This window comes from Saccopteryx leptura, chromosome 6 (assembly GCF_036850995.1).
Source record: "Saccopteryx leptura isolate mSacLep1 chromosome 6, mSacLep1_pri_phased_curated, whole genome shotgun sequence".
In the NCBI taxonomy this organism is placed as follows: Eukaryota; Metazoa; Chordata; class Mammalia; order Chiroptera; family Emballonuridae; genus Saccopteryx; species Saccopteryx leptura.
Window position 1 is genome coordinate 40,254,421 of NC_089508.1, and position 66,028 is coordinate 40,320,448.

At 40.3% G+C, this 66,028-nt stretch overlaps 1 protein-coding gene across 1 annotated transcript; it reads left to right on the forward strand.

Annotated features, from left to right (window-relative positions):
* Window positions 1-29,714: 29,714 nt before the first annotated feature.
* On the forward strand, window positions 29,715-49,573 carry DHRS7 (dehydrogenase/reductase 7). The gene is made up of 7 exons (XM_066342563.1): window positions 29,715-29,997; window positions 39,399-39,551; window positions 41,177-41,283; window positions 41,749-41,988; window positions 44,665-44,787; window positions 45,951-46,166; window positions 49,339-49,573. Exons 1-7 carry the CDS (start codon window positions 29,865-29,867, stop codon window positions 49,381-49,383), a joined length of 1,017 nt encoding a protein of 338 aa, XP_066198660.1. The 5' UTR covers window positions 29,715-29,864; the 3' UTR covers window positions 49,384-49,573.
* Window positions 49,574-66,028: the final 16,455 nt, after the last annotated feature.

Genomic DNA, 66,028 nt, shown 5'->3' on the forward strand with positions numbered 1-66,028 from the left:
GATATAGAGTGCCAACAAAGAGAAGCAGATTGATGCAGGGAATATTTTACGGGTATAATCTATAAGACTAGGTGATGGCTTATTTGGGATTGAATTGGGAGTTAAAGGAGGGAAATGAGATTGAAGGTAAGAACTATGTCAAGTATGATGTACCTAGTGTCTCAGCAAGAATATCTGGGTAGATGAAGATGTCATTGATTGATGAGTGACACCAGAGGGAAAGCACATTTGAGTAGGCAAAGATTAAGAGTTTGGTTTTCTAAATCGTAAATTAGAGGTACCTGTGAGCTATTTGAATATAGAAGTCAAGTTAGCAACTATCTAAGCAAAGCTGGAGCTCAGCAAGGAAATCAGACTGGAGATACACATTTGAGAGTCACTAGCCAATACAGATGATACTAGTCTGGGATGTTTGAACAGAACAGAAAAGAGGAGAGGGAGATCAGGATAGAGGCATGAGGAGTCCTGACTTTCAGAAGTGTCTTAAGAAACAAGAATCAGAACAGGAGTCTAGTCACAGAGATGACAGTAAGTCAAGAATGTGTGGTCCCAGAGCAGGCAAAAGAGGAGCATGGTTCAAGAATTGGTCAGTAGCCTGATCTATGGTGGCACAGTAGATAAAGCATCGACTTGGAATTGTGGGGTTCCCAGTTTGAAACCCCTGGCTTGCCTGGTCAAGGTAAGTACGAGAAGCAACTACTATAAAATTGAATATTTAGATTTTTTTCTTTTCATCTGTAAAGAAAGTGTAGACATTCATATCAAATTTTATTTTTTTTAGGTCTAATCAAAGGAAAGTGAAACAGATATACCAAGTAGCAGATACTTGGGAATTAAAATATATAGTTAGATTAACAATTTTATTTCACAATTGAAAATGATTAAGTTTATATCTATGCATTTGATGTAGTTAGAATTAAAATCTTCATCTAGAAGATGAAGCTAGCTTTACATCCTAAGTTGCATTTCAAGAACTTATTGTCCTACACTTATTATACATAAATAGAAATTCTATTTTTTATAGTGCATTTGAATCTACTTTGTGGAAAGCTACAGAAAATAAGAGAGAAAGAGAGGCAGAAAGTAATAGGCCCTTTGTAAAGTCAGGCTTACAGAAGATTATTAATAATTGTTATTACTAAGACTGCCTGGAAAGTGCCCCCTTGTTTGAAGAATGGCTTTTAAAAAAGGATGGAGGAAAATCAGTTGGAGTTGTGTGATATTGCTGCACTAGTTAAGCATATAGTGGAATCTACCACATATTCTTGTTGGGATAATCCAACATTTACAAGAATGGTAGTTTAAAGACACCAGCAGAAAAGTATTTGATGCTAACAGCCAGTAAGAGATATTCACTTAAGGAAAAATGAATGTGAATTTATAATATCCAAAAATGTTTTGGTAAATATTAGTGAAAATGTTTTCCTACTAGAGTAAACAAATGACTAAAACATAAACTCCAATCTATGTTCCTTTTATTCTAAGCTGTATTGTTTACCTGTTGGAAGTCAGCATAGAAGTTTACCTTTTTCTCCTTCAAATCCAACAAAAAACCTATATGAAACAGAGGCACAGTTTTAGATACAGCTAAAAATATGTATTCATTTGAAAGTGATTTCTCACTACTGTGTATTGTGAAGATTCAGAGAAACTAGCTTTGATACCAACTGGTATTTGCTATCATGTTTTTACCATCTTAAATATATGAATTTGAAGATAAAGAGGAGAAATCTGGGAGCCTCACCATGAATAAAATCAGGTACACCATCTTCAATATTTCTTTTCTGGCAGAGAGAGTCAGAGAGAGGGACAGATAGGGACAGACAGACAGTAAGGGAGAGAGATGAGAAGCATCAATTCTTCTTTGCGGCTCCTTAATTGTTTATTGATTGATTTCTCATATGTGCCTTGACCGGGGACTATGGCAGACCGAGTGACCCCTTGCTTGAGCCAGCGACCTTGGGTCCAAGCTGGTGAGCTTTGCTCAAACCAGATGAGTCCACACTCAAGCTGGCGACCTCGGGGTCTTGAACCTGGGTCCTCCACATCCCAGTGTGACACTCTATCCACTGCGCCACCGCTGGATCAGGCTATCTTCAACATTTCTAAGTCATTAAATGAGTATTGTCATCATTCCCACTGCTACACTCTACAACTATGCTCATCTCTTAATGTAAATATGTTATAAAGATATGAATCCTTATGATGAATTTATAGTGTCTTCATTAAAAAACTTCTCTGATATCAATATTTTGAAATATCTCTTGACTTAGAACATCATAGCTTATATCAGTGTAAAGTACCTTACAGTAAGATTTATGAAAAATAAAGTATATTAATTTCTTCCACAAAGTCAAACAAGGGTAATAGAGAGAGGAGAGGTGAGAACAGAGAACCGCCAGGTCATTTTCAGGCTAATCAGTTCAGAAAAATTTATGAAAGGTAATTGAAAATCTGTACTCATATTTCTTTGGAAAGTCTTCATGTTTTTATTTTTTTATTTTATTTTATTTTTTTCCATTTTTCCGAAGTTGGAAACGGAGAGGCAGTCGACTAGACAGACTCCCGCATGCGCCCGACCGGGATTCACCCGGCATGCCCACCAGGGGGCGATGCTTTGCCCCTCTGGGGCGTCGCTCTGTTGAGTCCAGAGCCATTCTAGTGCCTGAGGCAGAGGCCACAGAGCCATCCCCAGCGCCCGGGCCATCTTTGCTCCAATGGAGCCTCGCTGCGGGAGGGGAAGAGAGAGACAGAGAGGAAGGAGAGGGGGAGGGGTGTAGAAGCAAATGGGTACCTCTCCTGTGTGCCCTGGCCAGGAATCGAACCGGGGACTCCTGCACGCCAGGCCCACGCTCTACCGCTGAGCCAACTGGCCAGGGCCATGTTTTTATTTTTTTTTTAAGTGTGTGTGGGTAGGGGGGGGAGGGGTCAGATAGGGACATACAGGTAGAAAGGGAGAGAGATTTGAAGAGAAGCATCAACTTGTAGTTGCAGCACCTTAGTTGTTCATTGACTGCTTTTTCATATGTGCCTTGCCTGGAGCGGGGCAGGGTGGCTGCAGCTGAGCCAGTGAACCCTTGCTCAAGGCAGTGACTTTGGGCTCAAGCCAGCGACCATGGGGTCATGTTTATAATTCCACAGTCAAACAGTGACCCGGTGCTCTAGCTGGTGAGCCTATGCTCAAGCCAGATGAGTCTGTACTCAAGTTGGTGACCTCAGAGTTCCAAACTTGAGTCCTCCGGGTCCCAGTCCTATGCTCTATCCACTGCGCCACTCACTGCCTGTCAGACTTTTTGTGTTTCTTGAAGGTTCACATAAAACAGGTTAAAAAGTGCTGGCTTAGCCCAACTGTGATTCCATCTCACTGATCCAAAATTGGGATTCTGTAAACATGGACAAACCTATCATGTCTGCAATAAGTGTTCTTCTGAGAGTGAGGGGAAAGGGAGTCAGAGAAATAGTAATTGCAGAGATAAAGCTTTCTAGGGAACAAAAGTAAGATTGCTGGGCCATGTAGACCACTGGCTAAAATCTAATGGGTTTTAATGCGATATCAATCTGGATTGCTTTTGTTATATTTATGACATCACTTAGTTGCTGAGACGTTGACACTAGGTATTCACTGCATTTAAACTCTTCCACAAAAAGAAGAACATAGTTGAAAGAAGAAATCCTTTGGAATGGGGCAAGCCTGAGATAGTTTGTAGGCAAGGCAGGAGGCAAAGAGAGAAAGAAGTGATGTAAGTCTTATTTGCCACTGGATTTTCAGCATCTAGGACAGAAAGAAAGAAGGAAAGTAGGAGGGGGGGGACAAAAAAGGAGAAAGAAAGAGAGGGAAACAAGAGGACCAAGTTGTATGGATTTACAAAGTCTGTTGGAGAGGAGAGAAGATTTATGCAGTTGATTTTAGGCACATATTTTTTCGGTGCCTATCAATTGAATTTGTTTCTTTCTTTAGTAGCTTATACCCTGACACTGTCGTGGATGATCATGACTCTCATCTGAGGGATTTTGAAGACTGTTCTCCCCTGACTGCACATTTTCTACTTTCTTCTTTTTTTCCACTGATCTTACAAAGTCACATGGCGTGATTCTCAATCCAGTCCAGCTCAGCCTACAGTCCATGAATGAAGCATAATGCACTCTAATTGCTCAGATGTTATGCTGCTACTCTTTGTGAGTGGGACCAATGATCTCACCTAGTGCCGTCCACATGGTCATGGTTGGGCTTCTTGTAATTTTCTGGCTTTCCTTTTTTAAGACTGTCAAAGTTTAAAGGTATAAATAGGGAAAAAATGCAGCTAAGTGGCCCAGAAAGATTACACCCAAGACTCTGATCTCTTTATACAGTGTTTGACACAAAGGAAAAGGGCAGTCATTGGTCACAATCACTGCTTTCCAGATTCTCTTATGCAGTTCAAACAGACCAAGCTTAAAAAGGGGCAATTTTCTCCCTAACTCATTTTCACCCAAACAATCATAAGAAAGATTTACTTATATGACAATGGGCAGCAAGAACATAGAGTTTTACTCCCTTTGTGGTAGTCTTTTCGAGCAGACTTTTCATTTGCCAGCAGCTTGATGTCTGATGCTCCCAGAAAGATCTCTTTAATATCTAAAGAACAAAAGATGCCCCAAATTTGAGAATCTATGAATTCCCTCTTAACTTAACCAATGTCCTACCAATTGTGGAATGGAACAAGGAACAATAGGATAAGTTTAAAATGATTCCTGAAAAAAGCTGAATACCAACAAAAGACATGGGAAAAGGATAGAAAGAAGCAGTGGAAATATGAAAATGTGTAGAAAAAATACTGTATGTGTCATTTGGCTCAATAATTCTTTTCTTAGGAAATTGATACTTTGGGAACAATTAGTACAAGGACAATGTATAATGGAAAGGGATTGTAATAACTTAAATATCCATCAACTAGACTTGCTGAATTAGGGTATAGAAAATACAGTGGATTACTATGGAGCCGTTAATAAAGATGATGCAGTGTCACATTTATTGATACAAACAGGTGCCCACAACATCTTGCTAAGTAAAAATGCCGATGGTAGAAGAATGAGATACCATTGTGAAAAATCTGGAAGAGATATACTACAATGTGGCAGAGTGAGAGGAGAATCTCAGTTTCTTTTTTATCTATAATATTGATTTTTTTTACAATAGCATTCATTGCTTTTATATAATAGGCAGAACCACTAAAACTGTTCCACTCATAACCCCCATAAAACACAAAGAAATAAAAAGTATTTGTGCAAGCTAGTAAAGATTTAGTTAAAAGGTAATTTTGTTGACCCTTCCCCCTTTTCTCCCTGATACTGGAATTCAAGGTCAGCATCACTATGGCAGTGGTGCTAAAAGTTTGATGTTTCAAGAACTTTGTTGAAGAAATTCACAGACCGAGGATTTAAGGAAAGTCTAAAATGCCGTCTCCTTTTATGGTGTTGTGTGTGTATGTTTGCATGACCTTAGACATAGCTTCTCATGCATCTTTTCCAATGAACCTCAGAGCCTCTGGGTGAATGTCAAGGATGCAGACTCTTTTTACATTCCCTCTCTCCCTCCCTGATCCCCAGAGGAAGTCCTCCTTTTAGAATGTGCACCCGGCACCAGTCCTGGGAAAACTTCCAGGAGATGAAGCTCTCCCTACTTCTTCTCCAGGGACCCTCTTTCGGGTCCAACCTCCCTTCCCACCACCCTCTGTCACCTGAGGCTATTCTCCAACTACCTGTTTTTGTCAATTGTGGTCTCCCACTAAGTGTACCTTCCTCCCATCGCCCTCCTCCTCTTCAGGCTCCAGAATAACATTGCCTTCTATTCCCATTACTCTGTCGTTGGTCCATAATAACTATTGTGGAAGGGCTACTTTGCTAGTGAGCAGGAAGTAAAATCGTACCATAGTAAAGGTAATAAATGCCCTGACAAGGACTAGGTCACCAGGGTTAGTCATATCTTAGAGAATTAACCTGGAATAAACTCGGTGTGATAGCGGAATTTTAGCCAGGGTTACAGACTAATAAGGCAGATCTTTTGCGTGGGAGGAAGCTAGTTAGTATCAATATAAGAACAAGCACCCTTGTTTTTCTGTTACCCAGTCCAGGGTCCTTCCAGTAATAATTTGCTGCTTCTTGTTTTCTCCTTCATTGAAATTCACCACTCTTATCACTATTTTATAATATAAAGAAAATTCCATATTTCATCCCTCTAAAGGGAAAATATATTAAATATATATTGCTATAGAACATGCACCCAAAGCTGATTCAAACAGTGTGTTTTGTCATGGCGGTGTCTCAGAGGCTTATTACATTACACTATTTCCAGTTTAAGGCCAAAAAAAAAAAAATTGAGATATTTTAACCTGAGCTCTACTGTTTGACAGATAGTGAGCTCTGGAGTCAGACTGCCTGGATTTAGTGAGCATGTTACATGTAACAGCTAGCCCAGCCACGAGTTAGCTATGTGACCTGGGACAAGTTTATTTAACCTCTTCACATTACCATTCCCTTTTCTGTAAAACAGTAAAAGTACCCACCTTACAGGGTCACCATCTGCATTCAATGAGTTGAGGCACATAAAAACACTTAGAACAGCACCTGGCACAAAGTACTCAATAGATATTCCCTATTATAATTCACAGTTGGAGATATGAAAATATAGGTCATAATCTATGTATATATTTAGTTGGATGCTCAAGTCAGCAAAAAATATGTCAAATATATTGGAGAGAATAATCAGAAAAGCTTTAAAAGACAATAATAAGTAAAGGCTTGTATTTCTGGGCATTATAATATATAAATACAATCATTCAATATAATCATTAAAACAAGGTGAGAGTATTACAACAGTAAATAAAATAATAGGACAGAATAGAAATCTTTAAAAGAAATCTGAAAACACATGTGATTTTAATGTCTTATAAATTTACATTTAGTTGACATTTAAAATTGGGGAAGAAAAGTTGAGCCACCCAATAAATTGTAGTGAAACAAATGGTGAACAATTAAGAAAAGTTGTCAGATCTATGTTTTACAATTTATACCCAAATCTGCAAAATAAAAATATAAAAAGGTGAAAAATACATAGATAATAAAGTTAACTATTAGTCGTTGGATGAGAAAGGACTCAATAAGCTTGAAATTAAAGGAAGAAGCTATAAAGGAACAGCTTAATTTAAATACACAAAAATGTGAAACTTCTGTCAATTAAAAAATTAAAATAAAAAATTGGAACAAAGCTGCATATGGGGTTAGGAGCTTTAAAATAGAAAGCTCATTTATTAATCAATAGGAAAATACAGTGCCCACCAAAACAGAAAAATTGGTAAAGAACACAAAAGGTCAATTTGCAAAAGAACTTTAGTGGCTAATATAGAAAAAAAATTTAATTGCACTAATATTTAAAGGAGTACAAAGTTTCAACATGAGATATATTGCTCATCAAATATTTTTAAAAATTAACTTTTAATAAATTATAGTCATTATTTGTGAGGGTTTGGGAAATAAATAGTTTCAGTTATTGTGAAGAGGAGTGTATTTTTATAATTTTTTTTTTTTTTTTTTTTTAGGGAAAGAGGCTAGAGAGAGAAGAGAGAGAGAGAGAGAAGGGGGGAGGAGCAGAAAGTATCAACTCCTATATGTTCTTTGATCAGGCAAGCCCAGGGTTTGAACCTGTGACCTTTGCGTAATAGGAGTGTATTTTGATACAACCTTTCTTCAGAACATTTTAGTGATAAGCGTCAAAGGTCTTAAAAATAGTTATACCCTTTAAACAGCAGATCTACTTCTTGAAATTTTTATTTTTATTTTTTGTATTTTTCTGAGGTTGAAAACGGGGAGGCAGTCAGACAGACTCCCGCATACACCTGACTGGGATCCACCCGGCACGCCTACCAGGGGGCGATGCTCTGCCCATCTGGGGCATCGCTCTGCTGCAATCAGAGCCATTCTAGCGCCTGAGGCAGAGGCCACAGAGCCATCCTCAGTGCCCGGGCCAACTTTGCTCCAATGGAGCCTTGGCTGCAGGAGAGGAAGAGAGAGACAGAGAGGAAGGAGAGGGGGAGGGGTGGAGAGCAGATGGGCGCTTCTCCTGTGTGCCCTGGCCGGGAATCGAACCCGGGACTCCTGCACGCCAGGCCGATGCTCTACCACTGAGCCAACCGGCCAGGGCCCACTTCTTGAAATTTATCTGAGAAGAAGTAATTAGGATAGTGGTCAAAAAATTATCTGCAAAGATACTCTTCGAATAGAGAAAAATAGAACAAAATAAAGGGTTGGGTAAATAGGTTGGGTTTTTTATATATGAAGGGATAATATAGGCCCTGGCTGGTTGGCTCAGTGGTAGAGTATCTTCCTGGCTTGCAGATGTCCTGGGTTCAATTCCCAGTCAGGACACACAAGAGAAGTGACCATCTGCTTCTGCACCTCTTCCCCTTCCCTTTCTCTCTGACTTTCTCTCTCTCTTCCCCTCCCTCAGCCATGACTCAATTGAATCGAGTGCATTGACCCTGGGCACTGAGGATGGCTCTATGGAACCTCCTCCTCAGGCACTAAAAATAGCTCATTTGCAAGCATGGCCCCAGATGGGCAAAGCATTGGCCCAAGATGGGGGCTGCCAGGTGGATCCTGGTTGGGGCGCATGCAAGAATATGTCTCTCTAGCTCCCTTGGAAGAAGAAGAAGAAGAAGGAGGAGGAGGAGGAGGAGGGAGAGGAGGAGGAGGAGGAGGAGGAGGAGGAGGAGGAGGAGGAGAAGGAAGTGGAGGAGGAAAAGGAGGAGAAAGAGGAGGAGGAGGAAGAGGAGGAGGAGGAAGAGGAGGAGGAGGAGGAAGAGGAGGAGGAAGAGAAGGAGGAGAAGAAGGGGAAGAGGAAGAAGGGGAAGAGGAAGAAGAAGGGGATAACATGCAGTCATTAAAAATAATGTTTTAAGAGAATATATAATGATATAGAAAACTACTCACACTATATTAAATGAGAACGCTAGCTTATAAAACAGTGCAATATCAATATTAAATTTTTTTTATTGAACTTATTAGACATTCATTAATAAGTTTATACTGGTTTTAGGAACAACTGACTTAGTTGTTCCCTTGTTGGTGATCCTTAACCCTGGAAACCACTAATCTGTTCTCTATTTCTAAAATTTTATATTAAATAGATTAAACAAACATTTATACTTGTTAAATAACTTAAAATATGTAATGTTAAAATAAATAGAATGTTCAAAATGTTAAAATATATTAAAGATTGGAATGTAAATGTTAACATTTAAATGTTAAATAAATAGAATAACACAGTATGTAACCTTTTAGCACTGGCTTTTTTAAAACTCACCATAATTCCTTGGAGGGTAATCCAAGTTGTTGCATGTATCACTAGTGTCTCTCTCTCTCTCTCTCTCTCTCCCTCTCCTGAGTAGTATTTATGATATGTCTGTCACAGTTTGTTTAGGCATTCAGCTATTGAAAGAGCTCTGGGGCTGTTTACAGTTTGGGGCTATTATGAATAAAGCTGCTATGAACATTTGCGTTACAGGTTTTCATCTGGACATACGCATTCATTTCTCTGGGATAAATGCCCAAGAGTGCAATCGCTATGTTTTATGGTATTTATGTATTTGGTTTTCAAAGAAACTACCAAACTGTTTCCAGAGTGGCTGTACCACTTTATATTCTCACCAGCAATGTAAGAATGATTCCGTTTCTCTGCAATCCTTGCCATTGTTTAGTGTTATGACTAATTCTTATTTCACCATTCTGATAGGTGTATAGTATATCTTATGTGGTTTAAATTTGAATTTACCTGATAGCTAATGATGGTGAGCATCTTTTCATATGTTTATTTACCATCTGCACTGAAATATCTGTTTATGACTCTGATCCATTTTCAATTATTTGTTTTGTTTTATTAGAGTGGAGTTTTTATTTTTTATATATTACAGTTCCCAGTCCTTTGTTGAATGTGTGGTATGCAAATTTTCTCTCAGTTGGTAGTTTGTGTGTGTATCTTGTTCACCTGGTATTTCACAGAACAAAGGTCTTTTTTTTTTTTTTGGTTTATGATTAGCCATTTGATTTTAAAACTTGCCTAAAGAGCATTTGAGAAACTAGATATTTTTGACAATGCTAGTGTAAGATTGCTGTATTATATACAAAATTAGTTAATGTCCAAAGGCCCACACTCTAACCTTTGGGGTTATCTGTTGCATCAGACAGAAATTATTTGCATTTCTATCAGACAAGAATCTACAAGTTCATCTCCACGCTTACAGAGTTGGAAATAGCTCAGACAATAGAAAGTCAAGCTCAGCACTACATTGCTGAGTAATCTCTTTTGCTTCTTTCCAACTTTAGTAGTGTGCCAGGAACACAAAACTAAACTTAAGACAGTGAGAATTCTCAGGTCTTGAGCTTTAAAGGATAGCTTTCAAACGCACAGGTAATGATACAAACCTCTGGTTCATGGGAGAATGCTTAGTTTGGGGGGAGACCATTCATACTGACCAATCAACTGAAGGAATTGCTAGGTATTTGCGTTCCAAGTGAGTCTGAGGAAGGCTCAATAGGCTTAACTTTAATCTTCCTCATCAGCAGTTTATAACCAGGGGACTAAGTCAGGTGGCCTCATTGGTCATGGCAAAATGCAGTGACCACTCTCTACTTCTCATTACTCTGTCATTTAAAATTGTTGGAGTCCTGCCTCAAGGCTAACAGTCCCTGGAATGTTTTCCTCTTCATCTCAGAGCACATTCGTGGGCCACCAAACCCTGTGGGGATTGGCCAGTTAATAAACAGGCCTGTGTTCATGGCTGTTCAAGACAGTGATAGACAACCCTAATTTGGACCCAGAAGCTGCAACCTTGGCTTCTCTTTTGGCAGGACAAGACTCTGGCATGAACTAAAAAAAGGACTCTTTTTCCCCAGTATACCAGCCTCCGGGACCTGCAGAGAGCTCTCATTTCCACTGCTTGGAGCCTTTCAAAGGCACAATTCCTGATGGTCTTATTACCTCGCTTTGAGGAATTCAAAAGAGTGCATTTATTCATTAAGCACTGCTTCTGAACTGTGCTCCTGGATAATCCGATCCTGCAGGTGGCTCTATTTCATTAATCAAAGTCTCAACTAACTTCTCTACCCTTCAACTCCTACTGCAGTCACCTGAAAGTGGTTTCGGTTTCTAGAAAAGGTGATTTCTCTACCTCCTCATCCCTGACAGACCTTTTTTTTTTTTTTTTTACAGAGACAGAGAGTCAGAGAGAGGGATAGACAGAAAGGAACAGAGAGATGAGAAGCATCAATCATTAGTTTTTTGTTGCGCATTGCGACACCTTAGTTGTTCATTGATTGCTTTGCTACATGTTCCTTGACCGTGGGCCTTCAGCAGACCGAGTAATTCCCTGCTCGAGCTAGCGACCTTGGGTCCAAGCTGGTGAGCTCTTGCTCAAACCAGATGAGCCCACACTCAAGCTGGCGACCTTGGGGTCTCAAACCTGGGTCCTTGGCATCCCAGTCCGACGCTCTATCCACTGTGCCACCGCCTGGTCAGGCCCTGACAGACCTTTTTTAAGAGTCTTACTTTTTTGCAAACTATAAACTATAACATTACAAAAAAAGAAGCATAAAACACAAATGTGCCTTGCTCAGTGCTAGAGCGTTGGCCTTGGCATGAGGATGTCCTAGGTTCAATTCCTGGTCAGGGCACACAGGAGAAGGGACCATCTGCTTCTCCACCTCTCCCCCTCACCCTTCTCTCTATCTCTCTCTTCCCCTCCCGCAGCCATGGCTCCACTGGAGCAAGTTGACCCAGGTGCTGAGGATAGCTCCGTGGCCTTCACCTCAGGTGCTAGAATGGCTCCAGTTGCAATGGGAGCAACAGCCCCATATGGGCAGAGCATCGCCCCCTAGTGGGCTTGCTGAGTGGATCCCAGTTGGGCACATGTGGGATTCCATCTCTCTGCCTCCCCACTTCTCACTTCAGAAAAATACAAAAAACAAAACAAAACAAAGAAACAAAAAATCCCACAAATGTACCACTTTTTAATGTGAAAATATAAAGTGAAAATCTGCAAAACCTTTGAATCAATAAAGAACATTGCCAGGCCGGAAGCCCCAATGTGCCCCTTTCCAAACACAACTTTTTCGCTTCCCTCCCCAGAGGGAACTGCGTTGTTTTGACATTTGAGTTCATCACTTTCTAAATTTACCTTGTAGTTTTATCAATTTTGTATGAATTTCTGAATAACGTAGTTTAATTTTGCCTTTTAAATTTTTTATGAATGGAGTCATATATCTTGCTCCTTTTATTGACCATTATGTTTAGGAGCTTCATTCATTTTGTTAAGTCTAGATATAGTTTACATTTGTTGTTATATAACATAATGTGATTACATGATAAATTTGCCCATTTTTTAAAACCATTCTACTGTTGATGATCACTTGTTTCCAGTCTTGGGTAAAGAGGAATAGTATTACTATAAACATTCTTGTACATATTTTCTGGTTCAGATGTGCCAATAGTTTCTCCAGGGTAAAATGCCTGGGAGTGGACTTTCTGAATCATAATGTGTGGACATCTCCAACTTTACTAGATTATGACAAAGAGGTTTGCCAGTTTACTCTCCCACTACCAGTGCCTGTTACTCCACGTGAGCAGATGTTCCTTTAGAGTTCTGGTGGAATGGCCTCTGTGGCTGGTGATTTCATAGAGTAATGACCTTCTCTTTTGGTCTCGTGTGTCCATGCACATCAAAAGTAGTCAAGTGACCAAGACCTCAGATGGGGTCTTTTGAACCTTCAGATAACTTTGTAAAGCATAAAAATATTTGTTGCCTAAGTGGCATTATCAGAAAACGGGAACCAAATCTTTATTGATGGTCTACCACTCTACAAATTATATTGCTTTTCTGTTTCTTTACAGAGCTGGCTCAATTGATTATTTCAAGGTTTTACATAACTGTAGTCAGAACATAGATATGATTTTGTGTTTTGCTCTATTCCCTTAACAAGATATCGTAAACATTTTTTTCCTACTCACTATAGAAGATTACTGGTAATTATTGTACACTATGTAATATTTTGCCAATAGTGGTAGCTCTGGGAGATATAGTTGGGGCAGGTTTTCATGCCCTTCAATTGCATTTTTTTAAGTGAGAGGAGGGGAGATAGTGAGACAGACTCCTGCGTGTGCCCCACCAGGATCCACCCGGCGACCCCTCAAATCACCCAAGTTAACTTCAGCGCCTGGGCCAATGCTCAAACCAACCAAGCCACTGGCTGCGGGAGAAGAGACAAGGGGTAAAGGAGGGGGAAAGAAGCAGATGGTTGCTTCTCCTGTGTGCCATGACTGGGAATTGAACCAGGGACGTCCATACACTGGGCAACGGCTCTATTCACTGAGCCAACCGGCTAGGGCTCAATCTCATTCTACATTCGTCACAAGCAACTCCAAATACTCATTCTAAGGGAAAAGAACATGCACTCTGTCTAAATGCAGCTTTAAGCTCCCTGGCCTCCCTTTATCAAAATTGTGTATTCCCCCTTCCCCAATCAAGTGGAAATGCTCATGGTCTACCAACTATCAAGGGTATAAAACGGACTTAGTTGTTCCCTTGTTGGTGAGCCTTCAGATTGTTTCCAATCTTTTGAAATTTTAAGTCATGTTCATTCATACGTCCATTTTTCTTCCTTTGGACTATTTCCTTAGCATAACTTCTTAGAATAGGGTTAGTGAATGAGAGAGGAATGTTTTCTGAATCTTGATATATAATACTAAAGCACTCTACAAAAGTGGTGTTTCAATTTATATCAATAGTTGTACCAAGGATGTATGGATGTACATACCATACTCATCAGTGTCCTTAGCTGTAAACTGAGAAACTTATTGGTCCTTACAGAGGTCCAGGGAGTAAGTCTTGGAGGTTCCACAGCCATAAAGGATGCTCACACCACACTATGAAACTATTCCAGAAAAGAGTGCTGTTGTCACCAGAAGACACCACCACAGCTTGCCTGCTGAGTATGGGCAATGACTGATGCAGGAAACATTGCTGCCCCCAAGGCTGAACACCTCTGCTGTCATCTCCATTAGAAAATGAATTCTGATGAAGCATCATCTGCTTCGTCCCGGCTTCCTCTTCTATATTAAATTCTCAAATGGGTACAGTGGTTGGTGCCATATCTACATCCTTGTTGCAAAGGAACTTGGGAAAATGAATTGTGTATTTTCCTTAAGAGTTAGGACTCAAACTTTGACAACTTACTTGAATATAAGATGTTGTTTGAAAGATGCTAGTGGCCACAGACATGATACATGTCTGCTTCACCTTTCATAACTTCTAGCATTAGATTATTAAATTACTTTTGCTAATCAGTTATATGACAGTTCTTTTTTTTCCATTTATCTGATTACTAATTAAATGTCTTTCCAAGTTTCTATATGCTAATTTTACATCCACTCACATAAATTATCACTTCACCTTCTTCATCTGTTAGAAATATAGTAACTATTTATATTAGAGATATCTTGAATGTATTTATTAATATATTTCTCATAGATGTATAGGAATTAAAAAATGTTTTTACAGTTTCATTGAGATATAATTGACATATAACATTCTATTTGTTTCAGGTGCATCACATAATGATTTGACATATGCTACGTATTGCTAAGTTATTACCACAATAAGTTAACATCCATCACATCATGTTTTAAAATTTTTTTTGGCCCTGGCCGGTTGGCTCAGTGGTAGAGCATTGGCCCAGCATGTGGATGTTCTGGGTTTGCTTCCTGGTCAGGGCACACAGGAGGAGTGACCATCTGCTTCTCCACCCCTTCCCCTCTCCCTTCTCTCTCTATACCTCTCTCTTCCCCTCCTACAGCCATGGCTCAGTTGGAGCAAGTTGGCCCCGGGTACTGAGGATGGCTCCATGGCCTTGCCTCATGTGTTAAAATAGCTCAGTGGCTGAGCAAAAGAGCAACGGACCCAGATGGGCAGAGCATCACCCCATAGTGGGTTTGCTGGTTGGGGCATATGTGGAAGTCTGTCTCTCTACCTCCCTGATTCTCAGTTAAAAAAAATAAAAAAATAATTATTAAATTTATTGGGATGACATTGGTTAATAAAAATTATACATGCTGCAGGTGTACAACTCTATAATATATTATCTATATATTGCATTGTTTATTCACTACCCCAAGTCAAGTCTCATTCTATCACCAGCTAGCCTGTCTATATAGGAACTTTTATATACCATAGAGATTATCCTTCGTTGTCAAATTTTCATCTTTCAACATCTAAATGTCATAATCATTTGTATGCAAGACGAAAGTCAGATAGGCTCTGCTTGTCTGGCCTTTGTGCCCTTTCCTTGCCATGATACCATTTATTCCAAGAGGCAGCTCGTCTACTGATATATGCCCAGAGAATTAATTCCAAGTAACTCTAAAAAGAGAAGAAATAAGTGAATCCAAAATCACAAATACTTGTTTTATGCCTTTGCACACTTCATGATTCCAGTTATTTTAGGAAGCATAAGAACATTATGCCTTTAAGTGGCTAAGATAGATATTCATGTCTCAGGTGGTATTTTTTGAAAAAGAAAGCTGGAATTGACCTTGATATTTTCCCCCCATCTTCATCATGATTGATGAAACAGGAAAGGGAAACAATATATGTTCTTTATCTTTCATCCAAAAGATCATTAGTTTATAAACATGGACCTCAAATGGGACCCAAGCCTAATTCCACATTCTATAAATGGCCATTTTACCTATGGTGGGGGGAGGAATAGCTAAGTTATTTTTATTAAGGTTATAAATACTTTACCAACAGGGTCAGAAATTGGCTATTTCTCAATTTGGTCCCTTACTGTTGCTATGTTGTATGCCCTTTATACAGAATTGTGCAATTGCCAAGTTACATTCTCAAGAGCCTGGGCATCAGGCAGCATTTTTTGGGGCACCAGGCCATGCTCTTTTCTCCTCCACCAATAAAATTACAAAAGGTGCAGGTTACTTCATAGACCTTTGGGCAAATGCCTAAATCCTCTGGATCAATCTGTCTGTGCTTTCTGACACATATAGATTTGCCCTTGCTAATGCCGCCCATGATTGTGAATATCTGTGGAAGGGCTTTGATGGATGTTTCTCCACTACCTGAGGAAGTGTGTGCTCCCATGGATAATAAAATAAATCCAACCAACATGATTGCATTTTAGAGAAGGGGTGGTAGAGCAAGGAGCAACCAATCAGAAGTATCTAAAGCACCAAATTATGCCCCAGAGGAATCATCTTGCATATCCTTGGTTCTGTTTCCATGGTAGTAAAGACTGCTTGGGATATTCAAAGGCAATTTAAATGCATTTCAGCCACAGCATACAAGGGGATAATCTTAGAAAAATCAGAAGTGAGTAAACATTAACAGCTAGTAAAATAAGCAGTATTAAAAAACACACTCCATCATGCTTGCTTTTTTATTTAGAAGTCAAACAGTTTTTGACATCTGCAAATTATGTCTGCTTCTAACTTGGACTTGGGATGACTCATTTTGAGATAGTGCCACAATTGCCATATGCTAGAATACAGGCATTTGGGCTGTTTATTTCTGAAATTTAATTTTTTAGCTCAAAAGCATGAATTTACATTACCATTCTTCCCAAGGCCAGCCTCAAGAGTATTCAGAACAGGCTTAAAAGGGTGCCCCCACCAGAAAATAGAGCTCCTCAATGACATGTTAATATTGGGGATTCATTTCTTTAAGTGCTGGTGACTTTTCAGCCTTTCACAGTCTACAGGAAGAATTCAAAGTCCCCTTGGAGAAGAAAGCTTAGACTGGCACCTTCAACATCACCAGCTGTGATCTGCTAGCACCCTGGTAAAAACCTGGAAAGGGAGCTCAAGATGAACATAAGAAGAAGAGAGAAGTGACCGAACAGAGAAAGTATAGGTAGAAAGACAAAAGGCCTATTTCCTCATTTTCCCCTAGGACATTGCTTGAATTGCAATAATCAGGTAAATGCCTCATGTTGCTTTATTTATTTTATAATTTTGTTTAACAAATACTTTTAAAGCACTTGTTAGAAGTTAGGCATCATTCTATGCACTTTACAAATATTAAATAATTTATTTCTCATAGTCTTAAGAAGTAGGCACAAGGCTCCATTGGAGCAAAGATGGCCCGGGCGCTGGGGATGGCTCCTTGGCCTCTGCCCCAGGTGCTAGAGTGGCTCTGGTCGCGGCAGAGCGACGCCCCAGAGGGGCAGAGCATCGCCCCCTGGTGGGCAGAGCGTCGCCCCTGGTGGGCGTGCCGGGTGGATCCCGGTCGAGCGCATGCGGGAGTCTGTCTGTCTCTCCCCATTTCCAGCTTCAGAGAATACAAAAAAAAAGAAAAAAAAAAGGAAAAAAGAAGTAGGCACTTTTATTCTCTCCATTGGATAGATGAGAAAACAGGCACACACAGAGGTTGAAGTGAGGGTCCCAAGGTCACCAGCTAGTAAATGGCAGAACTGAGATTCTGGGTCCAGGTCCAGATGTGGCTCCAGAATCCCTCCTCTTACCCACTCCATTCTGTTCATAGAAGTGAATGTTTTCAACTCTCTTTGAAAATGTTGGTATTAGGGGCCGTGATGAAGAGAGAGAGAGAGATCAGTTTAAGGGTAACAGCTAGCTCCCTAGAATTCAGCGTTCAGGTGGGAATGTCTAATAATGTCCACAGAAGACTCAGGAGACTTCACCTGTTTTGTGGATCATTTAGAGAGCTAGAGGCATTGCTGCCTCTGTATTCACCTTTGAATGGAGATTTTCAAGTTGATCAGATAAGAATTTTAATTTTCAGATAAAAGAGAGGTTGCACTCTCCCAGGGGACACCTGGGCATTAGCGTGATGGCCTATGGAAAAAAAACCCAACTTCACGTTTTGTTCATTTGAAAACAGAGTAGTGGGATGGGAGAAAAAAAGTAAGGGACTCAAAGCATTTAGTAGAATTTGAAACTCTTCTGTGTGACTGAGCATCACGGGAATTTTCTTGGCCTGCGCTGTGAAGGTAGCATGACCCTCTCTCAATGAGGGGTGTGAGTTAGTCACTATTTCCAACTGTACAATTGCTTCATTATGTCCACACCCACATTTTTCTGTTTAAGGCCAAAGAAAAGGCCCATTGTTGATGCCAAATCACCATCTGAAAACAAGAGTATCATAATTCACCTAAAATATCTTAGACTGTTCAGTATATTTTATTTGAGACTGGAATGTAATTTTCAACTATCCCTTATTCAAGAAAATGGTGTTAAATCTTTCTAGGTGTTAAAAATACCTAGATCTTTAAAGGCATTACATTTTTAGAGGTATTAAATTTTTTTCTTCACCACCCTCAGAACTTATATTTTATTTTTAAAAAATATTGTGTTTTGCATCTTAGTAATTTCTGGCCCTTGAGAGTTGCAGAAAACTGAAGTGGTTGTAAGCCATTGTTCAGGGACCACTGGATTCCAAAGTCTCAATAGAAAGCGATTTTGGTCCCTCAGGAAACCTTTCTTACCTGTAAACAGAAAACTAGTAGAGGGATGTTGTTACTGGCATTTGTGAATTGAGGCCAGAGATGCCGTTAAATATCTTACAATGAACAAAATAACCCCCTAAAACAAAGAATCTCTGGCCCAAAATGTGAATAGTGATGGAACTGAGAAACCCTGCAACAGAGATTTCAAAACCTTATTTGTTGGGCTTTTTACAGAGACCCTTCATTTTATTTTGCTTGTCTAACAAGCCCCTTATACACTCCGTCAGTCTATCTTGGTTATCTACCAGCTCACGAGGGTGCTCAGTAGGCATCAATGTTCATGGATGCTCTATTTTAGGGCGTAAGGCTCCAAATTACACTAAAAACAAATTTTTTGAGCTGGCCCAAGAACCTAACCTTTTTTTAAAATGTAGGAGAAATAGTTGCTCAGTTCTCGTCTTGAAATGAACTTTTGGAATGCTCCCTTTTGAAAACTGGGTGCTGCTTTGGTAGCATCTCTCAGTTAGGAATACTGGGATAAAGTTGGTGTCTGTGTTGCTTAATTTCACGCTCTTTAGCTCTTAGGAATTCTAAAGAATAAGTCACTGCTAGTCAGACCTTCTGTTGGATGAGGACACAGTGTCATGGGGGGGGGGGTGGTTAAGACGGTGGACTTTAGATCCAAGTATCCTCACTTTTGGATGTGTGGCCTTCCAGCTGTAATCCTTAGTATACTCATCTAAAGACTGAATTTTAGAGACTTATCTGAATGACATGAAGTGGTTTATTCAAATCATGTGTCCAGTGCCTGACACATAGTAGATGTTCAATTAATGGTAATTCTCTTCAATGCATCATTTATCTATGCACCCATTTATTCACTTATTCAAGAAGTGATTTTCAGCATCTTCATGGAGCAGGTACAATGCTAGAACTTGAGGGAAAACCTTTAAATAAGACTCAAGCTATGCTCTAAAAATACACACAGCCCAGTGGAGAAGTGAATCAAGTGATGACATGATGTAGCCAGTTCTCGTAATAGTTGCTTCTTGTATGTGCCTTGACCTGGCAAGCCCAGGGTTTCAAAATGGCAACCGTAACATTCCAGGTCATGCTTTACCCACTGTGCCACCACAGGTCAAGAGCCAGTTCTCTAATAGCCAGACATATGGGGTACTTTGGGAACATGGGACCAGTCAAAACCTTAACGCAGTCTGAGAGGAGCAGAAAAATCCAGGCTCTTTCCAGGAGAGGTGACATCTGAACTGAACATTAGAGGCAGAGAAGAGTTTTGCAAGCACATGTGGAAGTAAGTGGGCGAATAGTATGTAGGGTAATGCTCAGTGTCCAGTAGACAACTGGGTGAGTAATAGTGGCACTAATCAGGAAAGAGAAGGTAGAGAAGAGTTTTAGATTTGCTGCTTGAAAATGATGTCCTTTGTGTAACCTTTAGTTGTCCAGTAACTGGGTGGATATAGGAGATTGGAGAGAGGGGAAAAAGAGAAAACCATCTTGTTTTTATTTAGTGAGAGGAGGGGAAGCATAGACAGACTCCTCATGTGCCCTGACTGGGATCCATCCGGCAAGCCCACAAGGGGGCGATGCTCTGCCCATCTGAGGCCCTTGCTCTGATGCAACCAGAGCCTTTTTTTTTTTTTAGCAACTGAGGTGGAGGCCATGGAGCCATCCTCTGCACCCAGGGCCAACTCGCTCTAATTGAGCCATGACTACAGGAGGAGAGAGAGAGAGAGAGAGAGAGAGGCGAGAGGGCGAGGGGTGGAGAAGCAGATGGGCACTTCTCCTATGTGCCCTGACTGGAATTGAACCAGGGACAGCCACACACCTGGCTGACGCTCTACCACTGAGGCAATCAGCCAGGGTGAGAAAACCATATTTTTATTAAAAACTAATATATGCCTGTTACTATGTTATTTACATGTTTATTTCATTTAATTTTTCTCAGGCTTTGTGAGTTGTGTATTATTATCTCCACTTTACGGAAAACAAGGTCTTTCTCAAGGCCACACAGTGTCAGAGGAGGAATTTGAGTCCAGGTTGTCTATGCCAAAGCCCATATTCTTTCCAGGGTCTGAGACTGCTTCTGGGTGAGATGACAGAGGTTGGGGTTGGGGAGTCTGGTTTGGGAGTCTTTAACCCACAAATGATGGCTCATTCTGTATTTGCATTTGTCTTATTAAGGTTTCATCCAGGCACATATTAGTTTTTAATAAAAATATGGTTTTCTCACCCTGGTTGATTCATTCAGTGGTAGAGCATCAGCCAGGTGAGTGGATGCCCCTGGTTCGATTCCAGCCAGGGCACATAGGAGAAGTGCCCATCTCTTCTCCACCCCTCCCCCTCTCGTCTCTCTCTCTCTCTCTCCTCCTGCAGTCATGGCTCAATTAGAGCAAGTTGGCCCCGGGTGCAGAGGATGGCTCCATGACCTCCACCTCAGGTGCTAAAAAAACAAAACAAAACAAAAAACTGTAATTTATGGCATATAGTTTAAATTATGTCCGTCTTCCTTCCTTCTTTCTTTCCTTCCTTCCTTCCTTCCTTCCTTCCTTCCTTCCTTCCTTCCTTCCTTCCTTCCTTCCTTCCTTCCTTCCTTCCTTCCTTCCTTCCTTCCTTCCTTCCTTCCTTCCTTCCTTCCTTCCTTCCTTCCTTCCTTCCTTCCTTCCTTCCTTCCTTCCTTTCCTCCTTTCTTTCTTCCTTTCTTTCTTTCAGAGCTACTGATCTAGTAGTATCTTTGAATTACTGTTTATTTTTCTTACCTTATAAGTAAAAATTGGGGCTAGATTTCAGTTTGTTTTAATGTTGTTACTATGCCGGGCACAACAGTTTGCTGGCTCACTCTCAACCAACCACTATTTAATCTATTTTGATATAAGCATAACATTTTCACAGTGGGAGGATTAATAATAGCTGACCAAGCTCATAGCTTAAATTTTGTTTCAAGAAAATGAGCTCTGGCCGGTTGGCTCAGCGGTAGAGCGTCGGCCTAGCGTGCGGAGGACCCGGGTTCGATTCCCGGCCAGGGCACATAGGAGAAGCGCCCATTTGCTTCTCCACCCCTCCGCCGCGCTTTCCTCTCTGTCTCTCTCTTCCCCTCCCGCAGCCAAGGCTCCATTGGAGCAAAGATGGTCCGGGCGCTGGGCATGGCTCTGTGGCCTCTGCCTCAGGCGCTAGAGTGGCTCTGGTCGCAATATGGCGACGCCCAGGATGGGCAGAGCACCCCCCCCTGGGGGGCAGAGCACCGCCCCTGGTGGGCGTGCCGGGTGGATCCCGGTCGGGCGCATGCGGGAGTCTGTCTGACTGTCACTCCCTGTTTCCAGCTTCAGAAAAATGAAAAAGAAAAAAAAAAAAAAAAAAGAAAATGAAAGGTTTATCCCATGAGCTAGAATGAATGAACATATGCACTATAAGAGCTGCAGCTGGTGATGTCACAAAGAAAGCATTTACTTGAATTTATTTCGACGTTGCCAAAGTTGGAAAGCAGTCACCATTTACTCGGATGAGAATTATCTCTGTCTCTCTGTATCTCTCTCTCTCTCCCTCATCCATCTCTACTTCTGTTTATCTTTTGTCTCTCTGACTCTTTCATTTGGTCAATGCATTGGAATTCATTATTTAAACTTATAATTCTCAAAATAGAAAATGAAGGCTTTTATGAGGAATATCTAGACAGTTTGAGTATCCTGGTTTCCATGCATCTTTCATTGAAGTTGAAAAAGATAAAATATTCTCTTTCAATAATCCTGGACACAACTATTGAGTAATAAACAGATAATCCAGTAGAGGGCAGTGCTGACTTATTCATGGACACTTTCAATAGAAGATATGAGATTTAGTAATGAAAGCCTTTTCTTTTCTCCCTCCCTCCTTTCCTTTCTTTTTAAAGGAAGCTCCTGACAAACAATACATTGGTAATTTTATGCAGTATACTTTGAATTCAGCAAAAATGCCTTTGCTACAAAGGAGAACACAGCCATCAGCTTTGCTCTCTGAACATCCAAGTTTCTGTGCTGCTTCACTCTCACTCCCAGTACTAATGTAAAGGTACATTTCTGACTGCCGAGCTAGACTAAGGTAGTCCCCATTAGTGTCCTTTTATTGATTTTGCATGGGGTCTTGTGCTGGGTTCGATGATTCAAAATATCAATGGTGGCTGCTGTCTCTAACTGGTCCTTGGGCTGGTTTGAAGCTCCTATGAAGAGAAGGGATCGGAACATCCAAGATCCAGTGGATTTGTGGAAGCCTTTGTGAGACAGAGCACAGAGAACAGTACATAAGTCACAGGGGAGGGAGGATATGCTTTCTTCTTCAGGGAACCAAAGACATATGGTTTTGCATCCTGCAGAATGGAAACAGAAACCTTGACACTTTGACACCAAACTTCATGTTCTTGCAACGGTGGGTGGAAGCAGTGAGGTTTCCACAATTGACTCTGTAGGAATCAGTTATGGACAAGTGGGAGTAGAGGCAAAAGATTAGGGCAGATGAGTTGTAGTTGTTGCTGCCATTCTGCCTTGTAGATCCCTGTGAATCTCTTCTTTGAGGAGACCCAGCTATAGACGGGAGGCAATGTGATAAGAAATGAGTTGTTTTGTGTTGCTGCTGAGGCATTTTACTGTATGACGAGCCTGCTCCCATCCACAGTCTGGACATTTCAGTAAGGGCTTGAGCTTAGGATTCTTGCCCCGAGTTTGCACTTTGCTTTTCCCATGGCACCTTTTTAAATAACCAGTTAGAGTTGAGCTCTTGATCTTCACCCCGAACAACTTATATATAATAAGTGCTTGCTACCCTAATCTCTATCTCCTGCTCACTCGTGACCCGGGACAGAGAACTGGCCTTCCTCTAGCCACTCCCAATGCAATTCTGGGATCTGTAAGTACTAAATCTTGTGACTTTACTTCCTTTGTGCAGGCATATTGAAACTGTGCTTTCTATCAAAACAACACCAGGATTCTGACACCAACTATGGGTCTCTCAATACAGATATCTTTTTCTTTTTTCTTTTTCAGTATTTTTTTTATTGAAATATAATTGACATATAACATCATTTTAATTTCAGGTGTAAAACAGAATGATTCAATATTTGTGTATACTGAAATCGTCACAGTAAGTCTAGTTAACATCCATCACCACACATGGTTAAATTTTTTTTTTTGTTATGATGAGAACTTTTAAGATCTACTCTCTTAACAACGTTCAAATACACAGTACAGTATTATTAACTATAGGGATCATGCTGTACATTACATCTCCAGGACTCACTTTATAACTGCAAGTTCACACACACACTCCAGCCCCTACCTCTGGGAACCATCACTCTGCTGTCTATATCTCTAAGTTTGGGCTTTTCTTTTTTTTAAGATTCCACATATAAGTGAGGTCATACAGTATTTTATTTGTCTTTCTCCCCCTGACTTATTTCACTTAGCACAATGCCCTCATGGTCATCCATGTTGTTGCAAATGGCAAGGTTTCCTTCTCTTTTCTGGCTGAATGTAGCATCCTGTTGTATCTATACCACATTTTCTTTATTCAGTTATCCATCAATGGACACTTAGGTTTCCATGTCTTGACTATTGTAAATAATATTGCAATAAAAATGGGGATTCAGATATATACAGCTCACAAAACTTAGGGGATATTTCAAAAGGAATATGAAGTGATCAAATATCCCCTAATTTTTGAGAGCAGTATATTTTTGAGTTAGTGTTTTCAATTCCTTTGGGTAAATATCCAGAAGTGGAATTGCTGGATCATATGATAATTCTGTTTTTAATTTTTTGAGCGGCTTCTTATTCTTTTTTGTTGTTGTACTTTTTTCCTCTATCTGTCTATCTCCCTCACCACACCCTCCTCCCCTGCTCCCTCAAGGAACTTCTTGCTCTTGAGGAAGAATATTCTCTCCCCAGACTTCTTCAGTCCTTCTTTTAACTCATAGGACTTTCTCTTTTTCTCTGCCAACTTTGGAGGCTCTGGATTTTTTTTCCCCGAAATTAGAAGCAGGGAGGCAGTCAGATTCCCGCATGCGCCCGACCAGGATCCACAGAGCATGCCCACCAGGGGGCGATTCTCTGTCCATCTGGGGTGTTGCTCCATTGAGGCCAGAGCCATTCTAGCACCTGAGGCAGAGTCCATGGGGCCGTCCTCAGCACTTGGGCCAAATTTGCTCCAATGGAGCCTTGGCTACAGGAGGGAAAGAGAGAGAGAGAGATAGAGAGGAAGGAGACGAGGAAGGGTGGGCACTTCTCCTGTGTGCCCTGACCAGGAATCTAATCTGGGACTTCTACACACCAGGCTGATGCTCTACTACTGAGTCAATCAGCCAGGGCATGGAGGCTCTGGATTTTTAGTTATTTTTATAGATGTTATTATTATGAAATTGATAATTTTCTTACAAACAACTGCCTTCATCTATGCTGATCTGTCTTGGTAGAACCTGAGTCCAAACCATCAAAAGTGACCATTACTAAAATGAAGGAAGATGAGATGTCATTCTATCAAAGCTGGAATTAAAAGCTAAAGTTACCCAACCAAAGTCATTTGGTTGGGAGATTATTAAAAATGTTTCAGGCCCTGGCCAGTTGGCTCAGTGGTAGAGTGTCGGCCTGGCGTGCAGGAGAAGTGGCCACCTGCTTCTCCACCCCTCCCCCTCTTCTTCCTCTCTGTCTCTCTCTCTTCCCCTCCCGCAGCCGAGGCTCCATTGGAGCAAAATTGGCCTGGGTGCTCAGGATGGCTCTGTGGCCTCTGCCTCAGGCGCTAGAGTGGCTCTGGTCACAACAGAGCGATGCCCCGGATGGGCAGAGCATCGCCCCCTGGTGGGCATGCCGGGTGGATCCCAATCGGGTGCATGTGGGAGTCTGACTGCCTCCCCGTTTCTGGCTTTGGAAAAATACAAAAAAAAAAACGTTTCAGTGAAGTTTGATTTATTCAATTCTAAAAACTCTCATTCTAATATTGAGAGCTTGAGCTTGAGTTGAGAACTTCAAGGAGGTTGAACTGACATGGGAAATTCAATTCAAGGTGGGCTTATTGTTTGTTGCATTAACACTATACTAATATCAGACATAGTTCCCCTCAGATATAATTGTAAAAGAGGTGAGACTAGGGAGAAGGTGATTATATCTCCAGATAGCCTGAAAATATTTTCTAGAGAACAATGGGTGTGGGCAGGGGGAATGAAGGTCTGCCACGGAACTGGAAGGAGAGAAGGAAGAGCTGTTTATGGAAATTTAATTAACTGCAAATAACATTCAAGACATTTTAAGATGAAAGTCTGGTAGGCAGGACTGGAAAATAAAACATTGAGAAGTTCTGGTCTTTTTCATCTTCATTATTGTTTTAAAGTTGTATTTGGCTTCTGCCCAGGAAAACAGACATCAGAGCATACAAGATATTTCAGAAATTAGACAGGCTGGAAATTCTGCTGCATCAACACCTAGAACTTTCTCTATTTGGCAATTCATTGATCTCAGCCATGACCTAGTTTCTATGCACTTTAACTGGTGGGTCTCTGTGAGGCTTGTGGGTTGAACACTCTTTTGCTTTTAAATGCTTAAGAATAAGAAAGTTGCTGCTGTTGATGCCTGTCCAATACATGTAAGTGTAAAGTAAGGAGCAATTAAATGTTTTGAAGCTAATTTCTAGTGGAAATTAATCAAGAACAGCATCTTAATATTTTTTGTAATTAGGTCATGGTGTTTTGATTTCATTCTGTTTTTATAGTGTTGTTTACTATTGGGATGTGAATCACGGCTTGGATGGGGAAGGATTTAGTTCCAAACTAGGATTTGGTTTGCCAAAACAGACACTTCGACTGAGAATAAGTTTGCTTGTTGTCAGAATCACGTTGTTGAGTGCTGAAATAGAGTAAATGATTTCAGCCTTTCTTCTTTAATTGTGAGAGGACCCTGACCTAATGGATGGACTATTGCATTGGTTTGTGGGGCTTTGCATGATGGCCACATTCTTTAACACTGTCCTGGCCTGTTGGGCAAATGAGTTTGTAAAATTTGTGTTACAGTATTTGAGTTTGCTCACTTTTATTGTTAAAAATGGCACTGGGCAGTGCAAGGTATGTGATCTGTGAAATTGCATATTACCTTCCTGCTTAGGAAGGGCCATTGTTTTGCTAATGTTTGCTGGAGGAGAGGTTTTTGTGCCAAAAAGTTTTAAAAGACAAAGAGGGAGGAAGGAGAAGGAAGCCATTTCTGCAGAAGGCTGGAGAGAGAAGGAGTTGGGGAACAGAGGTGAGGGGCTTTTGTGAGCTCCGCTGAGACTGGTGAAGCTTTTGATTCTAGGAGAAACTGGAGAAGATTTTCCTGGTTGTGGAACCGGAGAATGTGTCAGTAGCTTTGTGAGCTCTGAATGAATGAAGAGGGAGGTGCTTCTCCCTGTGTGTTTCTCGTTGACCTGTGTGGGACTTTAATAAAGGAATGGCCCACTGTTGGGCAGATAAAATGTATTATGCTCACTTTGTAAAAGATAATGCTGCCCACGTGGAGGTGCCCAGGTGATATTAATGTGTGTTGGGGGCAGGCAGAATCCTTGTAGCCTGGGGCTTGGTTTTGGGATTAAGCCTTTCCTACCCTTTTTGATGTGGGGTGGTACAATCCCATCATGCCTCAGAGAAGTGACTTTGTATAGAGACTTCCCTATTTTGTATATTGGATTAGAGGTTGTGAAGCTACAATATAAAATGGGGACGGAGCGGGAGCTTGCTCTCTTGGTTCCTGGGATGATTAGCATGAGAGAGCAGAGGGAGCAGAGCAAAGAGCAGAAAGAGGCCATGTGGCCAGGAGAAGCAGCCAAGATGGCGGAAGTGTTGAGTGAGAGGCCAGTTTGTGCAGTTTGACACTGGAGAAGGAAGGAGATGGGGAACTGAGGAGAATAAGGCTGGTGAGCTAGAAACCTTTGATTCTAGGAAACTCGGATAAGTCAGTGGCTTTGTGAGCACTGAATGTGAGTGGGTTTTGGAGCCCAGTGTGTGTTTTTACTTGCCCGCCGGGTGCAAGCTAGAATTAAAGAAAATGGCCTATCAGTTTTTGGCTCCATTGTTTCTTTACCGACTGTCCAAATCCAATGCGAACCTGCATGGGCCGGGAGACTGCTGTGATGGTGGCCCTGGCCCTGTCTGCTGGCTCTACACCCACCATTTTTTGGCTTCACTGTTTCTTTACTGTCTGCCCGAATCCAATGGGAACCTGCATGTGCATGGCCACGACGGCAATGGCGGTGACTACTGACCCTACATGGCCTCATGAAAAAAATACCAAGATTTGAGGAGAGAGAGCAGCCAATGCTCCTTCCAAATGGAACTAGAGAAGGGGAATTAAAGTGACAGTGATTCTCTCCTTGTCTCTTGGCAGTTGTTTAAGTTTCCTCATTCACGGAGGAAATGTAATTTATGTTTGAATCAGTTTTTTTTTAAATTAAAGACATTTTATATATAAATGGTTAAAATTCTGTCAGCTCATGAACAGACTGATCCAGGAGAGACTGGGGTTCCACTGCCCCATCTGCCTCAGGAGACCCCTTCATTTGTCTGGTCTTTATTTACGTTGAGCATTTGGGCTCAAAGTTTTGTGGTAAATTCTGGGAAGAGGCAATTTGGATGGACAGATCAGAGATCACACTTTCTGGGTGAGATTTTCCTTGTCCTGGGCCTGTTGTCTCATCTCCCATTGCCATCATTGCAGTTTGCAGCTATGTTTCCCTTTCACTCTCTCAACAGCTGGAGTTTGCGATGGGGAATGCAGTTGACCCATCCATGGTACCGTCTGGCTTGGGACACGAAATCTAATTCAACCATTACATTTTACAGAAGGGGAAACAGGCTCAGAGGAAACTCTCCAATAGGGTTTGTTTACTGTTTTAAGACTCAGCAGGTATTGTTAAGCACCTTATTTTAAAAGTCATTCATCATAAAGAAAATAAATCCCCTGTTAGGTAAAGGGGGCAAGCCCAGGAGGGCAACACTTGAGCATGTTCATACAAGGTGGGGCAAAAGTAGGTTGAGAGTTGTGAATATGAAATACAGGGTTTATTTTTGTGTTATTATTTAATTATTGTATTATTTTTCATACCAACAACTGTAAACCTATTTTCACCCCACCCTGTATTATTCCAAGCTGTAATTGGAGTAAACTAGCAGTCAAGATCAAAGTTTAGCTAGACCATGGCTTCCTCTAGGAATCCAAAACCATGTAACAATTTCTGATTCATAATTTAAACCTTTTTTTTTTTTTTCATTTTTCTGAAGCTGGAAACAGGGAGAGACAGTCAGACAGACTCCGGCATGCGCCCGACCGGGATCCACCCGGCACGCCCACCAGGGGCGACGCTCTGCCCACCAGGGGGCGATGCTCTGCCCATCCTGGGCATCGCCATGTTGTGACCAGAGCCACTCCAGCGCCTGGGGCAGAGGCCACAGAGCTATCCCCAGCGCCCAGGCCATCTTTGCTTTCACGTGTGAGAGGAACCCTCTGGGCGAACAATATACAATTTTATAAGTCTCCTGCTTTCAGGTTGAAGTTTAGGAAATTATAATGATGGAAATAATAATTAATAGTAATAATTACAAAATAACGAATTACTGTGTACAAGCCACTGTGCCCATCACAAGCACTTTCTCATTTAAAACCTCTTCCATATTCTTTGAGGGTACAGAGAAAGAAATAATTTAATAAGGGTCACCCAGGTGCAGCTACAAACTCCATCTGGATTGGCTCAGGTCCCCAAAATTGAGCTCCTCGAGCTAGCACTCGTGGACAATCACGGCAAAAGCTGCGCTTCCTAGTCCAACGATGAAGCAAATGTCATTTGCACAGTGCTTTCCAAGTTTAAGTTGACATAGGGCCAATTTAACTCGGAAAGACGGGGTTAATTCAGTGGGGGTCAGATGAGGTGAAAAACAATTTAATGGTTTGTTCGATTCATCCAATTAAAAAAGAAAGATAAAAAAGAGGAAGCTGAAATATTTGTGCTTTTCCTGTTGACACAACCAGAGCCTCGAAAACTGTCCTCAAAACAACTGCTGAAGAATAATCTTTTGATCTTATAAATCCGTGCTTTTTGTTTCCACTTCAACCCTTTATTGGATGCATGAGCAGGCGGAATTTATGCAGGAATTGCGGTGCCGGACATCCCAGGCGCGACGTGCGGACACACCTCACGCGCACGCACGCACGCAGCGGGAAGGTGGGGTCTACCGGAGAGGGTGCGGCTCTGGGTGGAGCCCCGCGACGCTGCTCGCAGGCTGGCAGGGAGGCAGCCGCACTGATTCCTACGCGCTGCTGCGCGGCTGGGAGGGAAGTCCGTCTTCCCGGAGGAGCCGGGTGCACGGGGCCGCGATGAGCTGGGAGTTGGTGCTCTCGCTGCTGGCGTTGTGCGTGCTGCTCGTGTTCGTGGTGCAGCTGCTGCGCTTCCTGCGGGCCGATGGCGACCTGAGCCTGCTGTGGGCCGAGTGGCAGGGGCAACGTCCAGGTGAGGACCCGCAGCCGCCCCTCGGGAGTGGGAGGCCGAGGCTGCGCTGCCTCCACGTCTCTCTGGGTGGCGCGGAGCTTCCGCGCCGCAAGGCTGAGCCTTTTCCTACGGCTGCGGGCAAGGAAGGGGCGATTCTGCCTTTTTGTCTACTGTTCTGGTCGGCTGGACTAGCCTGGCTGCCAGAGTAAGAGAGTGCTGGAATGGGCGGGCGCCCTGCGGACCCTGAGTTCTTACCGGGCTCCCAGGGATTCAGATGCGGTGTCAGAGCACGGTACTTCGAGAAATAGTGTGCACGTCCCCCTGGTTTGTAAGGGAGAAGCCTTTTGAGGACAGCAGCTCCGTGTTTCTACCTGTTTAAGTTGTTTATCCACCACTTCTCGCTCTCCTTGGGGTTTGAAATGGTAACATTTGAGATTCTCTACGAGAGGAAGACCTGAACCTCTCTGTCAATTTAAGAAAAAAGTTTTTATTTGGGCCAGAGTGAGGAGGACATGCCCGAGAGCAGAACTCCAAGAAGCTTTGGAACAGTGCTCTGACTTGGAAGAGTGAGGACTGCTTATATAGGTAGAGGGGAAAGGGAGAAGTCCATACATTTCAAAGATTAACAGTTTTACATCATGGGGAAAGGATGTACAGATAGAGTTAGGTCGTCCCTGCGGTGTGGGATAATCTGAAAATAGAGTTTGGAAGCATTTATTCTTCCAGGCTAACGTTTATCAGGATGCAGAAAGAACAGACATTACTTTCTGTGATCATTTGTTTTTCATTTTGGAACTGTTGAAAAGTTCATGTGATTATTCCCACGGCCTGTGTCCTGTTAAGAACCGAAAAGGCTTTGTATTGTCTTTCGGTTACTGGTTTTTAGTTAGAGCAGTTAAAGCAGTAGTTCTTTCTTCATGTAACCTGGAGTTGTCCACCTACTTACTCATTGGAATATGTAAAAGTATTAGTTGGGAAAGAACTGGATTGGCATTTTGCCTGGAATAAGATCACTATTGCTATACTAAGGGGGCATTCCTCCTGTCCCACCTGTGTCTGTGCCCTGCCTAATATTTGCTGAACATTTACTAAACACAGTCTATAAACACATTGTATGTGCTAAGCAGTGCGCTTGGTCTATTACATATGTGATCTTTATTTTTTTTTTTTACATGGTCTCCTACAAAATAGGTTTTGTTAGTCTTATCTTCTAGGTCAGTGATTTTCAACCTTTGTTTCTCACGCACTCATAAACTAATTACTAAAGAAAAAATTCTTCCTTAGTAACTAATTTATTTGTGCCATGAGATGAAAATGGTTGTATTTAGTCAGGGGCACTGACCTTAGTAATTAGTGTGTGTTTGTGCCATGAAAAAAAAAAGGTTGAAAATCACTGTTCTAGGTAAGGAAACTGACAGTTGGAGAAATTTAATAATCTGCCCAAAGTTAGGCTTTGGATGCATAAGGGCTGGTGGAAGTGGGGGTTTCCAAGGATCAAGTTTCTTGTATGAAGAGACTCATCATGTGAGGAGGTTTGCTTGGAAGTCAGAGGTCGTATGCTTTTCAAACGGGGCCAGAAGATAAGCGAAATAGTATTGCTTCAGTGGGGGTGAACATTGGTTCTTGGGGATTGAAAAAAAATCTTAAAGGGTACAATGTTTTGTGCCCCTCCAAAGCTCAGCCCTACCCAAAACAATCTTACTCTTTAGTATTTCACTTCTCTCATTCATTTTTTTTTTTTGAGAGTAGTATAATGTGCAACACTGACATTGAGTTCATGGAAAGTTTACATATTATATATATGCAAGGTCAGTGCTACAAAACTATGGCAAATTGGTGGCTGTTGTTGGCAGACTGGATGGTTTGCTCCATCTCTGTAGATGGAGCGCATGTGCCCACTGGCTGCTTTGTGGATGTTTGTGTTTGATCCTCTGTGCATTTGTGTTAACTTGGACTTTCAGAATTACTTAAAATAGTTTATATTTTGTTACTTAATTTTACAAAAATTATCCAATGTGTTAATTATGTCTAGCACTGAAAAGAAAAATGTCCACACTATCTAGCAGCTAGTTAAATTAAAAGTTATTTCGTATATCAAGCAACACTTAAAAGGTGACTAAACACAAATTTCAAGAAATTTACTTATTATATTTCAGTGTTTTTATTTTGCTGTAAAAATAACACTTTTGAAGGATTTAAAATTACATTTAGTTACATTGTTATTATCTAGTTGTATAATGTGCTAATTTGCATATTAATTCAATACATTACCATTTAAGTCAACACATTACATTAAAAGTTTTCAGCTAATACAGATATGAAGGTAAGTTAAATTTTAATAGCTTTTATTAAAAATTATTTTTTTAAACTACAGTGGTACCTTGACACACGGGCGCTTTAAATTATGAACAATTTGAGAGACGGCACAGGATTTTTTTGCTTAATGAGCGGATATTTGAATCACGAGCTTCCGCCACCTTCCACTAGATGGCCTGCCGAACGTTCTGAAAGGGAGGAAGAAACAAACTTCTATGGAAAGGTTTTTGTTGAAATGGCCTCGAAGTGAAAGCAAGGAAAGGGTGGCGAAAAAGCCAAAATTCAGTGAAGAAAATGATGATTAAGCAAAGTAAAAAAAATAGCAATTAAGTTTAGCGATAAAGTTATATATCATAACATAGTATGTAAGTTAAATTTTGCAATTAAATAAGTGTGTAGAGAGTAAGTTATATTAAGCAATAGCGCAGGAAATGAAAACCTCCTTCACCAGTCTCCTCCCCCTTTGCCAGCATCTTCGCCTGACTTTGAAGGTAAATACACTTCATAAACCAGTTTATTTCTTTACATTCTCTCTTATGTGTGTGTGTGTGTGTGTGTATGTAATTGTTATTTATAAAGTACATTTTCTTACTTAAAAGCATATAAAACAAAAAATTTGTGTGGTTTTTCGGGGCCAGAACAGATTAATTGTATTCCTATTAATTTAAATGGAGAAATTCGATTTGACACGGGAGCAAATTGAGTCACGAGCTCGGCCATAGACCAAATGAAACTCATGTGTCAAGGTACCACTGTATAGGAAAGTTTATTTAGGCAGTCACAGAGGTAGAAGTGAGTGGTAGAGGAAATGGGCTCAGGAAGCAAGTTACAGAGGTGAAAGAGGGGCCTTTGGAGCTTAGGAGAGAAGGGTAAAGGTAACCTTAGGCTGGGTGGGGTGATGGTGGGGAGTGAGAGGTAGGGGAAAGGCACAGGCATGCTCCTGGGAGGTAGAGCATACTGGGTTCTCTGTCCTAGGTCTTTTAAGGGTGGGGGTGTTGGGGGGCGTCCCAGGGGAGGACCTCAACAGTATATTCATCAGCTTTGCAGATGTGTCCTTTTAGGGTCATAGTCTCCATGGATTGTTCAGTGCCAGGGTAGGGAGTTAGTGCAGCTGGTCCTGAGTTCATCTGTGGCATTGCTGGTTTTGCTGCTTTTCTAGGCCTGGAGCTGAAACACTACTGAGGCCTAGATGTGTTTGATGCAGTTCAGAACCTCATTGTCCTGGGTTCTTATGCTTACGGGCTATTCTCCTGCCCCTTGCTCCTCCTTTAAGGGGGACTACTACATGACTCTTAATGGGCCAGGAGAGGAAAGGTCAGGGAAGGGTCCAAACCCCCTCAGTATTATATGTAGTGGAGGGAAGCTCTGGGACTAAATCCTTGTCTTCCCGCTTTTTCCCTTTGTTAGGCCCCTGAGGCTTTCCCTGGTGAACTTCTGCGCTCAGCCTATTGTCCTTGCTCTGCTCATGTCTGTCTAACTGCCTACAGTATTCCACCCTCAAGGATCTTGGCTCTGAACTCTTCTGTGGAAAGAGGGTGCAGGGTTTCTTCCGTAGCTGCTTCCTGCTGGAGAGGGGCAGTGTTTTCCTTCAGAGCCAAGAGATCCTCAGAGGAATCATGAGGCCTGGGCTCACAAGGAGGTTGTGATGGTATTTAGGGGCGGTATTCCTGAGTAGGAGTTAGGGCTTGCAACCTGCTGGAGACAAACTGTTACAAATCTCAACAGTGTTGGGGGAAAACCTAAAATGATAGGAATTATGATGAATGATTTGCTAAAAGGAAAAATGTTTTCATTCTCAATAAATCCAAGTCAAAGAATGGGAGGAAAAAAGTTGAAACATTAGCTTGGAGGGTTGTAGCTAACTATTTAAAATAACTGGAATAATTCAGGATCCAGTTTAGTTTATATAGGTGAGGTAGAGCCCCGGCTGGTTGGCGCACAGAGCGTCCACCTGGTGTGCGTCCTGCGTTCAGTCCTCTCTCAGGGCACACACATGAGAAGCAACCACATGTTTCTCTTCCCCTCCCTCGCCCCTTTCTCTCTCTCTTCCCCTCTCAAAGCCAGTGGTAGCTTAATTGGTTTGAGTGTAGCCCCAGGTGCTAAGGACAGCTTGGTTGGTCCAGGCATAGGCTTCAGGCACTGAGGATAGCTTGGTTGATTTGAGCATTGACCCCAGACAGGGGTTGCAGGGTGGATTGCAGTTAGGGCACATGCGGGAGTCTATCTCCCCTCCTCTCCCTTAAAATAAATAAATAATAAATGTCAAAAATAAAACTTTGGAGACAAGTAACTGAACTGTAGTCTAATATCCACAACTGTATATTATGGAGTCTATTGAAACACAACCTCCCCCAAATCACCCTTATTTTTATCAAATAGCCAAATTAAGACCAATTTATTTACTATATTAAGTTCAGTTTCATTTTGCCCTGATTATTTGCATAAGCATGATGAGAATATCAATTTATCGTATAGGCTCTCTTAACACTGATTTTCTGGAATCTCCTAAGGAATCTCAAGATTAGGCTTTAATTAGCTCCTCCGGGGGAAGAAGCCAAGCCACACAGTTGCCGTCAGGCTTTGCCTGCAATACCTATAGGTTTGGCTAAACTCAAGCTCTCGAGGTCTCCAGAAAGGTCTTGACATTCTGTTTTGGTGTCTCCCAGGAAAGCAACCTTCTCTCCTCACTTAGACAGACTGCCATGAACCATATGAATAAGCAGGGTACCAGGCTGTTTCTCCAAGGGGTTCTCTTATTGGCTTTCAGAGGCAATCTTAATTCCTTAAAGCTTTCTGGTGCCATCCAGAGTATACATGCCTCTTTCAAATACGACATTCTACTCGAAGTCTTGGTTAATAAAACCACTGTTGGCCTGAGCAGGTGGTGGTGCAGTGGATAGAGTGTTCGACTGGGATGTAGAGGACCCAGGTTTGAAACCTGAGGTTGCTGGCTTAAGCATGAGCTCTCATCTGGTTTGAGCAAAGCTCACCAGCTTGAGCCCAAGGTCACTGGTTTGAGCAAGGGGTCACTTGGTCTGTTGTAGCCCCCCCTCCCCCCGCCCCTGGTCAAGGCACATATGAGAAAGCAATCAATGAACAACTAAGGTGCCACAACGAGGAGTTGATGCTTCTCATGTCTGTCCCTATCTGTTCCTCTCTCTGTCACATAAATAAATAAATAAATAAATAAATAAATAAATAAAACCACAATTGGAAACTAGTTTTATGTGAAATGTTAACAGCTTTTAAATTTTAAATTTAGCCGTTCTTACCTAAGAGTAAACTTTATAGAATTTACGTATAAAGCGCAGGTGTATGAGAAGTACATAAACAGATATGCAGTATATCTATGGAATTAAAATCCCATAGGGGAGTAATCAGGCAAAAATGACCTACAGGACTCCTGGGAGTGGGGGTGATAATGAAAAGAAGTGAAAGGAACATGAGGATAGACTCAGGTCTCAAAACAGCTCAGACTAGAAAGACCGGTAGATTATCAAGGTGAAAAAAAATTATCCTCCTTGTCTTCTCTGGAGATTTATCATTATTTTTTGTCCCTTAAAAAGCAAACAAGATGGCCCTGGCCAAGTGACTTGGATAAACATTGCTCCAGCGCACCGAGGTCATGAATTCTATCCCAGGTCAGGGGCTGTATGAGAAGCAATCAATGAGTATGAGACTAGATGGAATAACTAAGTGGAACAATGAGTTGATGCTTTTCTCTCTCTCTGTCTCTCTCTCCCCCTCCCCCTGCCGCTCTCTCCCCTCTTTCTCCCTCTCTCTCATTTTCTCATACTTCCTCTTTCTCTCTTTGAATCAATGGAAAAATTTTAAAAAGTAAACAAAATACTCACATAATAGAAAACCAAGAATACAAAAGGAACTTGTAGTGAAAAGGAAATCCCTTTCCCAGCCTTGTCCTTCAGCTACCCAGTACGCCTCCCCAACCTTTTATGTATCCTTCTAGAGGAATTCTCTGTTTCCAAGCATATATCTCCCATGGTGACATTTAAGGGTGACTAATTTTAGATATTGCACGTTGATCCAGAAAAAAAAAAGTCCATGGCACGAGTCCAGAGGAGGGAAAGTCTCCACAGCAGCACATGGGAGGAAAACTCAGGTTTTAGTTGGCAGCAACCTTAGTGAGTCAACTGTGAAGTGATTGCCAGAAAAATTAGGCAAGCCTGTGAGATATTTGGTGTCTTGAAGCAACAAACTGCAAACAACAACAGATGTCTTCTGTAACCTGTGTCAGCCTCTGTGCTGGGCACTGGGGACACAGCCACTGTCCAGGTCCTTACACAGCCCATCTTCTGGGGGCCAACAGAAGCAATTTAGTCATCTCACCCTGCTCTGAATTGTACAGACCCCATGAGACTCCTGTATCCTGCTCTGGCCAATAGGGACATTGACTAACTAGAGCTTGGGCAGGGAGGTGTGAGCTGAACAGCGAGGAAACCTGATACCATGTCATCTGAGGGAAGGTAGCAGAAATTGGAGGTGTTTATGTAGCCTTAGAGAAGCAACAGAGGAGAGGACTTAGAGAGGACATAACAGCTGTCTTCAAATAAATGGAGGATTGTCACGTGAAGACAGGCTTGATTTATTCTTTCTGATGCCACAAGCCATTGGCTGCTGGTGGGTAGAAGTTAAAGGTATATCACATCAGTATAAGAATCTTTGAACGGCTTGAATGGTTGATTGGACTGGTCCAAAAAAGGAGCAAGAGCATCCGAGGTGACTGGCTTCCTCGTCCTGTCAGGTACTAGTTAGTAGAGACTAGTCACCCAGAGGAGAGAATTCTCAGTCTGGATTTGGGGTTGAACTTTAAGTTTCCTTCCAGTTTTGAGAGTCTGCTGTCAGAGGCTTTTTAGGGAGGCCATTGTGAATGGCAGACTCTGTAGAGTTGGGTAAGAAAAGTTGGTGTCTCCAGAAAGGTGCCCGAACTGCAGGTTTGGTACAAAGGTAAGTGTGAGCCTGGGGACTTTTTCATCACTGGATTTAAATATTTGAATATTGAGGGGGAAACTCAAATCTTTGTTAGTTCTACATTAGTATTAAATAGTTACAAACAAACTATATTTACCCTAGAGTCTGAGTATTGTAGAACTTTGGAACAATGAGTAGTCAGTGAATGAATAAGTGACTATCTGGATATATATTTTGCTATTCTGAGAAAGTCCTTTAGGAAGGTGGCTTGTTGCGCCTTTCCATGAGAGCACTTCATGTGATGGGAAAACATTGTAGCCCAGGTATAGTATTTTGGATGTTTTCATCCTTAGTTCAGATATTTACACGAAACCTCTTTCCTGAGGACAAGTTACTTTTGCTTGTCTTCCTTCCGTTTTCCTGTTGTAGCTAAGGCTCCGAATTCTCATACAGGAACATTTCACTACTGTGTGTGGTGGTGCTGGGATTTGAACCCTGGCATTTTCTAGAGCTCATACTGTCAATCTGGCAGTTAAGTTTTAGAATCACTTTACTAAAATAGTAAACTAGTTTCTTGATATTTTACCTTTCTAGTAAACCAGAAAGGTGTATGTTAAGTGGTACCTGTACAGCTTTGCTATTTTTGTTAAATAACACATATTTTATACATAAGGCACACAGGAACGTTGCATCACAGTGACTGTGATTTCAGATAGACAGTGGCTATCATCTGCAATGCAAACTAAGCTTTTCATCGGAGAATAAGCCACTCATCATTGATTTGTTACTGTAACATTTTTACAATCTTTAACAAGAAAGTAATTGTACAAACAGAGTACGTTTTCATCTCACTCTCACATACATTTCATCATGGATGAACTACCAGATTCTCCTAAAATGAAAGTGCAGGCATTTGGAGAACACTTGTACGAAATGACTTTCATTTGATAGGCATCAGTTAAGATTGACAGATGGGGACAACATGAATTTAAAAGTCCAGGACAGTTCCACCATCCCACAGAATAGAACTTAGCATAGTCAGATTCATTATCATTTCCTCCATTGCAGACATTAGAATAATAGGATTGAAAACTGGATGGGACCTTTAGTGATCATCTTATCTGAATCTCTCATTTTGTAGAACAAGTGAGTCCAGGCCAGCGGTTCTCAACCTGTGGGTCGCGACCCTGGCGGGGGTCAAACGACCAAAACACAGGGGTCGCCTAAAGCCATCAGAAAATACATATTTATTTATGCAACCCCTGTGTTTTGGTCATTCGACCCCCGCTGGGGTCGCGACCCACAGGTTGAGAACCACTGGTCTAGGCAGACTTTTCCTAGACAGTGAAAGGTCTATTAGCCTAACTTTTCTTGATCGAATATACCGGTAAGTAGAGCCTTGAAGTCAGACTATGGAATGAGAAGGCTTACCTTGAAGGGAAGTCTGGAAGACTCACCTAGGGGTTTGGAATACACAAAATAATGAGTTGATAACTCTTACTAATATGATTTGCATTCATGCTTTTTTAAAAATTGGATGTTTCTTAGGATATTTAATTTTACAAAATTTTAATCACTTGACTGAGGTATGATGAGCATATAAAAATGCACAAAGTTAATATGTACAACTTGACGAGTTTGTGGATATGTGTTTACATCTCTGAGACCATTACCACAATCAAAGCTATAAAGAGGGTATTAAAATTTTTAAGTTCTGCCTGACCAGGCAGTAGTGCAGTGGATAGAGCGTTGGACTGGGATGCGGAGGACCCAGGTTCGAGTCCCCAAGGTTGCCAGCTTGAGCACCGCGGGCTCATCTGGTTTGAGCAAAAGCTCACCAGCTTGGACCCAAGGTCACTGGCTCGAGCAAGGGGTTACTCGATCAGTTGTAGCCCCACGGTCAAGTCACATATGAGAAAGCAATCAATGAACAACTAAGGTGTTGTAACGAAAAACTGATGATTGATGCTTCTCATCTCTCTCCGTTCCTGTCTGTCTGCCCCCATCTATCCCTCTCTCTGACTCTCTCTCTGTCTCTGTAAAAAAAAAAAAAATTAAGTTCTACACATTGTATCTTCATAATTAGGGGTATTGTTTTAAACATTTTTTTTTGCTGATCTTTGAATATGGGTGTAATTCATAGCTTATTTTCTCCCCCCTCACTCTTTCCTCCATAGAATGGGAGTTGACCGACATGGTGGTGTGGGTGACTGGCGCTTCAAGTGGGATTGGTGAGGAGCTGGCTTACCAGCTGTCTAAACTAGGAGTTTCTCTGGTGCTGTCCGCCAGAAGAGCGCATGAGCTGGAGAGGGTGAAAAGAGGGTGCCTTGGTAAGTAAATCTGAAACAGCGACAGTGCTTCAGAAATCGGAATCCAAACTCAGGTATAGTTTGGGGCATTTCAGTAGTAAGAGTGGGATTTTCCTGGGCGGAACACTCTGGTTCCGAATGTTCCAAGTGCTTTGACCCCCCAGCCTCTTCCTTTTCTCTTAAGTAGCTGCCCTTGTCTTTTTCTTCTCTTTTTCTGTTGCCTCTTTACTTGCTTTTTTTTTTTTTTTTGCACTGTCTCTTGGCATTAGGAAGTGACCACCAATTCTCTCAAATGTTGGTAGATTTTTAGTAACCAAGTAAGTGCCATATATTTTTGTTTTAAAGAAGGAATAGTTTGGTTCTATTGTATGACATACATGTATGCAACCAAAGAAATTTAATTGGAAAGGGTCCTGACTTGTTTTGCTAAAATGTCAGATATTGAAGCTATCTGGGATGGTATAAGGTTTTTGTTATAAAGCATGGAAGGACAGGAAGGGAATTAAGTTTAAAAAATGCAACTTGAGATAACATTTTTCATATTCATATATAGGGCAATAATATTTCTTTATTTTTTGTTTGGGCTTTAATGTAGTTATGTTCACATTGAAAGCAACCTCAAGGAATAAAGTTATTCTTTCTCATGGACACTGACTATTTAAACTTAGATAATTTGGAATTTTCCAGCAGACACCATGTTTTTGTCATCTACCTGTCATTCTTTAGAAATTTGCTGATGGTACTAACCACCCAGAATTGACAGTTCCCAAAGCCACATGGGGTCTTTTATGATATTGCTTTTAAAGGCCCCTCATATTTCTGCCCTGGGCGATTTCTTATGGTAGTTGCTCTTGAGACTTGCAGTTCCTGCACTGGCAAAAATGAACCATATCAGCGTTTCTTAGTTGGAATGAGGCTGGTTGGTTTTCCTTATATCTGTTGGACAATTGATGCAGAGTTTTTCTTTTAAAAAGTTTTACTCCTTTGTCCATAAAGCCTTTATACATCTTGTATTTTCTCTACTTTCTTTATTTTCTTATTGACATTCCTTGTCTTCCAATGTTAGAGTTTAAGAAAATTAATTTCACTTCTTTTTTTTTTTTGATGAGCAAAAAATAGAAAGGGCCATTACAGTACAACATGTTTCTTGTCTGGGAATTCCGGGATTATGTACTTCTTCCTGTTTGCCCCCTGGAGCCCTCAGCTTCTGGAAGGAAGCTTCTAGGTATCATGTCACTGGAGGGCTCTGAGCTTCTTACTGATCTTAAGCATAAACTTCTTTTTCAATGTGTGTAAAGAGCAGCTAACTTTATGAACCTATCATGAAACAAAAGAACCTCTAGACTTTAAAGAAATTGCGCCCCCCAACTTTTTTTTAGCATGTAGTATTGTCTTGATTTTTTCTGGAGTCTTTTCCAACATTAGACTGTTTATACGCAAGCTGAGGAGAACCATTCTGCTTCCGGTGTACCCAGACAGCTTTTTGTCCTGTCAGATGATGCCATCTTACCACTACAGGGCCACTCAGAAGTGAGTTTGTTGTCAAGTCTGGTTGTAGGAGGGGTGTTCAACTTAATGCAGGTAGCAAGGAGCTTGATTGAATGATTGCATGACTTCCACACTAATTTTTAAGTGTCTTTATTTAGAGAATGGCAATTTAAAAGAAAAAGATATACTTGTTTTGCCCCTTGACCTGACTGACATAAGTTCACATGAAGTGGCTACCAAAGCGGTCCTCCAGGAGTTTGGTAAAGTAAGTAGCATTTTGAATCGATAAGTTTTGCTTTGAAGTAGCTTCAAAAGAAATGTCCATCTATGGTGCTGTCATTAGAAGGGCTTTAGGCAAATGGGTCTCTGCAATGAGATCAAGGCCCATGAGTTAGGCCTCTTAATCTCTGAGTCTTTGACTTTGTGTAATAAGTACTGTTCATACCTTAACAAGTACTGACCACTCCATGTAGAACAAAAGCTAAAAATTCAGCACCTCATATTTTTATGACACTTACCACTTTCCATGAAGAGTCACTTAAAATAGGAATATAATTCCATAGGTGAATTCTGTTTTTTATTTTATATTTTTATTGCTGACTTCTGGAAATAACACCCTTCTGTTCTGGTGACTCATCAAATTAATAGTATAAACAACCATGCCTAGGATTCCATCAATCCATGTACACATCATCCCAAAAGTGCTTCTTTTCTAATTTTTTTAAACTAGATTGACATTCTGGTCAACAATGGTGGAAGATCCCAGCGTTCCCTGTTTGTGGAAAGCAGCTTGGATGTCTACAAGGAGCTCATAATGGTTAACTACTTAGGGACTGTGTCCTTGACAAAGTGTGTTCTGCCTCACATGATCGAGAGGAAGCAAGGAAAGATTGTTACTGTGAATAGCTTCATGGGTCTGATGTCTGCGCCCCTTTCTAGTGGATACTGTGCCAGCAAACATGCTCTTCGGGTAAGGATGCACAAACTAATAACTTTGATAGAACTGACCCAAGTGCCCATGGGGGATATGGCCATCACTATAAGAGGTCATTGAACTAGACAGTGATATAGAGAGACAGAGAAAGAGACCCAAGGAAACCTTTGCTAGTGGACATCCCCAGAAGATGCTAAAAGTGACGTGAGCGTCACATGCCTCTTTCTAATTCAACAAACCTCTATTGAGCACCTACACTGTGCCATGTACTGGAAAAGATCCTGGGAATATAATGATGAGATATGGTCCCTACCCTTAAGAATTGTATGGTTGGCCCTAGCTGGTTGGCTCAGTGGTAGAGCGTCAGCCCGGCGTGTGGAAGTCCCTGTTTCAATTCCTGGTCAGGGCACACAGGAGAAGCGTCCATCTGCTTCTCCACCCTTCCCCCATCCTTCCTCTCTGTCTCTCCCTTCCCCTCCGGCAGCCAAGGCTCCATTAGAGCAGGGTTGGCCTGGGCGCTGGGGATGGCTCCATGGCCTCTGCCTCAGGCGCTAGAATATCTCCAGCAACAAAGGAGCAATGCTCCAGAGGGGCAGAGCATCGCCCCCTGGTGGGCATGCCGGGTGGATCCTGGTCAGGCACATGTGGGTGTCTGTCTGATTGCCTCCTTGCTTCTAATTTCAGAAAAATACAAAAAAAAAAAAAAAAAAAAAAAAGAATTGTATGGTCTACTCAACAGGTCGCCCTTCACCTTTTCCTCATTTCTACCACGTCTTCCTGGCAGATTTGGGGTCTACCTCTCATTTCTTCACATGCGTCATGTTGTAGTTTTCTCCCCATTTTTGTGCCTTCCTTTCCCTTCCTGCTTGTACGTAGGTTTATCTTACCTGGTTTAAATATGTAAGCATGTCAGAAATAGGAACTACTCACTACATGATTAGCCCTGAGCTTCATATCCCTGCTGGGACTGGCTTTGACTCTGTTTATCCTGAATTCATTGGAAGAAGATCTAGTCAAGGCAGAGGCTAGGAATATAGCTTGATTTGGTTTGCTTAACTTAGGAGATGTGAGTATTAGAAACAAATGAACTTTTAATGTTGGCTAGGAGTAGATATGAAGAAATATTATTAAACTATAACATGGAAGAAATTAAATCATAAGGCCAAAAGGAGAAGAATGATTAAAGGAGACATTATTTATAATTAATACTCTTGAAGGTCATTTTACATAGAATGTTTCACTGTTGGAATAATGAGATGAATTAGCTGAATGATTGTCAGTTTTACAAAAATTTGAGGCTTTGGTTCCTTAGGACACCCTTTCTGTTGTGCAAAGCAGATAGTTGCAGACAGTGACGAAATGGAATGCTACACTGACAGTTTTGTCATATTTGCTAATAGGGTACCAGTCACTTCTGCAGAGCCACTGGGCAAGACTTAGGCTGTTGATGAGAGAAGAGGGCTACCCCATCTGTTTGGCACCCAGTTTCTCATAAGATATGCAGAATGCTTTCAATCAAACATGGTCTAAGTTGTCTGGCCTGTCCTCCAAGACTCACAGTTTTATTTCAGGATTTGATTCTCTGACACAATGTGGCAGATTGAGACTCTTGTTAGTTATACCAGAAGCTGAACACTGAAACCAGGAGACTCTTTGAAGAGCACATTTCATTCCCAATGCCCAGCAAACTATAGCGAAAACATGTTTATCAGTGAAAAATTTACATGCTGTACTGGATGTGATTTCAAAAGAGAAGTTTTAGTGTCTGGTGTGTTGGCTCACATGGTTATCCATTCTCTCTCCTCTTTGCTGAAGAGGAGCAGAAAATTAAGGGTATGGGAGTTCATGTAGAAAGGCTTTCTCCTGTTTATTTGAGTTAGGCACTTAATTAGTCCCTGATTGCAGGAATCTTCATAGGCCCTGTATTTATTGGAGGTCAGCACTAAGGTCTGGTAACTACTTAATGTTGTTGGATCATAAATAAACGTACCCTGGGTTAGCTATTTAGCCTTTTTATTAGTTAACTCAGCTTATAACAATATAGTCTTGGAACATTTCCTAAATTAGGAAAAAGATTAGGGAAAGTAAATGTTTCCCCGCTATTTGGTTTAGAAATGGCCAGTATCTTAAGTCTAGAGTCTTACTGCCCAGAAAAGATGGACATTGGCCGAAACTAGTTGTCTATTAAACTAATAATAAATAGAAAGCGTTGAATTCTTGATGAGAGTTTCTGTTAAGTACTAATCTCCTCTCACTCCCTCTTGTACCAGTATTGGCACTTTAGACTGCTTTGAGGGAAAAAAAAGAAACCAAACCTAAGTGAGCCTCAGGGGAGAACATGCCCCCCGTTTGGAATAGTGATGTGGCGATTGGTTTAAGGAGGATCTATCAGAATCCCCGGGGGTAGTTTTTCAACTATCCAGTGCTTGCCTACCATAAACATCACTGATGGCACGACCCACCACCACCAAGCAGATGAACCTCTCATACCTGGAAAGAGCTGAGAATGCTATTCTAGATTGCCTCCAGTTTTACAGTTAAAAATGCTTAGTAAGATTGCACAATTACATTTCATGTTCTTTATTCAGCCATTTCAGACATATTTTGATAATATGCCGCTATTGTCCTTCATAGTTGAAGAGAAGTGATTTCATGTTAATAATCAACTTGAGATATGTGTTTATATTTATTTTATTTATTTGTGCCTACTAGGGTTTTTTTAATGGCCTCCGAAGTGAACTTACCACATACCCTGATATAGTAATTTCTAACATTTGCCCAGGACCAGTGCAATCAGATATTGTGAAGAATTCCATAACTAATGATGTCACAAAGGTAAAAATTTCTAGTTGGGGTATAATTGGAATGCTTTAGTAGTTATATATTGGTGTTGTATCAGTATGTCTCAAGGTTTTCATGTTAGAACTGCTTATGACTTATTTACAAACCTTATCTGATGGCACTAGGAGAGTGTTGAGGTCAGCTGGTACGTGCTTTGGCAGCCAGTTTTAATAAAGGCTATGGGAATTTCTGAGATACTACTGATAAGTAAGCCCCCCCATTATGTGATTTAAATAACCCAGTTTCTATCAATTCACAAATGATAGGAATACTGAAAGGTTCTCTGTGGCTGAATTTTAGTATATTAAACTGACTGGACTTTTAAAGAGGAATTACAGTGAAGCTTAGTAGAAGCCTTGTTGCATTGTGATAATTTTAGGTTAGCCTCACCCAGGGCTGTGCTTCCCGCAGCTCAGATTGCACAGTGATTTATCAAGTGAATGGCAGATGTCTCTGGGAGATTCCAGCGTCACTCAGTAATACAGAATCCTGCTAACGACCATGAAATTTTCCTTCTCCGTTAAATCTCTTTCTACTGAGACATAAATCTGTGTACTATATATGTTGCTATGTAAGTGTTCACAGATATAATTGATATTTTCACATTTTCTGTGGGGGTTCTAAGGTAAAATAGAATAATCACCCAATTATAGGCAATAAGGGCCTTGGAATGTAGACCTGGTTATGATAATGACCTGTGTGAGCACAGGTGAGTTACTACCTTTCTGGGTTTCAGTTTATGGATTTCTAGAATGGTGGTAGTATGTTAACTGGATTAGTACTACCAGATTTGTTCACTACCAGGAAACCACTTTTATCTTTTCTTCCATTTCACCACCATGGACTCTATATGTTTTATAGAATTTCATTTGTTAAATGTATGTATTAATTTGCTTAAAGATTTTTATTACTGCAATGATACATCATTGTTATTGAGAGCATGAAGATGATACAATTCTAATTAAAAGCAAAGGGCCCTCATCTGTTAGTTAGCCTGCACAGTCTCTCTGTACCTAGGGGGGCTCCTGAAGGGGCCTGAGGTCACGTTAAAGGAGTCACTCATCTAGAAGATTCCTGGGTCCTGCCTGACAAGCTTAAAAGTTCTATAAAATACCTTGGGTCATATTCAGCACTTAATTTTTTGAAAAATCTCTTAGGCTTTAGGTAATGCTGGAGACCAGTCCCACAAGATGGCCACCAGCCGGTGTGCGCGGCTGATGTTAATCAGCATGGCCAATGACTTGAAAGAAGTTTGGATCGCGGAACAGCCTTTTTTGGCAATGGCATATTTGTGGCAGTATATGCCAACGTGGGCCTGGTGGCTAACAGACAAATTGGGGAAGGAAAGGATTGAGAACTTTAAGAAAGGTCTGGTAAGGACAATTTATACATTTCTTACTACATGTCAGTCTTGTAGGAAAGTATGAAATTTTCAAGTTCTTAGAAACTTTTCTTACTAACCCCCCACTAATCTCATTATATCAATACAAAAGATTCAAAGAGTATTCTGTACCCCATGCATATCTGTTGGTTTATTATATTACGACTGGTCTTGGAGAAAGAAGTTTTCTACAAGGTAAAATCACATCAAAGATTGCCAGTTTTTCTTCTACACTTACTGTTTGACCCATGCGTGTGCCAAATGCTTTCTCCTCACAAGCTCCTACTCATCCTACAGGTCTCAGCTCTGGTCGGACCTCCTTGAGTTGATTCCTGGCCTCCTGTCTCAGTTCTGCCCAGGACTACATGAACCTCGGCCCACCATTACCTCTGTTGAAAGCAATTCCTGCGATCTTAAAACTAAGGCACTCTTGCTGTGTAGTACTGGTTCCTTTGACTTGATCCAGGAGCACTTTGCACAACTGACATGTGCCTGTGCCCATGTCTAAGAAAATATGCTGAACACTCATTCTTTCAACACTCATTTTTGTAGAGAAGTGAGGAATATTGTGAACTAGTTGAGAAAATCATGACCACCAAAAGAGTTTAATGTATTGATATAAACAGCACACAAAATATAGAGTTAAGCCAAAAATTATTAGGAATACACAAAGTTTATTTCAGTGGATGATTTTTATTGTCGAAGAATTTCTTTCAATGATATGTCCTTCTTTTAGAAATGTTAGTAGGGACTTATGTAGAAAGAGAATTAAAAAACGGGATCATATCATATGTAGCCTTATATAACCTATCTTTATTTAAGTAATCCATGAATTGTGAGATGTTTAATTTGCTCTACCGTTTTTAACGACAGCAGAAATGAATTAGTGAAAAAAGCAAAAATGCTTAAAACAAAATGCTTAAAGAGACTTAAAGGTTATAAAATTTCCATGCTGCACTAATCTGTTCAGAACTTGAAAAATCATGAAGGTGGGGTGCTCCACATTTTCTGCCAACTTGTACTGTGGACCAGCTTGCTTTGGGCCAAATCATTTATGTGTTTTGGTAAGGTTGTGGCTTGGTAGTGTGGGATGGTTCTAAAGGTAGAGTTTCATCAAAGATTACATCTGAGTTTTATATTTGGACTACAGCTGATAAAGTGGTAGTGTGCCCACTGATGAATGAGAGTCAAAAGGGAAGGCCATCTTACTAGAGAGGTGACACAGCATCTTGGTGCTAGGCTACATGGGTTGAAATCCCAGCTCTACCCTAGTCAGTCCCATGACCTCAGGCAAGTTACTTCTCTATAAGGCAGTGCCCTGATCTACAAAATGGAGATTAATGATGACCGTAGCACCTAGTCATAGGATTGTTATGGGGATTGAATGAGTTAGTATGTGGAAAACCCTTAAAACATACCATGGAGTGTTAAATTTATTAAGGATTAGTTGTTAATGCTTTCATTTTGATAGTAGCAGGGTGTTGTGCTAAGGAGTAAAGATCAAAGAGTTAAGTAATAGGGCAGAGAGACAATACATTATAGAAATAATTGTTTCAGGGGCTAGAGTTTCAATTCCAGTAGCAGATGTTATTTTGTTTATTTACACAATATCTAATTGTAAAATATAAACATTGTTCAGTAAATGTAGCATTTGATTACAGAAACCTTTGCTAGCAATGATGGCCTTTCTCTTCCTACCACTGTCTTTAATATATTGCTTATTACGTGGTCTTGAGAACTTTAAGAAAGGTCTGGTAAGGACAATTTATACATTTCTTACTATCAATACATGTCAGTCTTGTAGGAAAGTATGAAATTTTCAAGTTCTTAGAAACTTTTCTTACTAACCCCCCACTAATCTCATTATATCAATACAAAAGATTCAAAGAGTATTCTGTACCCCATGCATATCTGTTGGTTTATTATATTACGACTGCCTTATCACTTAAATTTTTTTTTTCCCATCGATTTGAGAGAGAGAGAGAGATGCATCAACTCATTGCTCCACATATTTGTTCCATTTAGTTGTACACTCATTGGTTGCTTCTGACCGGGGATCAAATCTGTGACCTCGGAATGTTGGGATGATGCCCTATCCCTATCCACTGACCTACCCCACTAGGGCCTGCTCTGTCATTTAAAAACATTTTTATTTATTGATTGCTTTTAGAGAGAGAGGAAAAAACATTGACTTATTGATGCCTTCATTGGTTGATTCTTTTATGTGCCCTGACCAGGGATCAAACCTGCAACATTGGCATATTGGGACAGTACTCTAATCAATTGAACTACTCAGCCAGGGCACTTTATCATTTTTTTTTTAGAATGATAAACTGGGCATCATTTCATTTCCCAGTCCCATTTGTGAGATACCGTATATCATTCTTTACACAAAACCACAGAAACTCAAAAAAGGTGTTTCTCATTTTTATGCAATTCTCTCCTCCCTGCTCCTTTCCTCCATGTTGTTATTTTCTATTATATTATATATATCCATCTCCTTACTGTGGTTGGTTTATAAGTAGCTTAAGTTAAGAGAATGCCAATATAGCTTTATCCCAAGTTAAATGTACTAGGTGATAATACTTGAATTTGTTTCTTTCCTTTAGACTAGGAATAGTATGTCTGGAACTTTGTTTTGATGAATCTTTATTATGTTTAGGAATCAAGAACAATAGCTGCATTGAATTTTATGTTTTACTTCTTGTTTTGGTACTAATTCTTGGAAGTGGTAAATGTATATCTTACCAAATGTCACATCTTAGGGATAACTGAGTTGCCTTGTCTTACATTTTAAGCAATATACTAAAAGTTCACACATCATTTTAGAGTTACCTGTCAAATGTGTCAGTTCTGAATATTCTGATCCTTTGTAGTTGTTAAGGCAAGTCAGTGTAGGTCAGGATATGTTGCTCCAAAAGAGTAATAATAGAGATTTCAGCATTTACAAAATGACACGAGCCAGTGCCTGCCAGCGACGGAGCCCATTTTATAGATCTGCAATGCTAGCTAGGACTTTTATTCTAATTTAGGCATTTGTCCAGGTTTTATAAGGATTCTCAACAGTGAATCATAATTATATAGTTCCTTAAAACAGAAGGAATTGTAAAAATTGGGATAAATACAAGGAGGAACTGATTCATGTTACTGTCACTTTGTTACAGGATGCAGATTCTTATTTTAAAACCCGGAAGACGAAACATGACTGACGGGAGTGCTTGCATTTTCAAGTCGCTGGAGGGAGAAATAGAAAACATGAAAACAGCCATCTTCTTGTGCACAGAAGACTAACTTGTGATTTTTTACTTCTCAATAGATACAACTTTCCTTTCAATATGTAATAAACAAAAGATTGTCATGAGTCTTACAATCAAGATAATAAAAGAGCATTTTAACATACTCTAGCATTTATGCTTAAAATCTAGATTAGCAGAATGCCAAAGAATTACAGTAATCCACCTAACGTAAATGTGTGGAATATTACATGGAGCTGAGTGCTGGTTAATGAGCAGATACAAAGAAATCCCTGAGTGGTCCTGTGACCACATTACTTTCTCTGTCTTAGAAGAATTCATAGGTACAAATGGCTGTAATTTGGAGCAGTAGGTAAGACTCCTAGCAGCCATAATTTAACACCTATTATATACCATTTGCTGTACTGAGGTGCTTTGTATTAATTTATTCCTCATAACAGCACACTAAAGGTAGGTGGTACTGTCAGCCTTTATAGATGAAGAAAGATGCCCAAAGCAAGTAGATGTTCCTTTCCCAAGGTCACACAGTAATAGTAAGGGGTAAAGCCAGGATTAAACTCCAGGAAGACTCCATTGATAACTCCTACTCTGTAATTACTTTTACTTCAGTTTACTTTAATTTTAGCACATTACAGTAAATAACATGCATAGGCCACAATAGAAAAAATATTCCTTACCTATCGACTGTTAAGGGGGCTGTGGGAGAAGACAATCATGGTTCTTTAAAAGCAGTTCACCATTTAGTTATAGCCAAGGTAACATTACATCAAGTAACTGTAGAATAGCTGTTAAGTTGGAGGCCACACTGGTGGTTATCCTTGGGAAAGGGAGAAGGTGGTAAGTGGTGGAGTACACCGTGGGGTTCAGCAAGTAAAAGCAATGGAATAAATGCACAGATAGCAACATGGATATATCCTGTAAGCATGGTGAGGAGTGAAGAAAGTGAAAGAACTATAACATACGCTTAAATTCATGTGCATGGAAGGTAGTGTTCATTTTGCAAGAAAACATACAGTGAAAAGAAACATTAGATGTATTATAACGGTTGCTTAGGATGGGGAGAGGGATGGGGGTTGTAATATGGGGATAAAATGTAATAAGATGAGCTCTTGTATAACCAAGTGATGGAAATAATGATTAATAAATAGACACTGTATCTGGGTAAAAAAAAGATAAATTTTTGGAACAATTCTAGAGTGCTATAAGATAACATGTCATGTAGCATGGTACAGACTAAGTGCAAATACTTCAGAAAAGAAAGAGATTTGCAGATTGATTAATGTGGAAGCTCTTTGTAGAGGTGTGACTTGGACTGAGCCTTGAAAGGGTGAGCTTTAGACTAAGAGGCTTCAGGAGACTGGGGTCCAGGTCAATTGTTTTACTTGTCATTGAACCTACAATGCGTGGCATTGTGCTTGCCAGTGTTTAGTGTTGAGAGTATGTAAGCCAGAAATTCTTTGCCTCCAGAATGTTATGAATGAAAACTGACAGAGACAGAAATTAGCATGGTATTTGGATAAAGGAAAAATGAATTCAATTTGCTTAACTACACTAGACAGTGAATGGTAGAAGAGATATAAATAACTTAAAATGATTTTTAGAAATCCATCTGTATGTTTTTTTTGTTTGTTTGTTTTTGGGTTTTTTTTGTTTTTTTTTTACAGCATGTAATTAATATCTATAGACCCTCTCTTTTCCTCAGGCTCTTTTGTAAAGATGGAAAGGCAGATTTTTGTCAAAACTTTATTTTCCGTCCTCCCTCCTTCCCTTCCTTCTTACCTTCCTTCTTTCCCTTCCTTTTCTTCTTTCCTCCCTTCTTTCCTTCTTTCTTTCTTTCCTTCTTCCTTCCCTCCCTTCCTTCTTTTCTTCTTTCCTTCCTCTCTGACTCCTTCCCTCCCTCCCTCCCTTCCAGAACTAGAGAGACAGCTTCCTGCATGTACGCTGGCCAGGATCCACATGGCAACTCCCATCTGGGGCTGATGCTTGAATCAACCAAACTGTCCTCAGTGCCTGAGGCTGATGCTTGGACTAACTGAGCCACTGGCTGTGGGAGGAGAAGAGAGGGAGAAGGGGGAGATGGAGGGAAAGACAAGCAGATGGTCACTTCTCATGGTGTGCCCTAACTGGGGATTGAACCCAGGATGTCTGAACCCCAGGCTCATGCTCTATCCACTGAGCAAACTGGCCAGGGTCAAAGTTCATTTCCTTCAAGACACTGAAACTAAGTGTTCACATACTGATATTTAAAAAATTTTTATATAGAAAATTATATTTAACAGGGTGACATTGATCCATAAGAGTACATAGGTTTCAGGTAAATATTAGCATTTGAACTGTTGATTGTATTGTATACCCAATCACCCAAAGTCAAATCATTTTTCATCACCTTATATTTGTCCATCTTTACATCCTTTCCTCCACACTCCCTCCCTTACCTTTCCTTGCCCAATTGTAACCATTTCACTTTTATCTATATCTGGAAGTCTCAGTTTTATATCCCACCTATGTGTGAAATCATGTAGTTAACTTTTTCTGATTTACTTATTTCACTCAGTATAATGTTCTCAAGGTCCATCCATGTTATAAATGGCACTATGTCGTCATTTCTTATGGCTGAGTAGTATTCCATTGTATATATGTACCACATCTTCTTTATCCAATCCTCTGTCCAGGGACACTTTGGTTGTTTCCATGTCTTGGCCACCGTGAATAATGCTGCAATGAACATGGGGCTGCATGTGTCTTTATGTACCAATGTTTTTTGAGTTTTGGGGGTAGATACCCAGTAGAGGGATTGCTGGATCAAATGGTAGTTCTATTCTTAATTTTTTGAGGAACCACCATATTTTCTTCTATAATGGTTGTACTAGTTTGCATTCCCACCACCAGTGAATGAGGGTTCCTTTTTCTCCACAGCCTCTCCAGCACTTATTACCTGTCTTGTTGATAATAGGCAACCTAACAAGTGTGAGGTGGTATCTCATTGTAGTTTTGATTTGCATTTCTCGAATAGCTAGTGAAGATGAGCATCTTTTTATATATCTGTTGGCCATTTGTGTCCTCTTGAAAGAAATGTCTATTCAGGATCTCTCCCCATTTTTTAAATTGAATTGTTGCTGAGCTTTGTGAGTTCTTCATATATTTTGAATATTAACCCCTTATTGGAGCTGTTGTTTGCAAACATCATCTCCCATTTAGTTGGTTGCCTATTTGTTTCATTGACAGTTTCTTTTGCTATGCAGAAGCTTCTTAGTCTAATGTAGTCCCATTCCTTTATTTTTGCCTTGACTTCCCTTGCCTTTGGGGTCAAATTCATAAATTGTTCTCTACAGCCAAGGTCCACGAGTTTAGTACCTATGTTTTCTTCTGTGTAATTTATTGTTTCAGGTCTTATATTTAGGTCTTTAGTCCATTTTGAATAAATTTTTGTGCAGTGGGACAAACTCTAGTCAAGTTTCATTCTTTTGCATGTGTCTTTCCAGTGTTCCCAGCACCATTTATTGAAGAAGCTTTCTTTTCTCCATTGTATGTTTTTGTTTGTTTGTTTGTTTGTTTTTGTATTTTTCTGAAGCTGGAAACGGGGAGGCAGTCAGACTCCTGCATGCGCCCGACCGGGATCCACCCGGCACGCCCACCAGGGGGCGATGTTCTGCCCATACGAGGCGTCACTCTGTTGCAACCAGAGCCAGTCTAGCGCCTGAGGCAGAGGCCACAGAGCCATCCTCAGTGCCCTGGCCAACATTGCTCCAATGGAGCCTTGGCTGCGGGAGGGGAAGAGAGAGACAGAGAGGAAGGAGAGGGGGAGGGGTAGAGAAGCAGATGGGCGCTTCTCCTGTGTGCCCTGGCTGGGAATCGAACCTGGGACTTCCGCACACCAGGCCGACGCTCTACCACTGAGCCAACCGGCCAGGGCCTCCATTGTATGTTTTTGACTTCTTTCTCAAAGATTATTTGTTCATGTATATGTGGTTTAATTTCTGGGCTCTTGATTCGGTTCCATTAGTTTGTATGTCTTTTTCTGCCAATACCATGCCGTTATGATTACTGTGGCTGTATAGTATCATATAATTTAAAGTCAGGTAGTGTGATACTTCTGTCTTCATTCTTTTTCCTCAGGATTGCTTTAGCTATTTGGGTTTTTTTATGGTTCCATACAAACCTGGTGAATTTTATTCTATTTCTTTAAAAAAGTGACATTTGGATTTTGATGGGGATTGCATTAAATTTGTATATTGCTTTGGGTAATATGGCCATTTTAACTATGTTGATTCTTCCAATCCATGAACAGTTTTTCATTTCATTGTGTCTTTTTCCATTTCTTTCAACAATATTTTGTGATTTTCAGTATATAGGTCCTTCACATGCTTTAAGTTTATTCCTAAATATTTTATTTTATTTTTTTTTTTGCAATTGTAAAAGGAATTGTCTTTTTTACTTCATTTTCTAAAGTTTCATCATCGGCATATAGGAAGGCAGTAGACTTTTGTATATTGATTTTTATCCTGCAACTTTACTGTATTGGTTTATTGTTTCTTATAGTTTTTTGGTGGAGTCTTTGGGGTTTTCTATATACAGGATCATCTGCAAAAAGTGATACCTTTGCCCTGACAGGTTGGCTCAGTGGTAGAGCGTCGGCCTGGCGTGTGGGGGACCCGGGTTCGATTCCCGGCCAGGGCACATAGGAGAAGTGCCCATTTGCTTCTCCGCCCCCCCTCCTTCCTCTCTGTCTCTCTCTTCCCCTCCTGCAGCCAAGGCTCCATTGGAGCAAAGATGGCCCGGGTGCTGGGGATGGCTCCTTGGCCTCTGCCCCAGGTGCTAGAGTGGCTCTGGTCGCGGCAGAGCGACCCCCCGGAGGGGCAGAGCATCGCCCCCTGGTGGGCAGAGCGTCGCCCCTGGTGGGCGTGCCGGGTGGATCCCGGTCGGGCGCATGCGGGAGTCTGTCTGACTGTCTCTCCCCGTTTCCAGCTTCAGAAAAATACAACAAAAAAAAAATAGTGATACCTTTACTTCTTTTTTTTCCCCAATATGGATGCCTTTTATTTTTTTCTCTTGCCTGATTGCTTGGCTAAAACTTCCAGAACTATGTTAAATAAGAGTGGAGAGAGTGGGCAGCCTTGTCTTGTTCTTGATTTTAGAGGAACAGCCTTCATTTTTTTTCACCACTTAGTATGATTTTAGCTGATGATTTGTCATTTATGGGCTTTATTATGTTGAGGTACTTTCCTTCTATTCCAATTTTATTGAGTGTTTTAACCCTTTGAGTAGTATGAACATTCATGTACGTCCTCGTGCCTCCTGACCATCCAGAGTACTACCGATTTATTTTAAAAATGTTGCCACATTTTTAAATAAGGCAACATTAAATAAAGGCAAATGTATGTTTTTCTTGTTTCCATAAATTGGTTATCAAACAAACATAATTTTAAGTTAATAAAACTGGAACTAATTTCAATAAAAAATAAACTCACGCTGGATGACGTCAGAGTAATGGCGGGGTAGGAAGCGATACCGATAAATCTCCCCCAAAACTCAACAAGATCTTCAACCAGAAACAGAAAAACCTATACTTGGAGCTTCCAGATGCTTCGCAATACACCCAAAGGTATGATTGAGTGAAAAATTGGCTAAATATATAACCAAACCCCGAAGGAAATAGGGAGTAAGAAATGCTCCGCCTTCCTCACTAACCTAAACAGGGCGGCTTTCTCTGGTAACTGTGAATATAGAAACTGAGGCGGGCAAAGGGGGTGAATACATCCAGGCCGCGAAACAAACGGCCGAACCAGGCTGTGGCACGGAGATCCAAGCCGAGGAAAATCTGATCCTGTGGCAACCCGGGCAATACAAGCTAATACTCGCGCCAAACCCAAACAAAGAAAGACAAGCGGCGCGGCCATTTTTACCCGGTCTCCTGGCTGGTGCACAGTTAGTGGGCGAGAGATTTCTTCCTAGGCCCCGGGAGTCAGTGCCCGTGTTGCCTCACGGAGAGGCAGGGTCAGAGGCCTTTCTGTGGGCCGAGGGCAGAGTCTCTGGGCAGCCCCAGCGCCCTGGGAAAGCCACGCATGGGAGGGAGTGAGAACTAATTCCAACGGTGGAGATTTTCCATGCCGGAGGGTGTTTCATATCCTGGTTTGCGCGCGCAGATAAGGAGTGAGCGATTCCTCCGAGTGCCCCGGCAGTGCGCGCTCGTGTTATCGCATAGAGGAGCAGAGTCAGGGGCCTTTGTGTGGGCCGAAAGCGGAATCTCGGGCCGCCCCAGCGCCTTGCAAAAGCCGCGCACGGGGACGGAGCGAGACTCAATTCCAACGCTGCAACTTTTCCCTGCGGTTGGGGGTTTCACTCAGAGCGTGAGACTGCTGGCCGGATATCCTGGTCTGCGCGCGCAGCCAGTGAGTGAGAGTTTCCTCCAAGCGCCCCGGAAGTGGGCACCCGCTTGTGTTACCGGACAGAGTGGCAGAGCCAGAGGTCTTTGAATGGCCGGAAAGCCCGCCTGATTATGCTAGCAGCTCTGACTGACTGAGCCTTACCCAGAGCCCTGTGCTGAGTGGAAATAGAGTGGGGAGTTGCCAGCTCTTTGAGCCTCTTACTATCCAGGCAGAGGCAGCAGCAACCCCATAGCTGGATTATCAGGCTACTAATTGAGGAAGGAAAGACTAGGAGAAAGGCTCTAGGAACACGGACTCTCTCACTGTCGGAGCCTATAAATGCTAATAGCCTAGACTGCCAACGAGACTAAAGCACAATACATGACATTGCCATAGAGACTTATCAACTGCAAACCTCCACCTGAGCGTGGCAAAGGGGCAAAACCCGGGGTACAGAGTCACCGACCAGGAAGAGGGAGAGAAAAGAAAAAGCAAGAAGATAACCTCTCAAAATCAAGAATAATCTGCAGACTTTATAACCTATCCCATTTTATTATATTTGTTCGTTTGTTTCTCTTATCTTCATTCTTGATACTTTTTTTTTCCTCCTCCAATTTGGCCGATTAACTCTCTACCGGTCTTACTCTCTCCTCTCCTTGAACTACACTACCCATAAGTGTTACATCTCCCATTATCTTTTCTCTTCTCTTCCTTTCTCTCTATGAGGGTTGCACTCCAAAACCCTTAACTCTCTCTCTCTCTCCCCTTTCTTTTTTCTTCTTTTAGTGGTTCCCTCTTTTTTTTTCTCTCTCTCTCTCTTTCTTTTCTCCCTCTATATTAGTTTCTTCCTTTCTCCTTTACATCTCCTCTCACTCAAACCTCAATAACAAACAAATTATCTTATCTGGGACTCAAACTTATGTTTGTGGCATTCTGGGAGGTTTTTACTTCACCTTTTTAACTCACTAGCAGTGCTCCCATCCCTGGCTCTCCATATTATCTAGTTCTTGTTCCACTAAATACAATAGTAATTTTTTAATTTGTCCCCCCATTTTTCCGTTTTCCTCTTAATCCTCTCATCATAACTCTTAAACAACCAACACCTAAAAGCAAATCATTTTATTCTTGACCCAAATTTTTTCCTTATTTGCTTTTTGTGGGTCCATACGCTCTTTTTTTTTTTTTTCTTCTTTTTTATTTTTTTTTTTTTTTTTTTTTTTGTTTTGTTTTGTTTTGTTTTGTTTGCCCCTTTATTACTTTTCCCCAATTCAGGCCCTCCATCACAGGCATTCTTTGTTATAATTCACAGTCCACCACAAGATTTTAACAAGAAAGAGGGGAGAGGAGAGGAGAGGAAAAAAGGAGGGGGGGAATAATTTCCTTTTTTTTTTTTTTTTTTTTTTTTTAAATTTTTATTTTATTTTATTTTTCTTTATTTCATTCTTAATTTTTTTTTAAAAAAAACAACTTTTTTCGATTTTTTTTATTATTTTTTTTTAAACTTTTTATTCTTTATTAAATCTCATTAATACTATCAACAAAACCACCCTCAGATGCCATTAAGGAAGAGAAAATCGAATATCATGGATACAAAAGAAAGAGAGGTAACACAGCTAGATGAGGAAAAATCTATGGAGAAAAAATTTAATATATTGGAAACCTTGGAGCTAAATGACAGAGAATTCAAGATAGAAATCCTAAAAATCCTCCGAGATATACAAGAAAACACAGAAAGGCAATTTAGGGAGCTCAGAAAACAACTCAGTGAACACAAAGAATATATGTCCAAGGAAATTGAAACTATAAAAACAAATCAAACAGAGATGAAAAACTCAATTCACGAGCTGAAAAACGAAGTAACAAGCTTAGCTAATAGAACAGGTCAGATAGAAGAGAGGATTAGTGAAATAGAAGACAAGCAACTTGAGGCACAACAGAGAGAAGAAGAAAGAGACTCAAAAATTAAAAAAAATGAGATAGCCCTACAAGAATTATCTGACTCCATCAAAAAGAATAACATAAGAATAATAGGTATATCAGAGGGAGAAGAGAGAGAAAATGGAATGGAGAACATACTCAAACAAATAATAGATGAGAACTTCCCAAGCCTGTGGAAAGAACTAAAGCCTCAAGTTCAAGAAGCAAACAGAACTCCAAGTTTTCTTAACCCCAACAAACCTACTCCAAGGCATATCATAATGAAATTGACACAAACCAACAGCAAAGAAAAAATTCTCAAGGCAGCCAGGGAAAAGAAGAATACAACATATAAAGGAAGGCCCATTAGATTATCATCAGATTTCTCAGCAGAAACTCTACAAGCTAGAAGAGAGTGGACCCCAATATTTAAAGTCCTGAAAGAGAGGAACTTTCAGCCACGAATACTATACCCATCAAAGCTATCCTTCAAATATGAAGGAGAAATAAAAACATTCACAGATACAGAAAAGATGAGGGAATTTATCATCAGAAAACCCCCACTCCAGGAATTACTAAAGGGGGTTCTCCAATCAGATACAAAGAACAAAAAAAAAACAGAGCCACAAGTAAAAGCTCCAAGAAGAACACAATAAAACCAAATTTAAACTGTGACAACAACAAAAAGAAAGAGGGGGAGAAGATGGAGATTAACAGTAGCAAAGGACGATGGAGTGCAAAAGTACTCACAAAATAGTTCGCTACAATGAACAGGGTAGGGACCCTTTTCATTATTCAAAGGTAACCACCATTGAAAAAACCACCACAGAAGCACATGAGATAAAAAAGATAGCAACAGTGGAAAGATGTATGGAATACAACCAAATAAAAACAAAAGATAGAAAAACAAAAGAGAAGGATCAAACAAGACACAAAACTAACAGAAAGCAAGATATAAAATGGCAATAGGGAACCCACAAGTATCAATAATTACACTAAATGTAAACGGATTAAACTCACCAATAAAAAGGCACAGAGTAGCAGAATGGATTAAAAAAGAAAATCCAACTGTATGCTGCCTACAGGAAACTCATCTAAGTAACAAGGATAAAAACAAATTCAAAGTGAAAGGCTGGAAAACAATACTCCAAGCAAATAACATCCAAAAAAAAGCAGGTGTAGCAATACTCATATCGGATAATGCTGACTACAAGGCAGGAAAAGTACTCAGAGACAAAAATGGCCATTTCATAATGGCTAAGGGGACACTGAATCAAGAAGACATAACAATTCTTAATATATATGCACCAAACCAAGGAGCACCAAAATATATAAGACAGCTACTTATTGATCTTAAAACAAAAACTGACAAAAACACAATCATACTTGGAGACCTCAATACACCGCTGACGGCTCTAGATCGGTCATCCAAACAGAGAATCAACAAAGACATAGTGGCCTTAAACAAAACACTAGAGCACCTGGATATGATAGACATCTACAGGACATTTCATCCCAAAGTGACTGAGTATACATTTTTCTCCAGTGTACATGGATCATTCTCAAGAATTGACCATATGTTGGGCCACAAAAACAACATCAGCAAATTCAGAAAAATTGAAGTTGTACCAAGCATATTTTCTGATCATAAAGCCTTGAAACTAGAATTCAACTGCAAAAAAGAGGAAAAAAATCCCACAAAAATGTGGAAACTAAACAACATACTTTTAAAAAATGAATGGGTCAAAGAAGAAATAAGTGCAGAGATCAAAAGATATATACAGACTAATGAAAATGACAATACGACATATCAGAATCTATGGGATGCAGCAAAAGCAGTGATAAGAGGGAAGTTCATATCACTTCAGGCATATATGAACAAACAAGAGAGAGCCCAAGTGAACCACTTAACTTCCCACCTTAAGGAACTAGAAAAAGAAGAACAAAGACAACCCAAAACCAGCCGAAGAAAGGAGATAATAAAAATCAGAGCAGAGATAAATGAATTAGAGAACAGAAAAACTATAGAAAAAATTAATAGAACAAGGAGCTGGTTCTTTGAAAAGATCAACAAAATTGACAAACCCTTGGCAAGACTTACCAAGGAAAAAAGAGAAAGAACTCATATAAACAAAATCCAAAATGAAAGAGGAGAAATCACCACGGACACCGTAGATATACAAAGAATTATTGTAGAATACTATGAAAAACTTTATGCCACTAAATTCAACAACCTAGAAGAAATGGATATATTCCTAGAAAAATACAACCTTCCTAGACTGAGTCAAGAAGAAGCAGAAAGCCTAAACAGACCTATCAGTAGAGAAGAAATAGAAAAAACCATTAAAAACCTCCCCAAAAATAAAAGTCCAGGCCCAGACGGCTATACCAGCGAATTTTATCAAACATTCAAAGAAGACTTGGTTCCTATTCTACTCAAAGTCTTCCAAAAAATTGAAGAAGAAGCAATACTTCCAAACACATTTTACGAAGCCAACATAACCCTCATACCAAAACCAGGCAAGGATGGCACAAAAAAAGAAAACTACAGACCAATATCTCTAATGAATACAGATGCTAAAATACTAAACAAAATACTAGCAAATCGAATACAACAACATATTAAAAAAATAATACATCATGATCAAGTGGGATTCATCCCAGAATCTCAAGGATGGTTCAACATACGTAAAACGGTTAATGTAATACACCATATCAACAAAACAAAGAACAAAAACCACATGATCTTATCAATAGACGCAGAAAAGGCTTTTGATAAAATACAACACAATTTTATGTTTAAGACTCTCAACAAAATGGGTATAGAAGGAAAATATCTCAACATGATAAAGGCCATATATGATAAACCATCAGCTAACATCATATTAAATGGCACTAAACTGAAGGCTTTCCCCCTTAAATCAGGAACAAGACAGGGTTGTCCACTCTCTCCACTCTTATTTAATGTGGTACTAGAGGTTCTAGCCAGAGCAATCAGACAAGACAAAGAAATAAAAGGCATCCATATCGGAAAAGAAGAAGTAAAGGTATCACTTTTTGCAGATGATATGATACTATACATCGAAAACCCCAAAGAATCCACAAAAAGACTACTAGAAACAATAAGCCAATACAGTAAGGTCGCAGGATACAAAATTAACATACAGAAGTCAATAGCCTTTCTATATGCCAACAATGAAACAACTGAGAAGGAACTCAAAAGAACAATCCCCTTCACGATTGCAACAAAAAAAATAAAATACTTAGGAATAAACATAACAAAGAATGTAAAGGACTTATATAATGAAAACTATAAACCATTGTTAAGGGAAATCGAAAAAGATATAATGAGATGGAAGAATATACCTTGTTCTTGGCTAGGAAGAATAAATATAATCAAGATGGCTATATTACCCAAAGCAATATACAAATTTAATGCAATTCCCATCAAACTTCCAATGACATTTTTTAAAGAAATAGAGCAAAAAATCATCAGATTTATATGGAACTATAAAAAACCCCGAATAGCCAAAGCAATCCTAAAGAAAAAGAATGAAGCTGGGGGCATTTCAATACCTGACTTCAAACTCTATTATAGGGCCACGACAATCAAAACAGCATGGTATTGGCAGAAAAATAGACACTCAGACCAATGGAACAGAATAGAAAGTCCAGAAATAAAACCACATATATATAGTCAAATAATTTTTGATAAAGGGGCCAACAACACACAATGGAGAAAAGAAAGCCTCTTCAATAAATGGTGCTGGGAAAACTGGAAAGCCACATGCAAAAGAATGAAACTGGACTACAGTCTCTCCCCCTGTACAAAAATTAACTCAAAATGGATCAAAGATCTAAACATAAGACCTGAAACAATTAAGTACATAGAAGAAGACATAGGTACTCAACTCAGGGACCTGGGTTTTAAAGAGCATTTTATGAATTTGACTCCAATGGCAAGAGAAGTGAAGGCAAAAATTAATGAATAGGACTACATCAGACTAAGAAGTTTTTGCTCAGCAAGAGAAACTGATAACAAAATAAACAGAAAGCCAACTAAATGGGAAATGATTTTTTCAAACGACAGCTCAGATAAGGGCCTAATATCCAAAATATACAAAGAACTCATAAAACTCAACAACAAACAAACAAACAATCCAATAAAAAAATGGGAAGAGGATATGAATAGACACTTCTCCCAGGAAGAAATACAAATGGCCAACAGATATATGAAAAGATGCTCATCTTCTTTAGCTATTAGAGAAATGCAAATCAAAACGGCAATGAGATACCACCTCACACCTGTTCGATTAGCTGTTATTAGCAAGTCAGGTAACAGCAAATGTTGGAGAGGCTGTGGAGAAAAAGGAACCCTCATCCACTGTTGGTGGGAATGTAAAGTAGTACAACCATTATGGAAGAAAGTATGGTGGTTCCTCAAAAAACTGAAAATAGAACTACCTTATGACCCAGCAATCCCTCTACTGGGTATATATCCCAAAAACTCAGAAACATTGATACGTAAAGACACATGCAGCCCCATGTTTATTGCAGCATTGTTCACAGTGGCCAGGACATGGAAACAACCAAAAAGCCCATCAATAGATGACTGGATAAAGAAGATGTGGCACATATACACTATGGAATACTACTCAGCCATAAGAAATGATGACATCGGAACATTTACAGCAAAATGGTGGGATCTTGATAACATGATACGAAGCGAAATAAGTAAATCAGAAAAAAACAGGAACTGTATTATTCCATACGTAGGTGGGACATAATAGTGAAACTAAGAGACATTTATAAGAGTGTGGTGGTTACGGGGGGGGAGGGGGGAATGGGAGAGGGATAGGGGGTGGGGAGGGGCACAAAGAAAACAAGATAGAAGGTGACAGAGGACAATCTGACTTTGGGTGGTGGGTATGCAACATAATTGAACGACAAGATAACCTGGACTTGTTATCTTTGAATATATGTATCCTGATTTATTGATGTCACCCCATTAAAAAAATAAAATTATATTAAAAAAAAAAAAAAAAAAAAAAAAATAAACTCACGCCCTGGCCAGTTGGCTCAGCGGTAGAGCGTCGGCCTAGCGTGCGGAGGACCCGGGTTCGATTCCCGGCCAGGGTACACAGGAGAAGCGCCCATTTGCTTCTCCACCCCTCCGCCGCGCTTTCCTCTCTGTCTCTCTCTTCCCCTCCTGCAGCCAAGGCTCCATTGGAGCAAAGATGGCCCGGGCGCTGGGGATGGCTCTGTGGCCTCTGCCTCAGGCGCTAGAGTGGCTCTGGTTGCAACATGGCGACGCCCAGGATGGGCAGAGCATTGCCCCCTGGTGGGCAGAGCGTCGCCCCTGGTGGGCGTGCCGGGTGGATCCCGGTCGGGCGCATGCGGGAGTCTGTCTGACTGTCTCTCCCTGTTTCCAGCTTCAGAAAAAAAAAAAAAAAAAAACCTCACGAGGGTCAGCAAGCATGAAATAAACTCACTACTCAAAGGATTAAACATAAAGGGATGTTGAATTTTACTGAATGCCTTTTCTGAATCTACTGATACGATTTTTGTTATTTGTTTTGTTGGTGTGGTGAATTACATGAATAATTTCTGTAAGTTGAACCATCCTAGTGCTCCTGGAATGAATCCCACTTGATCGTGATGTTTTATTTTTTTCATGTGTTGTTGTATTTTATTTGCTAGTATTTTGTTTAGGATTTTTGCAACTGTATTCATTAGAGATATTGATTTGTAGTTTTCTTTTTTTGTGTTGTCTTTGCCATGTTTTGGTATCAGGGTTTTGTTGGCCTCATAAAATGTGTTAGGGAGTATTGCTTCTACTTTTTGGAAGACTTTGAGAAGGATGGGCACCAAATCTTCTTTGAATGTTTGGTAGAATTCACCAGTGAAGCCATCTGGTCCTCAACTTTTTATTTTGTGGGAGGTTTTTGATAGTTATTTCTATTTCTTCCCTGCTTATAGGTCTATTGAGGCTTTCTACTTCTTTGTGACTCAGTCTAGAAAGATTGTATAGTTCTAGGAAATTATCCATTTCCTCTAGGTTGTTGAATTTGTTGGCATATAATCTTTCATAATATTCTACTGTGATCCTTTGCATATATATGATGTCTGTGGTAATTTCTCCTCTTTCATTTCAGATTTTGTCTATATGAGTCTTTCCTCTTTTTTCCTTATTGAGTCTAACCAGTGGTTTGTCAATTTTATTGATCTTTTCAAAGAACAAGCTCTTTGTTGTATTAATTTTTTTATAGTTTTTTTCTTTATTTTATTTAGTTCTCTAATTTTTACTATTTCTTCTGACTTTGGGTTGCCTTTGTTTTTCTTTTCCTAGTTCTTTCAGATGTAATGTCAGGTTGTTTACTTGTGATCTCTTTTGTTTCTTGATATAAGCCTACAATGATGTAAACTTCCCTCTTATTACTGCTTTCACTGCATCCCAGAAATTTTGAAATGTGTTGTCATTTTCATTTCTCTGTATATATCTTTTGATCTCTTCCTTATTTGTTCTTTAACCCAGTCATTTTTTAGAAGTATGTTGTTTAATTTCCACATTTTTGTGGGTTTCTTTTATTCCTTTTTACTGTTGAATTCTAATTGCAAGGCCTTATGGTCAGAAAATATGCTTGGTAAAATTTCTATCTTCCTGAATTTGTTAATGTTAGTTTTGAGGCCCAACATATGATCTATCCTTGAGAATGTTCCATGCACACTGGAGAAGAATGTATAATCTGATGTTTGGGATGAAATGTCTTATAAATGTCTATTATATCCATTTGGTCCATTGTGTTATTTAATGCCGATATTTCTTTATTGAATTTGTTTGGATGATCTGTCTAAAGTTTTGTCAGTTGTGTGTTGAGATCTCCAAGCATGACTGTTTTTGTCTGCTTCTGTTTTTAGATCAGTCAGTAGTTGTCATATATTTTGGTGCTCCCTGGTTTGGTGCATATATATTAAGAAATGTGATGTCTTCTTGATACAATGTACCCTTTATGAAATGTCCATCTATACCTCTGGTTACCTTTGTTGTCTTGAACTCATTGTCAGATATGAGTATGGCTTTGCCTGCTTTTCTTTGGTATTATTTGGTTGGAGAATCATTTTTCAACCTTCCACTTTGAGTCTACTTTTGTCCTTGCAGCTTAGATGTGTCTCTGAAGGCAGCATATGGTTGGGTTTTGCTTTTTGATCCAATCTGCTACTCTGTGCCTCTGTCTTGGTGAGTTCAGTCCATTTATATTTAGGATAATTATTGACACTTGAGGATTTCCTGTAGCCATTTTGCTTTGTTTTCTGGTAGCTCTGTATCTTGTTTGGTTCTTCTGTTTTGTGTTTCTGTCAGTTTTTTTTTGTTTAGTGGTATTCCATACTTCTTTCCCCTTTTTCTTCTTTGTTTTTAAGCTGTGTATTCCAGTAGTAGTTTTTTTGTGGGTGGTTACCATTAGGTTATTAAGAGAAAAATGTTCATATGTACAAGACTCCTTTATCTTATGAGTGCTTCTGCACTGCATCTTCTTTTGCTACTGCAGATCTTTATGCTCTCCCCTTTTTTATTGTTGTCACAGATTATCCTTATTTTTATTGTGACTTTGTTGGAGCTTTAATAGTTTTGATTTGTTTTGTGCTTTGTGTCTGTTTGAATAACCACCTTGAGTATTTCCTGCAATGGGAGATTTCTGGTGATAAATTCTCTCAAATTCTATATGTCCGCAAAAGGTTTTATTTATCCTTCACATTTGAAGGATAACTTTGATGGATATAATATTCTTGGCTGGTAATTCCTTTCTTTTAATACTTTGAATGTTTGTGTCCACTCTCTTCTAGCTTTTAGAGTTTCAGCTCAGAAGTCTGATGATAACCTAATTGGCTATCCTTTATATGTTATGTTCTTCTTTTCCCTAGCTGCCTTGAGGATTCTTTATGTGAATCTCTCTCTTCTCTGTAGCATCTCTAGTTGCCTGTTTTTGATGTCATTGATTCTTCTATCTGGCTTGTTCTATTAGCTAAACTTGCTACCTTAGTTTTTAATTCATGTATTGAGTTCTTCATCTATGTTTTTACATTTTTTATCTCCTTGCTGAGGTATTCATTTTGTTCATTAATTTGTTCTTTAAGTTCATTAAGTTGCCTGTTGGTGTTTTCTCACATCTTATTGAGTATTTTCAGAACTTTAATTTTGAATCCTCTATCATTTAACTACAAGGTTTTTATGTGATTGAGATTTTTCACTTTCTTTCTGAACTATGTCTCTGTCTTTTGTAGCCATGGTATCTGATTTCTTCTTCTTTAATGGCATTTAA

Excerpts from the sequence above, each read along its gene's own strand:
- DHRS7 (XM_066342563.1), top strand. The coding sequence starts at position 29,865 with ATGAGCTGGGAGTTGGTGCTCTCGCTGCTGGCGTTGTGCGTGCTGCTC. Across the intron at positions 39,552-41,176 it reads GGTGAAAAGAGGGTGCCTTG|AGAATGGCAATTTAAAAGAA; the intron begins GTAAGTAAATCT and ends GTCTTTATTTAG. Across the intron at positions 41,284-41,748 it reads TCCTCCAGGAGTTTGGTAAA|ATTGACATTCTGGTCAACAA; the intron begins GTAAGTAGCATT and ends TTTTTAAACTAG.